Raw genomic sequence first — 72089 nt, forward strand, 5'->3', positions numbered from 1 at the left:
GCACCGATGGTTGGCAGAGTAGCCAGTGAGTGATGTCTGCTGGTACCATGTGAGCTTCGGCAACAAAGCAACAAAGTGTCTTTCTCCCTCCACACAGCCAAATGCCAGCTGCAACAGGGGCCTAGATGGACCTAACCCCAGTTCAGCATCATGATGTTTCTTCATAGCAGAATGGGCAAGCAGTGTGAAGTACTCTGTTGATACAGCTTCCAACCTTCCGATATTCCCTCCTTCTATGTTAGGAGACCACAGGTGGGTCGAGGCACTATCCCTCGCAATAATGAACAACGTGGCCATTAAGACTTATGGCAAACACATCATCAATTTAGATCCAGGACTATGCCGCATTATCGTGGACATTTACTCTGGCCAATGTCAGTCAGCCAATCCTGGGTGCGAACTTCCTTGGCCACTACAGGCTACTAGTCAACATCACAAACAAACTGCTAATTGATGCGACAGTACCACAGGCTGCATTCTACAGTGTAAAACCTGTGAAGTGCCCTGAACCTTATGGTGACATCCCTAACAATTCCCTGATATCACTTGCCTGGCTGGTGCACTGAAGGACATTAAACGTTCGACGATGTACCACATAACAACCATGTCCAGCCCTCCCACACTGTGCCGCCCACATCGCCTTGCGCCTGATAGACTTGCAGTGGGAAAGGCAGAGTTCCAGGTCATGGTGTGCCAAGGTATCATTCGACCATCAAGCAGCCCACGGCCACTGGCGTTACATTTAGTCCTAAGAAAAGACAATTTGTGGCCCGGTTTGGGGGCTATCACGCCCTTAATTCGCAAATGGTGCTGGATCAATACCCAATTCCACACCTTGAAGACACTTGGTATTTAGCAAGATCGATTGCGCAAAGACGTACACCAAAACCCAGGTAGTGACCTCAAAACATCTGTCGTAACGCTCTTTGGGCTCTTTAAAAGCCTGTTAATGACGTTTGGTCTTTGGAATGCTGCTCAGACTTGGTAGCGGTTCCTGGATGGCGTCTTACGAGGCTTGCCATTTTGTTTCGCGTACCTTCATGACGTTCTAGTGTACTGCAAGTCGCCCAAGCTCCACTACCTACACCTAACGACCGTCTTTCAGCACCTGAGTGAAGCCGGAATCATTATCAATCTAGTGAAGTGCGCATTTGGTGTGACAGAAATCGAGTTTGGTGGCCGTTTAGCTAACCCCACCGGATGGACGCCACTACCAGAGGAAGTTCAAGCAATTCTGATTAGATTAGATTTACTTTCATTCCAATTGATCCGTAGTGAGGAGATCCTCCAGGATGTAGAACATGTCAGAAAACAACAATGAAAGACAAATATTTACAACTCACACAAATAAGCTAATGTACCATTCCACAGGTCCCAAGTGGAATGATCGTCATTTTTTAATGAACACTATATCAGAATCATTTAAGAAATACTAATGCACTAAATTTAAAATAAAAAAGTTTTTTTATTTATTTACAAGGTAATAAACGTGTAATACAACTACTGTAATACTTATTTACAATGAACACGTTACTGCAATGAAATGGTGCAGAAGTTAGATTGTACTTACACACACACATATATACACACTTATTTACGATGAACACATTGCTGCACTGAAATTGTGCAGAAGAGTTTTATATATATATATATATATATATATATATATATATATATATATATATATATATATATATATATACAAATCAGTTGGTTCTACTGAGCATGCCGCATCCTCAGATGCACAAAGAATTACGCCGTTACCATGGCATATTGAACTTGTATGGCCGCCATCTGCTGAACGTTGCCGCCTTGCTCGAGCCCATGACTAATGCACTACACGTTCCCAACTCAAAAGACTCCTGTGAACTGGATGGACACACTGGAGCAGAGCTTCACGAACTGAAAATGGAATCTCGTAGAAGCAACGCTGCTGGAGTACATAGTACACAACGGCAGCCAGACATCCATCAGCGTGGTGACACAACAGGATGCTGGCGGGAGCTGGAAGCCACTCGGTTTTTTCTCTAAGAAGCTATCTGAGTCGCAACATGCTTGGAATGCTTATGACTGAGAGTTGCTTGCGGTATATGCAGTGTTAAAATACTTCCACCCATCGGTAGAAGCCCGAAAATTCGTCATTTTCATCTACCACAAATCGATTACTCAAGTGTTCCAGAACAATCACTCTAAGCCTTCACCACTCCAACTCCAGCAATTAAAGTACTTGTCGCAATTTACTACTGACATCCACCATATTTTGGGGATAGACAATATAGTCGCTGATTGTTTGTCCCAGGCGTGTGCCCCATGTGAACTTTGAAGAAGCCACCCAAGTGCAGGAGAGTGACGAAGAACTGCACAGCGTCTGTCACGACACCTCTGGCAGCCTGCAACTGGAATTGGTGCCTGTCCCCACCTCTACACAAAAGATTTGGTGTGACATCTCAACTGGCTCACACTAACCATTTCTTCTGGAGAAATTCTGGTGGAGAGCCTTTGACTGTGTCCACGGGCTGTCATATACCGGCACCAACACCACTGTGACGCTCATTATTGTGCATTTCATCAAGCCCGGGCTTCAGAAGGACTGTCATGAATGGGCATGCACTTACTCGGCATGTCAGTAAACCAAAGTCAGGTGGCACACCTAGGCACCCATGGGCACCTTCCTCAATGTGACACGCCAATTGGCACACATCCATGTGGACCTCATCAGCCCACTCCCTCTCTCTCTCTCAAGGTAAGCGGAATCTCTTAATTATGGTAGACCGCTTCATTCGCTGGGCGGAGCAAGGCCCACAGTGGACATTACTGCTGATATCATCACTACTGCCTTTGTTGAAACCCGGGTAGCACGCTTTTGATGTTCCAGTCCTGTGACAACCAACCACGGCTGCCAGTTTTACTGCACATTGTTCACAAATGTCGTCAGACTGTGTGGCATCGTGTTACACAGGAGAAGCTATCGTCCAGCGTCTAATGGCATAGTTAAACAGCTCTACAGGACTCTGAAAGCCGCCCTATCTTGCCGCAACACCTCATGGACAGAGGCTCTCCCACTGGTGCTGCTCAGTTTGTGAGTAATTCCCCCGTCACCACACATCATTACGATCTGGCGTCTACGAGCTGCCGACTGCTGTAGAGTTCCTAGCTCCAGCAGCCATAACAGGTTTAACTAAAAATAAAGTTCAGTCTGAGACAAGTCTAAATGATGTATTGGTGACCAACTACTTCTGTTCCATTGATGAATTTCTTAGCATAAGCAACAGATGCATGTGTGTTATTGATAATATCACATAATGTGAATACTGAGTACAATCTGACTTCTGTACAAATTTTGTGCACTAACGTGATCATTGAAAATAAGTGCTGTAAACTCGCCGTATAGTGGAGATGCTGAGTCGCAGAAAGGCACAACAAAAAGAAAGTCAGCTTTTGGCCAACAAGGCCTTTGTCAAAAATAGACACACACACACACACACACTTGTATGACTACAATGTCTGGCAGCTGGAGTGTGAATGAGCTGCTTTTGCGCGTGCGCGCGCGCGCGCGCGCGAGAGAGAGAGAGAGAGAGAGAGAGAGAGAGAGAGTGTGTGTGTGTCGTCTACTTTTGACGAAGGCCTTGTGGGCTGGAACCTAACTTTTCGACAGTCTTTTTGTTGTGGCATTCTGCACTTCAGCATCGCTGCTAAATGGTGAATAACAACTGCCTTTTTCATTATATTGTTACATTCCATCCTGGATTTTCCATTGTTTGATAAGTGCTGTAAACCGTTTTTTATTTTTATTTCTTTTAATGAAAATGAATGGCTACAATAGCTTAAGAATTATTATAGGCACCTAAGTATATTGAACATTTAATATTTGGTTACCAGTTTTGTATCCTATTAAATGCAAATAAGTTTAAGTTTTTTTTACTGATTCCACATCCACAAGCGAAATTTCATTTGGGATTTGTGGAAGGTACAATAGCATATTTGTTTATCTATCTAAAGTTAATAGCTCCTTCAAAGACGAAACAATGAGAATGAGTTGATTGTCTATAGAAAAATGAACAACAAAATGAAACTGAAATGTATTACTTGAATTTTTTTTCATTACACGCTGCTTTTAGTCAATGCAACATACCATGATTCAAGATACTTGCAAATATGTCTATTTGCACTTTCTAATGTTACACCAAAGTCATGTTAACTGGCCTTACACAAATATTTATGAATTACCACTTCACTGTAATGATATGCTGAATGAGACAAGATCATATGTCATTCTGGTACAGGTTCACTTGCCATGTCTTCTGGGGCCCTGCAATGCTAGCTCACTGATTTGTCATGCATCACATTTACTGTTACATTGTAACTTATGCTCATGAATACAATGAGTACATTTAAACCGGACATTATGTCCTGTGAATGAAATACTGCATTCTATCGACTGCGTGGTCAAGCTACATATATAATGAGGACTTTGTAATCAGCCAAGAAATTTCATCTGGGCATGCACCATTTGAGCAAAAATATATGTAAAAAGTATACTTTGTACTAAGCATTTAATATGATCTCCTGTAAACATAAATGTTACTTAGTTAAGCGCAGTATAATATCCACTTGCACACAAGGTCATTATGCTACAAATATCTGAAGATGTTAAACCACATACACGCTTATTGAGATTATGCTCAGAAGACTTATAAATGAAAATATATTGTCATGCTACTGAATGATGAACTGGTTCAGAGGTTGTAACAGGATTGTACACTTCAAGATATGGACATGGGTGACATAAGATAAAGATGTACACCAACATGACACACTGTACATGGAATTACAAATTACAAATATGCACTTCAAGCAACACGTACTCATGACTAAACATATTTTTTTCTCCTTCACTCTGATGGAGTTACCTTGAAGGTACAAATTTATAAGAAATGATACCATAATTATATATATATACCACAATAAAAGTTCAAATAAAATAATTTATCTGTGTCAGTCACTTTTTATATCCTTACATGATGTGTTTCTAGAGTTTATACTCTCATGAGAGTGTAAACTCTTGAAATGTGTTGTGGGAGAAAATAAACTGACAGAGATACATTGTTTTATTTGAACTTTTATTGTCAAAAGAGTCACAGTTTACTTAAAAACAGTCCAACATGGATGACATAAGGTTAAGACATACACCACACCTGTGACACTCAGTATACCAAATTACAAACTACAAATACACCCTCCAAGCAACATACACTCATCACTAAAAATAAGTTCTCTTTTACTGTGGTGGATTTACCTTGAAGATGTAATTCATGTGAAGTGATATCATAATGATGTATGTTTATGCAGTTAAAGAAAAACTTAGCTATTTGGGTGCAGGTCTCAAGAGCAAATGCTCATGCCACTGAAGGAGTTAGATGTTCACAGTTCAAAGTAAATTCACAGAATTATTATAGTTAATCCTGGATGATTTATAGCTGTTCAAAATGTTGAATTTACATGTTCTCAAATGTTTTTTGAATGTTATATAAACTGTAGTCAGCGAAATATCACACATTTTACCTAAACAGTGTACACACTGGAATCAACTGGGCAATTAGTCGCCCAATAGATTCATTACCTGTAAATTAATCTTAGATGATTCATAGCAGGTCAAAATGTCGAGTTTACATGCTCTAAAAAGTTTATTGAATGTTATATGAATTGTAGTCACTTGTAATGAAATATCTCACGCACACTTTAGCAGAACAGTGTAGGCCTACATACTGGAATCAATACACACTGGAATCAACTACACAATTAGTCAACCAACATGGTCATTACCTGTAAACATAGGTGGTAAAAACATTTAACATTATCACCTTTTTGACACTCAGTATTGTAGGCCCACAAAAATTTTATGTAAGTTGAATATCGAGATTTATAAGCTTTCACTCATTAATGAACTGTACTTTATTAATATTCTGATTATCACTGCAGTTATTTCTTATGTTATGAATGTCCTGAAACTATTACACCACTGATACACTGAGGAAATACACATCTGTCTTATCTATGCACAATTTATTTAAGAATTACATTATGTTGAAGGAGAATAATTGTTTAGTCATGCCTATTACAGTGCAGTACAGAACATAGACTTTACATGAATGTACTTGGTACATGTGTCAATGTCACAACTATGGATGATTTTATTTGTAAGGGAGGTCTCCATTGTTATTTATGGTTTTCCTGAATGTTCCTATCTTCAATGAAGTACTGACATACTGTTAGAACAAACCATTGCCACACTTATTCTATAAAATATGTTAAATATATGACTATAGAACCACACTAATATGTAATGGTACTTATTGACATACTAGTTATACGAAAAAAAATTCCTTCCTGAAATGAAAAGTGACTGTCTTGAAATGGATAATTAATACATAAAATTGTAACAAAGAAAAGTTTACCCTCATTCGACTTTGCCAACCCTAGGTAATTCCAGTCTCCCTAAAAGAAAGAAATGTGAAGTACCTTGAACATATGTACAACAGCTGTTTTATGTTTACAAGGCAGTGAGGAGCATAAACAGATATTATATCATCACTACTGTAGTACTATACTTTTTTGAAAGCAGTCCTTAAGTACATACTTGATGAAACAGAATTGATTCATACACTAATTTACAAGTGCACATGCTCGATTATACATGTGAGATGTTTTGTATCATAAATATCTAATTAGCTTCTTAGAATTGTAGCTCCACATACAGTATATGCATCCCCAGTATTAGAACAATACACTCTAATTACTAAGAATCCATGCATAAGAATAAGTTTTACTGTCTGAAACATAAATGATTTAACCATACATTTGTACTATTTAAAAACAGAATCAGTTGGGACATTTTAATTTTTAATTTTGGAATATTATAAACAGTAAAGCTTAACCATGTATTGATCATTTAGAATTATGTATATTTTTCTGGTAGTTGTGCTTTGACTGAACTATTAGTGATGGAGACTGAGTGGTATTTCAGAGAAAGACAAAGCATCTGAATGAAGTTGAGGAGAACTGGGAAACTGAGTGCTGATGCTTCAAATATGATGCTTGGTTGTGTTTGCGAGTTCATGATGTGGAGTAAGAACACTCACAAAGCATTTATAAATGAAAAAACAGTATAGTTGAATTATTTGTGTAATGATATGGTTTGACATATATCAGAGCTTACAATACTACATGAAGTTACATATATGTAGAAATTTAAGTTGCAACATTAAAACTTACTTTATTAATGAAAACTAGTTGAGTTAACATGAAATTATACCATTTCTAATAAGTTTACAGAGAAATTGTACTACAAATCAAAAATATATTAGACATAAAGTAGAAATAAGGCCAACTTATAGTTTGAGGAATTTATACATAGAAGAGTACTAGTAATTATGATTGAGCCTACTGTAGAGACACAAGATTCATGTTAGGAACCAAAAGTACACTGTGGTTGTAAAGTAATTAACAGAAATGATTACAGATTTGTTATTGATGTCCAGGATGTCCATAATTAAAGTTCTAGTTACAAAACACTGTAGAAAGAGAACCACTGCCCACTATAATTTCAGATTTGAAAAATGTATTAATGACTGGGGGGGAGGGGGGAGATGCTACAAATTACAGATGAACAGATGAATCGCAATGTGATGGCTATTGTTTGGACATTATTCCATTTGTACTGTTCAATGTGGATGACAGCACGAGTTCGGCAGTCAACAGTTATGGTACAGTTTGTTAGGTAAGAACATCCACCATGACAAAGTCGTACCACATAGGATGCAAAAAATCAGTTTTCAATTGTACTGAGGCCACAAACGACATAAAAAGGAATATGTCTCAGTTTTTAATTCTCCTGTTGCCAAAAGCCACATAAAATACAACATGACATTGGTTTCTAACTGTCGTTAGACTGGTGCAAAATATGTTCGGCATCCCATCTGCCTTTTTCTGCTACAAGTTAAAATCGAGGAACAGCATGCTCCACAACAGATCGAAGAGTCTCAGAGATCACATTCAGAATGCGTTGTGCAATGCATGGCTCCAGTTCACCTACGTTCGCAACTGGAGCAGTGAACAAAACATCTGTCAGGTAACCCTAGAGCCAGTAGTCCCACCAAATGGATTAAGATCACATGATCTGGACGGCCAAGGTGAAGGTAAATGAAGGATAATAATTCCAGCATTTTCGACATGTCTTTGCAACAGCTACTTTACTGGCTGTGCAATTGCAGAGGAGAGTCTTCTTGATAAAAATGATCCTACCTACCCATCCATCACCTTGAAAGACTGGAATGATGTTGGTGTACAAAACTCTCTCATAGGTTTTTCCAGTGATTTTGTGGGTAACAGGACCTGCATGACTCATCTCCTCAAAAAAATACAGTCCTACAATAAACAATGCCGCCAACCCACACCAGATAGTCACCTTTGCAGAATTAAGTTGTACTGGCTGATATGAATGCAGAATTTTCTTGCCCATACTCTGCAGTTCTGTGTAGTGACATGTCCTTGAAGATGAAAATGGACATTCATTATGCACTTCCATACGAGAAAGAAATTCCCGAGTGAACGTTTGTCTAGCTGGCATCCCAGCAGGAAGCAAATCCAGAATATGGGCGATTTTGGTCGGATAGCAATGCAGAATGTTTCATAGAATGTTATGCACTGTAACGCTTGTGCAATTCCGTGTGCTCTGTATGCTTGCACACCACTGCTCGACGCCTCCTGCAATATTGTGGCCACATGTTTGACAGACATCGAGTCAATTACATTCCTTATTCTGCCACACTGCACTTCACTTTTCGAATTTTGTAATCATTTTCTCCAGACCCTTAGGCGACATGGGACCAATTCCGTTTTTCGCGCAATTCTTCATGGAACAGTTATATTGAATGTGTGGAACACAAGCTAAGGAAGAGCTGGGTACCACACGTCTGTTGGTGTGCATATTCTGACGCTTACAGTACCATCTATTCGTCAAATTTTCATTACTTTTTTTGTCCCATGAACTTTAGTCCGGCATCAATAATATGCTGTTCAAATCTGACGTCGTTCTGAACAATGGTTCTCATTCTAAGCTTTTTGAAACTGGAACTTCAGTTATGTAGGCCTACACCCTGTATATTTCATTACATTGTAATATGAAAATTGTGATATTTCAGTACAGTAACTGTAATAGAAAGGCACCTATTGTCTCAGTGTATGGGTCTTTGTTTAGTAATCAAAACATCCTCTGTATTGGTTTCGACCCTCACCACTGCTTAAATCTTGAATAATAATCAGCAATGGCGCTCAAAGACTTCCTGCGTAACAAGTCACCCCAGTCTGCCAACGGCCTTGTCAAAGAGGTCAGAGGAGTGGACAGAGGTTCAGAGAACTCTTTTGCCCAGTGGGTGGGAAAATGCCCCTGCAGGTGGAAGAATCAGCAATGATCAGTGATATGAGGATGCAGAAGGCAATGGAAACTATTGCATTAAAGACACATAACATGTATCCACAGGACATGTGGCCTGTAATTGAAAGAGCATCATGATGATCTCTCTATTGACAAATGATTCCATAGTAGTCACCCATTCGGGTCTCCTTTACAGGCTGGCCAAGAGGGAGATCACCATGAGAAAAAGACTGATAACCAACGAAAGGATAACATCCTACGAGTCAGGAAATGGAATGTCAGAAGCTTGTATGTATAGTGGGAACGCAAGAAAATCTGAAAGCTCGGTCTAGATTTAGTGTTGGTCAGTGAAGTGAAATGGAAAGAAGACACGGACTTCTGGTCAGATGAGTATAGGGTAATATCAACAGCAGCAGAAAATGGTATTACGGGAGTAGGATTCATCATGAATAGGATGATAGGGCAGAGAATGAGTTCGTGTGAACAGATCACTGATAGGGCTGCCCTCATCACAATCGACAGCAGACCAACAATGATAACGATAGTTTAGGTATACATGCCAACATCGCAAGCTGGAGATGAAAAGATAGGGAAAATATATGAGGATATTGAAAGGGTAATGCAATGCATAAAGGGAGATAAAAATCTAATAGCCACATGGAACTGGAATGTGGTTGCAGAGGAAGGAGCAGGAGAAAGGGTTACGGGGAATATGGGCTTGGTACCAGGAATGAGGAAGGAGGAAAACTAATTGAGTTCTGTTATAAAATTCAGCTAGTAACAGTGAATACTCTGTTCAAGAATCACAAGAGGACGTTGTATACTTGGAAAAGGGCGGGAGGTAAGGAAACATTTCAGTTAGATTACACCATGGTCAGAGAGAGATTCTGAAATCGGATAGCAGATTGTTGGGTGTACCTGGGAGCAGGTACAGCCGCAGGTCACGGTTTAGTGGTGATGAAGTATAGGCTGAAGTTTAAGAGATTAGTCAGGAAGCATCAGTATTCAAAAGGGTGGGTTCTGTGGTGGATACAGAACAACGCCAAGGAGGGGGCGCTAAAGACATCTTAAGCTGCCTTTACTTTTATCATAATATAAAATAATCGAGACACATGCAAAATTTAAGAAAGTTTTATTTAAACTGATTATACACATATACAAGACAATGCCATCTTATGATATACAAAAGTTACATTTCTGGTTCTCTTCCTTCAATGACGAATTCTAGTCACCTATTCTTCCTGGAAAACTGTTTATTTACATCATCAATAGGCCAATCAATGTCAGGGTGAGTGTCCAACAGAGCTAAGCCATTAAGTCGATCCTCCTTCATTGTCGACCTCAGTCATGTCTTTTTATGCCGCAATGTTGAAAAACTTCTCAAAAAATGCCAGACAGAATAACGTATCGAGATCACTAGAATGGCAGCGACTTTCTCGTAGGTATGTGTTCGCTATCTATCTACCAGACAGAAACGTATAAAATATCACTGCGCGGTCGCGCGTGCTACGTAGGAAAGTACAGCTACTCAATAACTCGATTCAGTCGAGTTAGCTGACGACAGAAACAAACGAATAGGATGCAGGGTGACCGGCGTGGGTGGCAATGCCGGTGACCCTGCAAAGTTGGGGGGGGGGGGGGGGGAGGGGGATAGCTCAGTATGCAGTACAGTTGAAGAGGACTGGAAACCATTCGAGAGGGCAATCACAAAAGTTGGAAAGAAGGAAGTAGGTACGAAGACAGAATGTGTGAAGGAACTACGTGTAATGGAAGAAATACTTCAGTTGATTCATGAAAGAAAGAAGTCCAAAAAGTTCTGGGAATTTCAGGAATACGGAAGTACATGTCACTGAGGAAAGAAATAAGTAAGAAGTGCATGGAAACTGAGATAAAATATGAAAAATCTAAAACGAAATGATTGTCTGAAGGACTGACTCAGCATGTAGGAAAGTCAAAGCAATCTTCACTGAAATTAAAAGCAAGGGTGGGAACATTAAAGGTGCAATGGGAATTACATTGTTAAATGCAGAGGAGAGAGTGGATAGATGGAAAGAGCACATTGAAGGCCCCTGTGATCAAATAAGGCAGAAGGGATGCATAACAGTCCATCAGAATTTCCAAAATGATTTAGGGAAGTGGCAACAAAACGGGTATTCACTTTGGTGTGTAGAATACATGAGTCTAGCGATATACCACCTGACTTTTCGAAAAATATCATTCACACGACTCTGAAGACTGCAAGAGCTAAGAAGAAGAAGGGACAGAATGATAGGACATCCGTTGGGACATCAGGGAATAGCGGATAATTGAAGACGTGGGTTACAAGTTCTAGTCTGAAATGAAGAGCCTGGCAGCACAGGAGAGGAAATCGTGGCAAGTCAGATCAAAGCACTCAGAAGACCGATAACACAAAACAAGACTCATAATCAGAGATATTTTAATGAGTTGTAAAGCTAAATTCCAAGATCAGTTTCATGACAGGTTATGAATTTAATTTGTGTTTCAGTTTAAACATTGCATAAAGTGATCATTTAACTGTTATTTCTTAGATAATCATCCACGGCGGTAGTCGTGTTGCGCGTCTCACATGTTTTTAGGCATTAAAGCAGTGTCAGGGTTTTGTCTGTTGTATTACAATAAACATGTTTTAAAAATATTTTGTCTATTTCCACTAAATTGTGTTTTGGTGAACTCACCACAAATTACTCGGCATTACACGAAACTGAACACAGGTGATATTTTAAGAGGAAGAACCGTGTTAAATCTGAGTTATGCACTTATTGTATCTTTGATAATTAACAAATAAAACAACTGAAATGTAACCACGAAAGCTGGTTACATATTGCAGTGTCCGCTGTAGATGGTACGCAAGTAAACAGCCCAGGTATAAACAAATGAAGGAAGTTTATTTGGACAGAGAGACACACAATTCAACCTAATAACGACAGATCTTGGGAATCATGAAACAAACTAAGTCTTTCAACCCCTGGGAGGAGAAAACAAAGTCTTATAGTTCTGAACTATCTTAGTTCTGAGTAGAACATAAAAATAGTCCAAATGTCTGCTAATAAAGCAAACAAGTTGTTATACTATGCTTTGGGTCTAAAAGATAGGGAAACAACTGTGATCCTAAGTTCTTAACACATTTCAGATAAGCACCATCAGAGGAAAGTTCTTGAGTCAATTACAAAAGTAACTTAGTCTGTACAAATTAACAACACACTTAGTATAATGAGACAGCCTGAGAGAAATTCTAACTCTGAGAATAGAATGCGGTAGGGAACAATTAGATTCTAAGTTTCTATGTACGTGAGGGTGAACAACAAGCTATCACAGAAATGTTACGAAATCGAGAATCGGTCATCCTATCAGGTATGTGTTTTCTGCAGAGAAGCCACACTGCAGGATCCAGGGCTAGGAGGCTGGTTTGGATAGCGATTGCAACAAAGCGACAGCCCAAAAGTATAGGACGCCTGATGCAGGAAGCTCACTCAGTGGTAACTCGCTGTTCAGGGACAACCTAAATACAGTCCTTGGCGCCAGGATAAATTCAGTCTTACTTCCTGTCATGTGGCTGGCATAACAAAGAGTTCAGTGGCGCCAGCGACCTCTGCTGACGCTTTGGTCACCCTGTGGTGGTCAAGTGCGCCACGGCGGCCCTGCAGTACCTTCTTCAAGGAAGCAGGCTGCCTGCATAGCTGGAATGTAACTTCGGTTTTAAAATGTTACGAAATTCATGTTATTATTTTAAGTTGTAATATTATTTCCACCATAACTTTTTATACGAGGAGCGACAATGAAGTAATGAGACTGATTTTCTTTGCAAGATATGGCAACCCTGCAGGCTTGCGTATGCACAATATCTTCGACCTTGGTCTATAAGCTGCTTCTAGTCCAAGCGGCACATCGACGCAACTGCTCAGTCATGAGTTGTGCTGTAATAAGTTAACACGTGTTTGTGTCTCTCGTTAAGGAAATAGAACCGCATAATATTGCGCAACGGTATGCCATTTCTTTTTGCGTTAAATTAGATGAAAACGCTACGACAACTTACGGTAAGCTTCAGAAAGCTTTTGGAGAGGAAGTTATATCAAGAACTCAAGTTTTTCAATGACATAAAATGTTTAGTGAAGACAAAACGAATGTTGAAGATGAAGACCACAGTGGACGACCATCAACCTTACGGATGGATGTCAACGTGGCCAGGGTGTGTGAACTCGTACGATATGATCGAAGAATATCCTTTAAAATGATTGGTGGCCAGGTTGGCTGAGCGGTTCTAGGCGCTACAGTCTGGAACCACGACACTGCTACGGTCGCAGGTTCGAATCTTGCCTCAGGCATGGATGTGTGTGGTGTCCTTAGGTTAGTTAGGTTTAAGTAGTTCTAAGTTCCACGGGACTGACGACCTCAGAAGTTAAGTCCCATAGTGCTCAGAGCCATTTGAACCATTTTTTGAAAATGATTGCCAAAGAACTGAACATTAATCGAGAGACGGTTCATCTAGTAATAACTGAAGATCTTGGTACGAGAAAGATTTGTGCAAAAATGGTCCCCAAAAATCTCACACCACAACAGCAAGAAGCACGGAAAAATGTGGCAGCTGATCTGTTAGAGCAAACGGAAATCAATCCAGAATTATTGAGCTGTATCATCCGTGGTGATGAAAGTTGTTTTTTTCAGTACGATCCAGAGACAAAACGCCAAAGTTCGCAATGGTGCTCAAAGGGATCACCCAGACCGAAAAAAACTCTCATGTCAAAGTCAAAAGTGAAATGCATGCTTGTGTACTTCTTTGATTCCAAGGGAATTGTTCATAAAGAGTGGGTACCTCCTGGACAAACAGTTAACCAATATTACTACAAAGAAATTTTAGAAAGACTTCATAAAGAGTTCTTCGTGTCGATGCCAACATTGCTGATAATTGGATTCTGCGTCACGATAATGCGCCATCCCATACTGCTATTACAGTACAGCAATTTTTAACCTCAAAACAAATTTCAGTACTACCACAGCCACCTTGTTCACCAGATATCGCTCCGTGCGACTTTTTTCTATTTCCAAGAGTCAAAACGGCGGTCAAGGGATACCATTTTCAAACAACACAAGATTTCCAAAAAGCTGTGACGAGGGTCTTGGAGGATTTTACAGAAGATGAGTTCCATAAATCTTACCGTCAATGGCAGAAGCGATGGAAAAAGTGTGTGCAATCAGAAGGAAACTAGAATTTGATTTTCACTCTGCAGCGGAGTGTGCACTGATATGAAAACTTCCTGGCAGATTAAAACTGTATGCCGGACCGAGACTCGAACTCGGGACCTTTGTCTTTTGCGGGCAAGTGCTCTACCAACTGAGCTACCCAAGCACGACTCACGCAAGTAAAGCTGTGAGGAGGGGGCGTTTTCAGAAGGGAAGTACTTTGAAAGAGACAGCACTAAACTTGACTGAAACGGTAAACAACATTTTTTTTTCGCATCAGTCTCATTTCTTTATTGTTGCACCTCGTACTGTTTATGTATCCCTGTAAGCTTCAACCCAACAGAAAAATAAGATATCTGTCAAAATGTTTGACGAACGAAAAGGAGACAATTGATGTAGGAGTTGGTTCAATGCGGGACTGTGTTGTGTAAGCCAGGAAGTTGCGAGTGGGTTGCGATCTTGAGAAATGTCGGTTAGTTTGTGAAAAGATCAGTTATTTTAGTTGTGTGGAAACAAGGGCCAGCCTGGAGAATACTATTTCATTGTATTTTACACTGAGCAGCCAACTGAGCTCGGTTTACATGTTATAAAAGGAGAGCTAGAGACCGCGATATTTATTGATCATGTTACTGCTAAGTGGAAATTTTGGTGATCTCATTCTGACTCCGAACTGTCCTTTACTTGGTACACAACTGTGATGAGAAGTGTGAGAGCCAAGCTTCCATCCTTCGATTTTGAGTGAAATAATAATCTGATGGCAACTTCTCTTAATATGTAATTAAGCTGCCACCATGGTTAAAGTGCAATACCTGTGTATTACTTTCTAACCCTTTTAGACGCAGTCCCACATTCAGTCTGAAAAACAGTTTAAGTTTATTTATTTTGTGAGTTCAGTCGCAAATGAGTGTGATGAGCCAGAAGTAAATTTTTATTTTAGGTTTGCTCATTACTTTAGTAATTATCAAGATCACCATCACCATCTTCCAGCAGGTCAACAACCATCGAGAACAGCAGAGCATTGGTTCCAGAGTCAGTGGCGGCTCCAGTATAAGAGTGCAAGAGGACGTGAATTTTTGACAATTTGCGGATTTATTGGTTATTTCTCTTTGAATGCTGTTAAACGTAACGTAGATGCACGTAGATGGCACTCAATCTAATGCGCTATGCTACATATTGGTCCTCTATACTCAGTGAAACTTGGCATCAGGGTCGTGAGCACATCTTCACTTGTGCACATTTTAAGCAGCTTCTGCATATGCGCAACTGGTGTGACGTAATTGTCTTATGGGCCAAATACATACGGATTTGATAAACAATGTTCCCGGTTCACGGCATGCACTGCTAGCCCTTACCACTCATTAAGTTTTGGATTTTATCATAGAGTAATCCACCTGAGGCGCTGAGAACCATAAAGCACATCATCGTCGATTTCTAAGACTGAAACATTTTTATATGCTTCTGACATCTGTTGATCTTATTGTATGTCAGGTTTCTCTGTAATGCAGATCTACATTATAATTATATCTGAACATTCACAAAAAGCTGTCTCACTGGTTTCTCTGATATTCACTTAAGTGTGGGGGTCGGGGTGTCGAAGACAGCATGCTTTTGGCCCTTATGGCTCACATCGCCTCATTTGTATTTTAGTCAAGTATTCTTGTTGGTAAACTGTACTTTGAATTTAATCATTTCCGCATTTCTCTTTTCTGTGGAGTGTCAATCTGTACCAAGCGTTACCAGACCAAGTTAGCTGCAAAGAAACTAGGGCACTCCAGACCAGATCTGTTGCCCGAGAAAGTGACGAAATCAAATAAGCGTGACTACAGGCGAACATGTAACAAAGAAGTGTGTAACAAGAGTAAGTTGTGTGTGGGTGCAATGCAAGAATGCCTGACTTTCCGCCGTAGTTAATTATGTACAAAACAACAAAATTCCACAAAAACAATTCTTTCTTTTTTCAGACAAGTTATGCATATTATTATTATTTTTATTATTGTTGTTATTGACAGTGGTTGAAGTTGTATAAATATGTTGATAAGCTTAACTGCTATACAGCAGATGCTATTAATTTCGCGCTCACATATTTATCTGAATTTAAAAATCTGTGAACATCCAGAATGTATACCTACGAGCCGCCACTGTCCAGAGTACATCCTTCATGGCAGCACAGACGCGGGTTTGACAAGCGAATACATCTGTGACATCAAATTCGACTGTCATATTTGTTTCTATTACTTAACGACAGAATAATTATCCTAATAACAGATAAACTAAGATGAATTGCATAGACGGTGATAGTGATTATTTTAAGAAATAAGCAACAGTGTTAATCCGAATATCAGTTGCATTAGCAGTATATAATTTATCCCCACAGTGACAACTTCACAATCAGATGATGTAATTGCTGTTTGCGAGTTTATATATTGACTAATATCTTCTTCCTTCCTCCTTTTTTTCACACCTTTACATGACTAGAATTATTTGTTTAAATATGTTTGAGAGAGCTGTAGTAATTTACTTCGATAAACAAAATTGAAGCTAGATTTTGTTGGGAAGTATAATACAAGATTTTGTTTGGTCGACAGCCACTCTGAGTCGAGAACACATACAGAATGGATGTGCATTCAAGTTTTAATCAGTATTACAATTAATCTAGTTACAGTTAGGATTCATATTATGAGTTGCAACTAATACACAATAACTGACACTTCGTTACTTCAATTCATCTGAATTTCAGCTGCATGTCAGCAAACTTATTCAGTTCCATTCAATAAAATTCTTCTGGATCCGCGACTGCAATTTCAAGGTGCGAAACTTCCAACGTTACGGCCACTATTGCAGGTCCCCTTCCTCAGGGTTCTTTTTCTTCCTTGGCAGTGGTGGAAATACGTGAGTCACTAGACAAAATAATTGTATTTCATCCTCTTAACACATTCTACTGTTATAAACACTAGTATTGTGTTCTACTAGCCCATAGCGATCGGCAAAGAAACAACAGCACAAAAGAAACGTAGGGAGCGTGACACTACGACACTCACACAACAATAGCCCACCAACATAAAAGCAACTTTCGCTCTAGACTGCTCGTATGAAAGTACAGTAATAAATGTAAATACATGTCAGAAGTAATGTACGACTGTAACAGTAGACCTACAAAAATAAATATGTTATACATAACTTACTTTCGTGTTCGTTATTAATATAGCCCCATTCTAATTGATTGGGTTATTAAGACTAGCTCAGATAACGAGGGAAATCTCCTGTAAGTTCTCTGGTGTTGTTAACTTGCGGCACATAAAGTATGTGTGACCAACGGTCACTTTTAGAAATGAAGTGAAATTGTTATCGCTTATTGTAGATTTGAACATCAACATCTTTCCATTGGACAGCAGGTCCTCTAATGTGCGGAACATGTAGCATTTGCTGACTCTTGCTACGTGGATAATCTGGAAATGGTGGTGTGTGAAGTTACCTGTTGACTGAATCAGCAACTCAATGCTTCGTAATTTGAAAGGCTCATGAGATATTGATGGTGGTGGCAAAGTGAGCAGCCATTAAGGAAATGAAATTCTCAGTTCCTAGCGAATTCCCACCCGTTGCGATATACTGCGAATAACTAGTACTGCAAACATTGATACTGAAATTCAGGGTACAGCAGAGAACAAAGAAAACAATTGTGGTATATTGACTGCCAGAATAAAAATTGTGTGGCTTTTTTTAAAGTTTTCAGTTACACACATGAACGTTCTCACAGCTCTGGACGTATTCAGTTAGAAGACCAAGAGTGTATCACTATGAATTCAGATTCCACAAAAGAGTCTTTTACTTTCCAAGTTGTTCTCTCTCCTTTGTACGCCTTGTGGCAAGTGTGCGGCTTGGCTCCGATTGACAACAAACGCCAATGTACGATGGGACGACTGATGTTTAAGTATCACAGGTTAACAACTCCTTCCACACTGTGGTTCTTCGTATATCTTCTCACCGCCACCTACAACACCTACAACAATTTAGAACTTTATTTCCGCATTAGGGAACTCGCTCCCATCACATATCTCGCCGTCGAGGTCGTCGGAAGAGTGGCGCTTTTGCTGATGTACGGAATCTGCGTTACAAGCGACCTGAATGATTTGAGGGGCTTCAACGAGTGTCTGAAGTTCGCAGACGAACGTTTGGCGAAATGCGAGACAGCAAAGTTCAAGGTGCTGGGTGGCTTTATCTTTAGCGTCTACGCCGGACTACTGGTTATACTAGGTGTCATCTGTGTCGAAGTGCTGGGCAGACAGCTAGTGCTTCTGAGCTGTCTAGTCCACTTGGTGTTGGTGCTGACAATGACACTGCAGCAGGTGACGCTGGTGCTCGAGCTGTGGGTGAGGTTTTGCAGCCTCAACACCAACCTGCTGGAGGTCTTGTCGTTCCCTGGAGATTCCTGGCTGCGCTTTTTGCTGGGAGGCACTTGGCTACCAACCACACCCAGGAGTCCACCGCTGCCAGTGAACGTCAGCAGCCTCTGCCAGCTGCAGGAAGCACACGTGGCGCTGACGAGGGCCGCTGACATGCTGCAGCAGCACTTCGGGCTGCCTACGACAGCCAGCATTGCAGCCAGTGTGTGCGGCGCAACTTGCAGCGCGTATGAGCTGCTAATGGCACTGGTGAATCCGGGCTGGATCGAGCAGTATTCGCTGTTCCAGTCGCCTGGCGTTTCTGCACTGTGGCTGGCCTACCACCTCGTCAAGTTAGCGTCCCTGGCGCTGTCTTCTGCGGCGGCTATGGATGCTGCGGCAGCTACGGGGGTGATCCTACTGAGGGCGTCCACAGTGTCTACGTGTAGCAGCCCTCAGCACGAGGCCTTCCTGCGCCTCACCACGATGGGCCCACCGCTCCGTTTCACTGCAGCAGGATTCATCACTGTCGACCGTCGGCTGTTGGTCTCGGCGATCGCCATTGTTATCACAAATGTCATTATCCTTGGGCAGTTCACAGTAACTCATTGAACATCTGCAGCCTCTTTCACAGGATCTATGATCACACTTATATGATGAAACTTCTCGCTAAATTACTAGGTCCTCTTCTATTTTAATAGGAATTTATGTAACAGTTCATTACTATTACTGAGGGTTTACTGTGTGTGAGTGCTGTACAGAGAACTTACGTTAATTTCTGGTATTGTTAGCAAGCTTTCTCTGCATTGCACTAATCACCTGTCACTCCATACCATATCTGAACTACATTATCAGAAGAGGATGACACAGTGGGCAGTAGGAATCATGTAGTCCTCTGCTCCACAGTACAGAATTTTGGGCGTCATTAAATCTCACTATGGATATTATCATCATCATTTCCATGGATTAGGTCATCTTGTTAGGGGTAGGTGAACAGTTTGTGAGGAAATGAAGTGGTCTCTAGCTACTTATAGGTACTGTGATATACTTATGGTTCTATGCCATTTTTACCTGACAGAGACTGAAGGTAGAGACGACTGCGAGATGATGAATTATGGACTTATTTGGATGGAAGAGAGACGTTCAAAACAATTTCTCTGTACAACACCAGTCCTATGGGGCTTCTATATGGATATATCAATACATCCACTGCATGGGACGGATTTACCCATATTGTTTCCTTCACCAGCTTCCATGTCATTCTTTGATGAAACATTTGGACTTCAGGGTCCTGGTATGGTTCCCGGTCAGGTCTTGCGAGCCGCTGGACCAGTAATTAAAATCCGGTTAATAAAAGTAAGGCAATTGTAATATGTCTTCTGAGTTGATGTCTAACTCCTCCTTGCAGTCTGGTCCAATTAATCAGTAGCAAAGAAAATTAATTTATAGCTTTTCTACTGCGATAAGCGAAAATGATCACAAACATGACTTTTGTACATGTCTAGAAGACTGAGAATCAAATTAAAAACGGAAGTGCAATGTAAGAGCAAGCAAGACTAGCAGCTCACCCAATACATTTCTTTCTTTTTGAGGCACTATTATAATTTTATGGTAGATTCCCTTGAGGACGTTGGTAATAATGCAAAGTGGCTTCTAATTTTTGTCTACTTATACACAAAAAAACTGCAAGGCAGAATGCGTGAGGGACCTTACGTACTAATGCCACTAAAACACATAATCAAACTCTGAATTCCATTTATTGTGGAAAAAAATGTTACCAGTCTCTGTACCAAAATGGACAACTTTTTTTAGTGATTGCTTTAGCACCTGCATATAATATTCGAATTAAAAGAAAACAAAAAATGATTTTCCAAAAAAAAAAAAACAGTGGTGAGTGGGGTAAGGCCAGTCACATTGAGTAGTGCTGTAAAACATCCACATACTGCAAAAGCTTTTTTCATTTACGGGTGTTACTCTTAACATGTTTCAACAAGGACATATGAGCACAGTGATTATTAAAGAAAGTTGCACAGCTAATTTTCTTCTTCTGTTATATGCAGCATGGAAAGCGGGTCACTGATACTTTTAGAAACAAAAACGAGACTCAAAACGCTCTGCTCGGTGCCAGGGTAGTCGATATAAGTGATTACTAAATCTTCTGTTCCTATGGTTCTTCACTTTTGTCTTTCTCAATCCAGGGACTGGCTAGACACACGGGCAGAGGTACTTTCTTGCGTGGGACATCAAATCTATACGTGGCTGACGGTGATGGGGTAGACCGAAGTTGCTGGTCATGTTCGCGATATGCGTCTCGACTGGACTATTCCATTTACAGTTCCACACCGAACCTGTCAGCCTTGTGCACTCTTGTCTGAGTAGACACCAAATGGGTTGATTGGTACGACTGTTTATTATTTAGTGGCGTTCCTCGTGTGTAGGACACCGTAAAAGGGATTGAAGAAATTCGTATGACTTCATAGACACACTGTACGTCTTCTTCGAGTCGATGATAACGATCTGATTTTGGAGGCCGCGGAGTTTCTGCAGCGAAACTTCGACTGGGCTCTGGCTGTCGACGTGACATGTGGCACGTGGTGTGCAGTGGGCAGCCCACACGAGCTGGTACCCGCTGTTTCAAACAGTCCTAGAACTATACCATGGGACTGGGGACAAATGATTTACCGTACCAGTGGAGGCATGATAGGGTGCTTGAGTGCTTGTCAGATCAGGAACATGCACGTACTGACATGTGAACACAGCTGATGCCTAGCTTGAGGACGGGAGTGTCCACAGAATACCATTACAATGTAAATGGCATTACATTACTTGGTTACCAAAAATGTTAAAGTAAACATCCTGACTCAAACTCACGCTAACATGAATGAGCAGACCCAAACCACGCTATGAACGATTGGTACTCAATTTTCAGTGAATGCGGCTCCCTTCACAATATTCGTTCAAAAAATTATGAAGAATATCCGCATTCACTGGCAACAGGCATTCCTGTAGATTTGGAATCAAGCGCCGCTGACAGGCATGACGCTACTCTCTGGTCCGTCTCGGTTAAATCATCTTTGTGGCCACTACTCTTATGCAGTGTTACAAGGTTGTGAGTGCAACACTAATCCTGTCAGATACTTTGGACAGTCTGCATTGATACACCAATCGAACAATTTCATTCAGAAAGTGGTCATGGGAAACTCCAGAACTTGATACACTCTTTCTGTCACGTCTCCATACTGATCCTTCTCACTGCGCTGATTCAATAGAACCGACTGGCTGGAGTACACCACGTCACCGGCATAATTAACGGCAGGGCTGAAGGTCGCACAACCATCTGGTGTAAGCTGTACGTCACCACGCTCTGAAGCGACCAGTGTTCTCTTTGAAACGGTTGTATACGATTTTGACTACGGAGCTTATTTCAATTTCTTTTGACATTTTTGAGCTACGATCATCATCATATTATGTAATAAACATTAAAATAACACAAAAGAGAGATGTGTCACATACAGGGTGAGTGAGGGGTGATAGTGATTCTGAACAAAATATTTCGTACGGGCATATCCCCAATTCTGAATGGTTTCCGAGATAGAACACATTTAATATCACTTTTATATGTTTTTCTCGAATAAATCGAAGAACGCACCCTCCAATGGAAACGTGTTGCAATACAAGATTTAACTAAATAAAATTTTCTACAAAAAATCTGTTATTAATTTTTTTCCTCTAGGGCTAATAGTTTGCACGAAGGGAGAGTGAGAGTATTGGAAATCTCGCGCAATGGGCCTGCACTGCAGCTTGTAGACTAATCTGAGGTACTTTCCCAAACTGATAGAGCACAAGTGGCTTGTATCAAATCGTTCGTCTCAATTTCCTCTACAACACCGTGGTACGTTGTAAACGACGACATTGTTTGAATAATACAGAAAATACGTAATATTGTACGTTAAATGTGTTCTACCGCGAAGCCATTCGGAATAGGGCATATGTGGATACGAAATTTTCCTTTCAGAATCCCTATCAACTCTCAAAGCATGCACCTTTCTCTCTGAGTCGCTCTGTAGGAGATGTATCATAATTAACAGCAAAAGCTGACACTGATGAAAGGATACTATAAAACAAGCAAAAACTTTTCTGTAAACATAGGTCTGCAAACAAGCTAGCAGCAATAAAAGCTTTTCCGACGCAGGACATCTGCCATCACGGATCGTGGTACCAAAATTCATAGAAATACATGTGGTATCCTAGGGGTGACACAAGTGGGATCTACGTTGTCTTTCTTATTCGTGTCGTATTCATGTAAAATGACACAGCGTTTAAAACAATATGTACCACAAGTTAAATCATAAAATATAATTTCTGAGAATACTACCCTATAATCACAACATCTTTTCTGTAAAGCTTTTGCGTACGAAATATGAACTATCTGTTTTCTACCACTCACTCAAGATTTTATCTCGCTTTTCTCTACTTTGTACCTTCACAGATAGTGCCATTATATCATTATACTGTCAAATTGCCTAGCTTATTCATTTATTCCTTTGTGATTGTATGCCCTCTGGTGTGACTGAAGTAGGTCATACAATATGTTTAAGAGACTGCAGTTTCTAAATGACAGATTTGTTTTTAATTCTTATACCCAATGATAGTAACTGCTAAAATATAACTCAACAATACATGTATAAAAAACCTAGCTAGTTAGGAAGAATTTGAAATGTAAGTAACTAATAGCACAGAAACAAAAATGGACATGTTAAGCTAGTTTTGAATTATTCAGCTACATGGTTTTCTTTTGCTGCCTTTCAGTTTGTGGGTACCTCGGATTTCAATGCACTGAGTGATAAAATCTCCTTCCCTAGGTACACTATTTGTACGAGTCTCATAGTTTGAACACACTCCACTTAGTGCTAGTCTCCGTATTTCTCAAGCCAGCACAACTCTGTACAGGTTTCATAGGAAACATGTTTGATATTAGTTATCTAAGCAACAGTCAATTGTGGTAATTATAGATTAATTGTACATTTATAGAGCGAAACGGAGAAACCTCCATCAATCATAATTTTTTGCAGCTAAACTAGCCTGTTACCAATTACTAAGCTATTTGTATTAAATTAAATTGTAAATACATAAGCTACTGTCGTTGAGGTTGTTTATAAAACATATGTATCACTGATCTCACAGTGTTTCTACGTTACCTGTTAGCTTGTATTGGATAGATAGTAACAATGCCTTGGCAAGAGGCACCCTTGTAGAAATTGGTTACTTTTTTAATTTTGTGGTAAATCAACTCTCTCTGTGCTCTGTCAGTCGAGGAGTGCAAACATACATACAACACATGGACAAGGAAGGTGAGGAGGCTACACAAACGACAGCTTAACTGGTTGAACATTAGCAAAGACAGCCTAAGACAATTTAGAATATGAATAACTACACAGCAAATATTAGTAATTGGACTCTCCCCGGCTATCGTCCACTTGACTTCTCAGACATAGGCACACTAAAAATCCAACAAGTTAATTGAGGTACAAAGTGTTCAGCAACCACGAAAATCTATATAAATAACAATCAACTGTCGCATGTATCATCACATGAGAATGGCTCGCCTGATTTGTCTCTTTTTTTTGTTATTGTCAAGTCAAGGTTTGTATGGAAGAAAACTTTTGGAAAATGCACCGGAAAAATCGGAAATATTTCTCCTATCGCATGTTTTCATAATAACAACAAATTCCGCAAGATATACAGAAATTTTGCGAAAACGAATACAACTAAACGCGATATTTAAATGTGTCGTGGAAGTGATCCTATAGTGTTTTGTAAAGAATGAACTGATGCCAGTTAGTATTAATTATATCTACTGCAGATGTTTATTTGATTTCAGTTCGTGCTTTATTTCTATGAGAAAAAAAATGCCACCAGTGAAGCGTCGAAGTATCGGTCGGTATACGCGTAACGCAATCCAGCATCGTGATAGTCGAGTCAGTGAGACTAACGAAGAGTGTAGATGGCGTTTGTAGGAGAGTGGAATAAGAATTTCTCAAGCATGATTAGTTATGGCTCCGGAATAACGGATACAATCGAATTCGACTCGTACAGTTGGTGCTTAAACGCAGAATAATTTGGAACGTCGACAGAACAGACGACCGAAAGTGACAATTCGAACTGAACGTTTGGCATTCAGATACGATCTAATAATCGATTACGTCGCGGATGTATTTGTTGACTTCGGAAGAAAGAACAATGTTTGTCAACATTGTAATGATTTGAGGTTTCGACGCGAACCGCCAAGATTTTGTTGTGCGAGCGGGAAGGAAAAATTACCACAACTAACACCACCACCAAGGCCACTAACGTCATTTCTTTCTGGCCAAGACCCTGGATCGAAGCATGTCTTGCAGAATACACAAAATTACAACAGTTGCTTCCCATTTACATCATTTGGGACAACTATTATCGAAGAACGCGGTTTTAACCCAGCTTCTAAGGTAAATCCTTTTTCAGCGGCTTCAGACTTCACATGCACAAAGCCCTCACGAAACAAAAACCAAAAATTCATAAAAAGGGAAGGAGGTTATGAACAGATAGATAAGGAAGGAGGAGATGGATAGAGACAATGTGGGATAAGAGATGTACACAGAACAGGGGAAGATGATGGACAGAGACAGGACGCGATTGGGGGGGGGGGGGGGGGTGAAGGTGGACGAAAGGAGGGGAAGGAGGAGAAGGGCAGAGAGAGGGCGTATACCCAATTGGCGTACATATTTAGCAACTGGGAAGCATTTTCGGGTTCGCCAGTAAAATACTAAATACTGTTAACATTGTATATTATGATAACCATAGAACGATATTGATAGTTTAGTCAATGATTAACTAATGGTGATGAAAGAGCTTTGTATCTCTAACCGTGTATTGCAGGACATTTAATTACCAACAGTCCAACAATTTTGTGACGATGGAATTATTTGCACATTAATTACCTATTTTGTTTCATAGTAGCATAACATCACGTTTTCACCAAACGCCGCATTCTAAATACACGTTTTGTGCATAACACATCATCATCATCATTTAAGACTGATTATGCCTTTCAGCGTTCAGTCTGGAGCATAGCCCCCCTTATAAAATTCCTCCATGATCCCCTATTCAGTGCTAACATTGGTGCCTCTTCTGATGTTAAACCTATTACTTCAAAATCATTCTTAACCGAATCCAGGTACCTTCTCCTTGGTCTGCCCCGACTCCTCCTACCCTCTACTGCTGAACCCATGAGTCTCTTGGGTAACCTTGCTTCTCCCATGCGTGTAACATGACCCCACCATCTAAGCCTGTTCGCCCTGACTGCTACATCTATAGAGTTCATTCCCAGTTTTTCTTTGATTTCCTCATTGTGGACACCCTCCTGCCATTGTTCCCATCTACTAGTACCTGCAATCATCCTAGCTACTTTCATATCCGTAACCTCAACCTTATTGATAAGGTAATCTGAATCCACCCAGCTTTCGCTGCCATACAACAAAGTTGGTCGAAAGATTGAACGGTGCACAGATAACTTAGTCTTGGTACTGACTTCCTTCTTGCAGAAGAGAGTAGATCGTAGCTGAGCGCTCACTGCATTAGCCTTGCTACACCTCGCTTCCAGTTCTTTCACTATGTTGCCATCCTGTGAGAATATGCATCCTAAGTACTTGAAACCGTCCACCTGTTCTAACTTTGTTCCTCCTATTTGGCACTCAATCCGTTTATATTTCTTTCCCACTGACATTACTTTCGTTTTGGAGATGCTAATCTTCATACCATAGTCCTTACATTTCTGATCTAGCTCTGAAATATTACTCTGCAAACTTTCAATCGAATCTGCCATCACAACTAAGTCATGCGCATATGCAAGACTGCTTATTTTGTGTTCACATATCTTAATCTCACCCAGCCAGTCTATTGTTTTCAACATATGATCCATAAATAATATGAACAACAGTGGAGACAGGTTGCAGCCTTGTCTTACCCCTGAAACTACTCTGAACCATGAACTCAGTTTACTGTCAACTCTAACTGCTGCCTGACTATCCATGTAAAGACCTTTAATTGCTTGCAAAAGTTTGCCTCCTATTCCATAATCTCGTAGAACAGACAATAACTTCCTCCTAGGAACCCGGTCATATGCCTTTTCTAGATCTATAAAGCATAGATACAATTCCCTGTTCCACTCATAACACTTCTCCATTATTTGTCGTAAGCTAAAGATCTGGTCCTGACAACCTCTAAGAAGCCTAAACCCACACTGATTTTCATCCAATTGCTCCTCAACTAATACTCGCACTTTCCTTTCAACAATACCTGAGAAGATTTTACCCACAACGCTGATTAAAGAGATACCTCTGTAGTTGTTACAATCTTTTCTGTTTCCATGTTTAAAGATTGGTGTGATTACTGCTTTTGTCCAGTCTGATGGAACCTGTCCCGACTCCCAGACCATTTCAATTATCCTGTGTAGCCTTTTAAGACCTGACATTCCACTGTACTTGATGAGTTCCGACTTAATTTCATCCACCCCAGCTGCTTTATTGCACTGCAATCTATTGACCATTTTCTCCACTTCCTCAAACGTGATCCTATTTCCATCATCATTCCTATCCCATTCTACCTCGAAATCTGGAACATTACTGATCGTATTTTCACCTACATTGAGCAACTCTTCAAAATATTCCCTCCATCTGCCCAAGGCATCCACAGGATTCACCAGCAGTTTTCCTGACCTGTCCAAAATACTTGTCATTTCCTTCTTACCTCCCTTTCGAAGACTGCTAATTACACTCCAGAATGGTTTTCCAGCAGCTTGACCCAATGTCTCCAACCTGTTTCCAAAGTCTTCCCAAGATTTCTTCTTGGATGCTGCAATTATCTGTTTGGCTTTGTTTCTTTCTTCAACATAACTTTCTCTGTCTACCTGAGTTCTAGTATGTAGCCATTTTTTATACGCCTTCTTTTTCCTTTTACAGGCTGCCTTGACTGTGTCATTCCACCAAGCTGTTTGCTTCCTCCTACTTTTACACACTACTGTTCCAAGACATTCTTTAGCCACTTCTAGTACTGTGTCCCTGTACCTTGTCCATTCCTTTTCCAATGACTGTAATTGACTACATTCAACTAACTGGTATCTTTCTGAGATCGCTGTTATGTACTTGTGCCTGATTTCCTTATCCTGAAGTTTCTCCACTCTTATCCTCCTACCTATGGACCTGACCTCCTGCACTTTCGGCCTCGCAATCCCAATTTCACTGCAGATTAAATAATGATCAGTGTCATCAAAGAATCCCCTGAATACACGTGTGTCCCTCACAGCCTTCCTGAATTCCAGATCTGTTATTATATAGTCAATGACAGATCTGGTTCCCTGCTTTCCCAAGTATACCGGTGAATGTTCTTATGTTTAAAAAAGGAGTTTGTGATTACTAAGCCCATACTGGCGCAGAAATCCAAGAGTTGCTGCCCATTCCTGTTGGCCTCCATATCCTCTCCAAACACATGAACATATAAAATGATTTAGTAGTAATGAGTGAGCGAATTTATTATACTAGTAACAAATGTTTGATGCACTGATAATTTACCTTGTTTAATTAATCTCCTTAATAGTCAGAATGATACTTGAAAGACCCATTTCTGAGTCAGTATCTCAGCATAAAGTATTTCTGTTTGCAGCTAAATATGTACTTTTACAGGAGTATTCAAAATATGTGTCCTGCTCGTACGAACACTTAAGCCAGAAAAATGATTACTGAATGCGAAAATTAATAATCTCACAAAACACAAACGCGTAGACGATGGAATCATATCAGTCATAATTATAGTATTTATATTATTTGCTTTGGATCGTCAGCGATCGATTAGTGAGCAAAACTTACATTCACTCACATTAAAATTAGTACTGGATACTACACTGCTCGAGAACAAGAAACACAAAGTATTAGTAATGGAGCCACTGAATAGTTCATTTCTCTTTTTATTATGTTACTAGATATTCGAAGCAATTTCGTAAAGAATCGTAGATAACGTTTAAGACTTCTTTACTGTTTAGCAGTTACCAAAGTATTTCAGAGAGAGTGAGAAAAAAGGCGATAAACTAAAAGAAAACCTCTTTCATATTTGATGTGTTCATTTTGTGTCATCTGTTCTACATGCAAACATATGGCTCTACGCAAGTAAATAAATAACGATGTGGAAAACGCATGTAATGAAAGTGCACCTAGCTGAATGACTACATGAGAATATATTCACCCACATTCATACAATCGGAAAATACTTGCAACAAACATGTAACCTCAAAGTTTAATTAATATTATCCTCTGATACAGGAATCTTATTCTGTTTTGCAATCTGTATAGTGAGGTACCATTACATCCTTCAGAGAACAGAGGCAAACTTTCTTTTTACATTTTCTTGATTTTTTTTTTCTTTAGCGACTTGTACATGACATTCAAATTTTCTCCTGTCGCACTAATTGGTTTGTTTGCCTAATTCGTATTTGTATTGGGCTGTCTCACGTCCTGACATTTGTCCTTGAACCACAGGAAACCAGCAAGACTATAGACAGGACGCTCCAGTCCAGACACTAGCGATTTTCCCATAATTCTTACGTGTGTTTGCAGAGGAAGAAAGCTGACGAAGCCATTGATTGTCCCCGGGAACATCAAGTTTAGTCAGTTGAGTGGTGGGTAGCGATACTGTGACCCAACTTCTGGGCAGTAGATTCGCAGTAATGTGTATTACGCATGGAGCATACGAAATCGTACAACCAGGATTAGACTTATAGAGCATACTTTTGTTCCAGAAAGAATGTTTACCAGTAATTCATGGTTTAATAAGAACAAAGGTGGGTGAAATAAAAATAATAATGTACTTCATATATGTATGTCCTAACTGATGCAGTTTTATTCTCTCGATATGCAGACGAAAGAATATGCTATTCACTGAATGTTTTGTTGATGAGTTAGTTCTTAGTTTGCAGCTGTTTATCAAAATGTAGGAAGGTTCCAACAGAAACCAAAACTTGCTCGTGGATGCCTCAGTTTGCTACACTTAAAAGATGGCAATATGGTGCTATTTCATCACAGCACCATTTGTTATTTACACTTAACATTACTAGTTCACAAAGTATCTGCTTCTCAACATATTATATAGAGCTAAAATATCACCAATGGCAGTGCACATGTTTCAAATGGTGATCATGTGAGTCAAATTAACAGTTTGTTTCACCATCCATCTGGTGCACAATACACCATTTTTGTTTAAGTGACTGTGTGACTCATCAAGATAGCTGCTTAATATTCGCGCATATGCCATGTATTAAACAGCACTATATGGCATAATTATAAATATTTTAGGACTAATTATAAGAACAGTAAAATTGTAAGAACCCATGTAAATTTATGCACTTAGAAACCTTATACCAAAAATTGACTACATCTTTGAAATTTGTATTGTACTACAGATGAAAGAATATATTAATCAATCAATCAATCAAGGCAGGAAAGTGTTCATCTTGTATAATCACCCCATCATTGGTTTCACTCAGATCTCAACTCACTGTGTAGCACTGGAGCTTGGTGAGTCTGTCAAATGTTTTACACTTCGTGATATAGAGCCTGATCGTCCTGCATTGTTGAAGCAATTTACGTACTCTTTCGCACTGTCCATACTCCACTCTGCAACTCACTGCAATAAACTTTATAGAGCTGAAATATCTCTAACTTCATACACAATACATTTTTTTACACATAATTCACTAAATATCGCGAAAACGAAATTGCGTCTCCTACTTACAGCTTAAAGTCATTTGAAACTTAGTGTATAAGCAATAAATGAATTAGGAAATGATAAAATTACTTCTAATGAATATGCACTTCTGTATACACATACAAGGTTATCAACTTAGAATTACTCATTTCCCACCATAGCTGACTGAAGCTACGCATACACTCAGCACGTAACGTTGATCATTAATAAACAACATAGTTTTGCTTTCATCAACACGTTGTAGTATTTGCAGAGAGCTAGTGAGCAAGTCAGACTACATACATATCTAGCTACTGAAAAGTTTATACCATTTGAAACACGAAAACGATCTTGTATACACATTACATACAACAAATCAACCTGTCCAAAGAAAACTAATCCAAGGAAAACTAAAGAACTTTACTTAAACACATCAAATAATCGTAAACCATGTCGTTAATTAAGGAATATAGTGTTCTTCATTATAATGCCCAACATTTCTCCTCACTAAACGGTGATTGCTGTTCTATCATTCAAGTTAACATATCAAACAGATCATAATATCCTACAGTTGACACAGACTGGAATATATTTATATACATCTTATACAAATATGTATGCTGGGTCTATACAGCTGGTGAATGTACTTCCTACACTAACAGACAGAAAAGGTTAGCTTAGTGTACCACGTACACTGCTATGTAGAGTTTACACAGCGTTTGTAAGCACGTACACTATTTGTAGAACTTTTTAAAATCTTGGTAGGGCTTCTGTCGCTTAAACCTACTAGACTCTAGGAATACAAACAGGTAACGTCCAGTATTAGGTATTCTGTCTACTGTGTAGAATATATTATCTGCCAGTTCGTACTACGTTTACTTTACAGGGAAGATATGGAGTGACATCGCATGAGTAATTCCTCACTCAGGTGATAAAAATATGTCAGTCCTATCTTTCTCATGAAATAGGGCTAATGAGAAGTTGTTTTATTAGTAAATGTAATAACAATTCGCATAAATTTTCCCTCCCACACAGATTCAGCTTGTGGAAACTTAAGAACAGGTGAATACCATTCTTTATTTTCAGGCTGGTCTGGCATCAATTGACTTGGAGTGCAGTTTGAAGTATTAGGCAAATCATTTATTATTTATTGAAATTTTCCAAAATATTGGTACCACATACTGTGCTTGTAGTGACAGTAAGTTCTGAAAAGCGGTTTAGCTCCCTGAACGTCCTCCCTACTGGAATACGTCATAATAGTCTTTAGATACTATTGTGTGCTTAATGCCACTTTCTTGCAAAAACTGCTGCCACTTGTTACAAGTACTGTCATTATCTGAAATAATTGCTTCAAGCTTACCAGAGCTAGGCATATAACCATTTTGCATCCTTCTGATGATAGGCTAACTTTTAGCAGTACATGCTACATATAGCCTCACATAATTAGGATACATGTCCTACAACAGTAGCAATAACCTCACTCTTGCTTCACTTTTTTGTAGTGGTCCACAGCTGTTAGTGGCCATTATTTGCAACAGTTTTGTAGGTAGGACAGGATGCAGCTCATCCTTCCCACATACTTTTGAAGATTTTGATTTCTGGCAAAGCAGACAAGTTTGTAATAACTGGTGCACATTCTCTCTCAAGTTATTAAAGTAAAAACATTTTCCAGTAAGAGCAGGCGTTGTCTGCAGGCGTAGCGACAATTAAAACTAAGGTTTTAAAAACAGCCAGTAGTCAGACTTCGTATTTTTTATTTATCGGTTTTGCTCTTCAAATGTGCAAGAGCATCTGTTGTGTTTAAAGTATGTTTAAACAGTACTTGTAACGTCCATGGTACAGTGTATCTAAAGGTAATTTACAACTACAGAAAACTAAATGTACATTTTAATCACCTCTTTTATGGGCGTTTGTGTAGACATCTCATATCTGTACAGATCTGCTTATCTTTCAAAAACTGCATCTGTAAAAATTAAAATACCAGTATGTCTTTCAAAATAGATTATAAAAATACGTGTTGTAAATGTCTTCACAAATTTTCGTTGAAAACTACCGTTTTTAAAAATATTTCTGTTGGGTGATATGGTAGGTATTATATTTTGGTTGCTTATCTATAGCACTATAATAAATAGCTGGAAGAACCCAAGTAAATTAAATTCGTTCTTTTTGGTTGCATTAATTTTCCGTTTTTCTCTTTTCTAGGCAAATTTCAAATTCTTCCAAAACATTTAACAGTGGGCCTTTATCTGCAGTGTGGAAAATTTTCATATTATCTTGAATCTGACCTAATGTATGTTTAGTTGTTCTGCAAGTTCACCCACTGCTGTACGATTTGAATTTAAATTGCAATGTTCCTTATAATGTATTTAAACGCTACTGCAGTTTGGCCAACGCACATGTTCTGACGTTTTTGGCAATTCGTTTTATATACTCCTGAATTGCTGTACTTGTCCTTATGTACACTTTCTTTAAGTATTAGTGCATTTCTGAGGGAGCTGCTAATTCGAAATGCAACAGATAGTTTCGGTATTTGGAAACATCTAGAAATGTGACCTTTTAAAGGACCTTTGTTTGTGAGTGTAATATATCTTTTATTTTCTACTGGTTGCCTATAGTATTGTTTTTCTTTCCTTTAATATTTTTTTCTGTATTATATGGTACAATTTAAGTATATCAAATTTTTCGAAATTGTTCCATAATGTTATCATTTTGATTGTCTGTAATTCCGTAGCTCTATCTACTTCTATAAGTGGTAATTGTAACATCTTTTATAAAGCTGAATAGAAATGTGCTTTTTGTGCTGGATTGGGTGAACTGAGTTATTCTCAATAATTATACCTGGATATAAGGGCTTTCTGTATATTTTAAAAATATGTTTGTAATTCGAACTATTGATTGACTAATCGTGAAACTGATGCTACTATCAGTTTCATGTTCAACTGTGAACTTAATTTTTGGGCGCATTTGGTTAAGTTTGCCTGTCACTTCATTTAAAGCTTGCTTGGTTCCTTTAAACAGAACTATACTGTCTTCAACATACCGGTGATAACACAGTGTTTTCTGCTACATATTGGGAAATTCATCAAAAAATCCAATTTCCAAGTCATTAAGAAAAATTTCTGACAAGATACTGGATAAACTAATGTCCATCGCTAGACCATCTCGCATGCAGTAAATTTCTCCATTAAAGGTAAACCACCTGAAGTCAAGCTAAATTGCAAAACATCTAACAGTTCTACAAGCTCATCTACTGCCATATTTTTATGCCATAGTAAATTACGTTTAATTATTTCTAACGTTTCGTCAGTTGGTATGTTTGTAAACATACTAGTAAAATCCCAAGGGGCGAAAATTGCATCTTCTGGGATATTCATATTGACTACACTCTTAGCAAACTGGATGACCGCCCCTGGTAGGTGAGTGGTCAGCGTGATGGAATGTCATACCTAACGGCCCGGGTTCGATTCCCGGCTGGGTTCGATATTTTTTCCGCTCAGGGACTGGGTGTTGTGTTGTCCTTATCATCATTTCATCCCCATAAACGCGCAAGTCTCCGAAGTGGCGTCAACTCGAAAGACTTGCACCTGGTGAACGGTCTACCCGACGGGAGGCCCTAGCTACACAGCATTGATAGATACATAGCAAATTGGATGCTATTTCTGATACTGAAAGTTTTATCAAATTTGTACGTAATTATAAGATTTTTGTCGAGTATGCTACTTAGTTTGCTATTGGGAGAATATTTTTTATTGTTAATAACTGTAACTGACTTGTCAGGTTCATGTACATTCATCTGAGCTCTTGTAGTAGAAAGAGTTGGATTCATTAACAATAATCTACGTTTTGTAATGGGTCAAACAGAAATTGAGAGACATCCATTTTTTTCTTTTTAGTTGGGTTTGGAACTTATTGAGTAGGTCCTTATTAATTTCGTTTATGCTGTTCTGTTCGAGATACGGTAACGTTTTGTCAGTGTCATCTTTCTCGTATATGGTACTGCCCTATTACCATTATGAGATTTTAACACTAGTACTCCAGCATCTAACAATTTTTTATTTAAAGTTTTTAGTGTCTTAAGATTCTGTATGCTAGAAGTATTTACATTTAGTGCTCTCTCCTGAAAACCCCTTCCGGATCCGTTTTCAGGGTATTCTAGTAAGTATGACTGGTCTCCCATGACTTTCTTGACTTCAAGCTGATCATTGAACAAAAGAGAAAACCTCGCTACTCTCTTTCCAATCAAATTGGACAGTGTATGCTTCCAAACATGAACAAACACCCTTTGTTTAAATGAGTGAGCTTTGACTTCGCTATCAAGCTGCTCCTTCCAAATCTCTTTCTTGTTGCGTATTCCGGTCAAAGATACGACAATCTTCTGATGCCATGCCATGCCACGAGGATGGGATAAACCTACGATCTGAGGTATCAGCACTGTAATCTGAGTGTCATATAGTAATGTGGTGGGTGGATAACCTTTTGAATTAAATTTCGATCATTGCAGTGCAGTCTGGCCAATTTCTCTTCTTCTGGGGAACACCGTTGTACACGGTTTCCTGCAGCATGGTATAAACTATAATGATGTAACAAAAGTCATGGGATACTTCCTATCATCGTACTGGACCTCATTTTTCGCACGCAGTTAATGAGATTTTCGTCACTGAAGCTGCCACGTAATTGTGATTTATTAAATTCCTTTACCGAAAACAATCTTTCACACACGCAAGTTGATTAAAACATGGATATCACTTTTGGGGCCTCATTATGGTTGCGTAGAACCTGTTCCGGAGGGAAACCTTCATAGAACTCCTGGAAAGTTTTGACGCAATAATTTACTTTTTAATCAGAAGTTACAGTTGCAGTTCCATTTGCAAATGAAAAGGGACGCTTTCAATTAATTCGGCAAATGTTCTTGAATGTGTGTCAAAAACAGAGGAGAGGTTGGCAGTGTCCTGAAAAAGATATGAAAACTGTTCCTGTATTTCTTCCAACACCGAAAGGAATTTTTCAGAAGTCGGATTTTCTTTAACACCAGAGAGCTTAGGAAAATGAAGAAGATGTTCCTTCCATAATATGATTTCGACTTTGAGTGTATCCATCTTTCTCATTACACCAGATATTAACTGCATCTTGTCCTGCAACGTGTTATTGAAGGTGTTCAACTGAGCAGACGGCTAAAACTGCGACGTCTGCAACCCATCACAGATCTTCTAACGTTGGTTCCTGCTTTCGTTTTTCCTTTGTAAACTGAACAACAGCGAGTCTTACATCGAAAAATCGTCCCAGGCATTCCCCTAGACTTAACTATGTACTTGGTAGTAGTAAGTCACGTTTCCATACTGTTCCTGCAGTCCCATCAAAAACTGTTGAAGCTGACGATGCAATAACTCATGTGACTTAAGATAGATTGAAGAGACGAAGAAATTGGTACACCTGCCTAATATCGTGTAGGGCCCCGGCGGGCACGCAGAAGTGCCGCAACACGACGTGGCATGGAGTCGACTAATGTCTGAAGTAGTGGTGAAGGGAATTGACACCATAAATACTACAGGGCCGTCCATAAATCCGCAAGAGTATGAGGGGGTGGAGATCTCTTCTGAACAGCACGTTGCAAGGCATCCCAGATATGATCAAAAATGTTGTCTGGGAAGTTTGGTGGCCAGGAAGTGTTTGAACTGAGAAGAGTGTTCCTGGAGCGACTCCGTAGCAATTTTGGATGTGTGGGGTGTCGCACTGTCCGGATGGAATTGCTCAAGTCCGTCGCAATGCACAATGGACATGAATAGATGCAGGTGATCATACAGGATGCTTATGTACGTGTCACATGTCAGAGTCGTATCTAGGGGTCCCATATCGCTCAAATTGCACACGCCCCACGCCATTACAGAGCCTCCACCAGCTCGAACAGTCCCCTGCTGGCATGCAGGTGGGCGCGCAGTCCGGAACCGCGCGACTGCTACGGTCGCAGGTTCGAATCCTGCCTCGGGCATGGATGTGTGTGATGTCCTTAGGTTGGTTAGGTTTAAGTAGTTCTAAGTTCTCGGGGACTGATGACCACAGCTGTTAAGTCCCATAGTGCTCAGAGCCATTTGAACCATTTTTTGGCATGCAGGGTCCATGGATTCAAGAGGTAGTATTGATACCCGTACATGTCCATCCTCTCGATACAACCTGAAACGAGACTCCTCCGACCAGGCAACATGTTTTTACTCAGCAGCAGTCCAATGTCGGTGCTGACGGGTCCAGGCGGGGCGAAAAGCTTTGTGTCGTGCAGTCTTCAAGGGTACCCGATTGGGCCTTCGGCCTCGAAAGCCCACATCGATGAAGTTTCGTTGAGTGTTTCGCACGCTGACACTTGTTGATGGCCCAACACTGAAATCTGCAGCAATTTGCGGAAGGGTTGCACTTCTGTCAAGCTGAACGATTCTCTTCAGTCGCCGTTGTTCCCGTTGTTGTAGAATCTTTTTCTGGCCGCAGCGATGTCGGAGATTTGATGTTTTCCCGGATTCCCGATATTCACGGTACAGTCGCGAAATGGTGGTACGGTAAAATCCCCACTTCATCGCTACCTCGGAGATGCTGTGTCCCATCGCCAGTGCGCCACTATAACACCAAGTTCAGATTCACTTAAGTCTTGATAAACTACCATTGTAGCAGCAGTGCCCGGTCTAACAATTGCGCCAGACACTTGTTTTACATAGGCGCTTCTGATCGCAGCGCCGCATTCGGCCCGTTTACTTATCTCTGTATTTGAATATGCACGCCTACACCAGTTTCTTTGACGCTTCAGTGTAATTTAGTGTTCGGATCACCAGGTTCATGACCTGCTCCATTCTGAAAATTTAGCACAAGGTGTTTCTTGATGCACGTAACAACGAATTCCACACAAACTGCATCGGCTTCAATTGCCTTTTTAACAGGTTGCACCAATTCGATCCCTCTCATTGTGTCTTTCATTGGCTTCCAACCTAACAGCTCTTCTGCCACGTGCAAACCGCTTTCCGTCTGCTGGAGGTTCAGGGTAACCAACTTAAAGAGGTCTTTCCCTACTGTCCGTGTGTTGTCTGTTTGTTATGTTGGTGGTGGAAACGACCCTTCTGGTCTTTTCCGCTTTATCTAAGTGGCAATGTGGATGCTTACGCTCGGAGGCACTCTTCCGCTGGCCACTGATTGGTTCATAGTTCTTAAGTGTGGTCTAACTACCTTAAAGTCGTTGTGAATGTGTAAGTTGTTCAGCCTACCTGAAGCTTTTTATCTTCTTTCCAGGATGTGTTCAGTTAAAAGCATTTTATTTCACTGATGTTGAGGTATGTTAGGAGTTTCAGTTTATTTGGTATTCTGGGGTAACTCTGTTCCTTTGCCGTGGAGTGTTCTCCACCATGTAATGACGAAGCTAAATTTGAGTGGTACCTTCGTTGCGTGCGTGTGAGAATAATTGTGCTTCGTGTACGTGTTTTTTCTTTCTGTTCTAATTTATGTGGTTTTCTCTGCCTCAGATTAAGGTGTGCTTAGATATAACAACCTCCAAGTTTGCTCAGTTACACCTATTTCCATTTGTTCCCCGTTCAGTAATCCCTCGCCTCTAGCTTCTGCATTTCAACGCGTGATGCTTGTTAAATAATCAGCGGCTCCTGCATCTTCGTAGTTGTGAAGAATTGTATTAACCTCTTTTGTTTGTAGGGACCATGTGTTGCATGAACCAGTGCGACCTTCAGCTTTCCTGGTCTCATTGATCTGTTCGCATTCTTCATGATTTACACTGAAGTCACAAAATTCATGACATACACTATGTGATCAAAAGTATCCGGACACTTGGCTGGCTGAAAATGACCTACAAGTTCGTGGCGCCCTACATCTTAAGTGCTGGAATTCAGTATGGTGTTGGTCCACCCTTAGCCTTGATGACAGCTTCCACTCAGGCAGGCGTACGTCCAATCACCTGCTGGAAGTTTTCTTGGGGAATGGCAGCCCATTCTTCACGGCGTGCTGCACTGAGGAGAGGTATCGATGTCGGACGGTGAGGCCTGGCACGAAGTCGGCGTTCCAAAACATCCCAAAGGTGATAATACGATTCAGGTCTGGACTCTGTGCAGGCCAGTCCATTACGGGGATGTTATTGTAGTGTAACCACTCCGCCACAGCTCGTGCATTATGAACACGTGCTCGATTGCGTTGAAAGATGCAATCGCCATCCCCGAATTGCATTTCAACAATGGGAAGCAAGAAGGTGCTTAAAACATCAATGTAGGCCTGTGCTGTGATAGTTGTAGGCAAAACAAGGAGGGCAAGCCCCCTCCGCGAATAACACGACCACACCATAACACCACCACCTCCGAATTTTACTGTTGGCAGATGACATTCACCGGGAATTTGCCATATTCACAGCCTGCCATAAGATCTCCACGTTGTGTACCGTGATTCGTCACTCCACATAATATCTTTTCAATCTTCCATCGTCCAGTGTTTACGCTCCTTACACCAAGTGAGGCGTCGTTTGGCATTATGTGCAGCCGCTCGACCATGAAATCCAAGTTTTCTCACCTCCCGCCTAAATGTCATAGTACTTGCAGTGGATCCTGATGCAATTTGGATTTCCTGTGTGATGGTCTGCATAGTTATCTGCCTATTACACATTACGAACCTCTACAACTGTCGGCGGTCTCTGTCAGTCAACAGACGATTTGGGCCTGTACGCTCTTGTGCTGTACGTGTCAATTCACGTTTCCACTTCACTGTTACATCGGAAACAGTGGACCTAGGAGTGTGGCAAATCTCGAGTACAGACATGTGACACAAGTGACACCCAATCACCTGACCACTTTCGAAGTGCGTCCCATTCTGCTCTCTCACGATGTTTAATGACTACTGAGTTCGCTGATGCGGAGTACCTGGCGGTAGGTGGCAGCACAATGCACCTAATATGAAAAACGTATGTTTCTGAGGGAGTCCGGATACTTATGATCACATAGTGTACCTTCTAATACCGTATCGGACCTCGTTCGGCCCGGCGTAGTGCAGCAACTCGACGTGGCGTGGACTCAACAAGTCATTGGAAGTCCTCTGCAGAAATACTGAGCCATGTTGGCTCTATAGCCATCCATAACTGCGAAAGTGTTGGCGGTGCAGGATTTTGTGCACGAGCTCGCTTCTCGATTACGTCACACCAATGTTCGAAGGGATTCATGTTGGGCTATCTGTGTCGCTAAATCATTTACTCAAACAGTGCACAGTGTTCTTCGAACCAAACGCGAACAATTGCGGCTCTGTGACATGCCACATTGTCACCATAAAATTCCATTGTTGTTGCGCTGCAAATGGTCTCCCAGTAGCCGAACATAAGCATTTCCAGTCAGTGATCGGTTCAGCTGGACCAGAGGACCCAGTACGTTCCATGTAAACACAGTCCACACGATTATGGAGTCACCACCAGCTTCTACAGTGGCTTATTGACAACTCGTGTCCTTGGGCTTGGTGGGGTTTGCGTCGCACTGGAACCCTACTATCAGCCCTTACCAACGGAAATCGGGCCTGATCTGACTAGGTCACGGTTTTCCACTCGTCTAGAGTCCAACCGATTTGGTCACGAGCCCACGAGATGCGCTAAAGGTGATATCGTTCTGTTAGCAAAGGCCCTGGCATCTCTGGTCTCCTGCCATAAACCGTTAACGCAAAATCTCGCCGCACTTTCCTAACGGATACATTCGTCGTACTCCCACATTGATTTATGCGGTCATTTTACGCATTGTTGCCTGTCTGTTATCACTGACAACTCTACAGAAACGTCGCTACCCTTGGTCACTAAGTGAAGGCCGTCGGCCACTGCATTGTCCATGGTGAGAGGTAATGCCTGAAATTTGGTATTCACGGCACACTCTTGACACTGTGGATCTCGGAATGCTGAATTGCCTAATGATTTCCGAAATGCATTGTCTCTTGCGTCTAGGTCACGACTCGTCCTCACAGCTGGAATTATGCCAGTACCTCGTCTCCTACCTTCCAAATTTCACAGAAGCTCTTCTGCGAACCTTGCACTCCTGGAAGAAAGGATATTAAGGAGACTTGGCTTAGCCACAGCCTGGGAGACGTTTCCAGAGTGAGTGTGCGCTGTCATGAAACTTCCTGGTGTCGTGAGTTGATTCCCGGTATTTTATTCCTATTTCCTGTAATAAACATAGAATTCAAACAAATATCGAATAATTTGCTCTTTGCAAATTATAAGATACAAAGAATCAAAACACAACATGATATCACAGTTCATCAAGAATAGTGACTGGCGTATTGTGACGAGCCAGTTGCTCGGCCACCATCGACCAGACGTTTTCAATTGGTGAGAGATCTGGAGAATGTGCCGGCCAGGGCAGCAGTCGAACATTTTCTGTATCCAGAAAGGCCCGTACAGGACCTGCAACATGCAGTCGTGCATTATCCTGCTGAAATGTAGGGTTTTGCAGGGATCGAATGAAGGGTAGAGCCACGGGTCGTAACACATCTGAAATGTAACGTACACTGTTCAAAGTGCCGTCAATGCGAACAAGAGGTGATCGAGACGTGTAACCAATGGCACCCCATACCATCACGCCGGGTGATACGCCAGTATGGCGATGTCGTATACACGCTTCCAATGTGCGTTCACCGCGATGTCGCCAAACACGGATGCGACCATCATGATGCTGTAAACAGAACCTGGATTCATCCGAAAAAATGACGTTTTGCCATTCGTGCACCCAGGTTCGTCGTTGAGTACACCATCGCAGGCGTCCTGTCTGTGATGCAGCGTCAAGGGTAACCGCAGCCATGGTCTCCGAGCTGATAATCCATGCTGCTGCAAACGTCGTCGAACTGTTCATGCAGATGGTTGTTGTTTCGCAAACGTCCCCATCAGTTGACTCAGGGATCGAGACGTGGCTGCACGATCCGTTACAGCCATGCGGATAAGATGCCTGTGATCTCGACTGATATGAGGCCATTGGGATCCAGCACGACGTTCCGTATTACCCTCCTGAACCCACCGATTCCATATTCTGCTAACAGTCATTGGATCTCGACCAACGCGAGCAGCAATGTTGCGATACGATAAACCACAATCGCGATAGGCTACAATCCGACCTTTATCGAAGTCGGTAACGTGATGGTACGCATTTCTCCTCCTTACGCGAGGCGTCACAACAACATTTCATCAGGCAACGCCGGTCAACTGCTGTTTGTGTATGAGTAATCGGTTGGAAACTTTCCTCATGTCAGCACGTTGTAAGTGTCGCCACCGGCGCCAACCTTGTGTGAATACTCTGGAAAGCTAGTCATTTGAATATCACGGCATCTTCCTGTCGGTTAAACTTCGCGTCTGTAGCACGTCATCTTCGTGGTGTAGCAATTTTAATGGCCAGTAGTGTAGAATTAAACTTGGCTGTAGAGACAGATTTGTGGATGCTGGGGGGACCATTGCATTAGGGACAGCTTTAGAACTTTATCAGAGCACCAGGCGATTTTTCGGAACCTTTGTAGTCACTGAAACTGGCCTTGGGCCCTGCAGGGCAGTGGTTTATGGGCCGCCATTCTGGCGGTCGGCCTTGTTCCGCTAATGGCTGAAGCAAGAGGATGGAAATGCCGTGACCGAATGCGAAATGACACTTCTTTAGAAACTGGCGGCGCCGGTTATCCTGGCGCTGGCCTAACCAATTTATTAGTGAGTGGACATGGTGAGGGTCCAAGTAAAGCAGCGTCGGGCTGACGCTCAGCTAATGTGTATATTACAAAAACAATATCCCCTGTGAGACCGGATCACGAATTTCTCCGGATGTCATGTTTCTTAGATTCCGCCACGCCTCGCATAAACGGCGCCCACTAAATCGTTTTATGGACGAGACGAAGCTTGTTTTCACTAGGAAGCTTCCCTCATCTTGTGAAATGCGCTGTGGGTTTGACTGCAGGACCTCCAGGCATTGTGTGCTGTTTTTTCGGAGAACAGAATGTGTACTGCATTGCAGTGATTTGTGGAAGAAGATCGGGTCTTCTTACTAGAAAACATGATTGACACGTAACCATTGCTGGGCCATGATAGGCGTATTCGTGAACATCTGGGGGAACGGCTGTTTTTCAGAAGGTTCTGAGCTTGACCTTCGCGGAGTACAGACGCTAGAGCTCTTCCGTTTCTACGGAGAGAGCAGTTAGTTGTAAACTCGTCCGGATACCTGGGCGAAACTTTAATATTTTCACAGACGTGAGACAATCACCGGCAGATGTGGGGTCATCTCCCGCAGTATGACGCGCCTCCGAACCTTGCAGCTTCGGCAGCACCTGCACGCAGATGACGGCATCTCGTCTTTCATCGGTTATGTCGGTAACGTTGCGCAGCTTTGGAAAATTCAGAAGCTTCTCAACAGTTTTCATAGCAATCTTTTTTATAGCAGTCTTTTACTCGCAGTAGTGACTCCCAGTGCCCATTGCATGCTTATTTTTATTTTGATGCGAGAGACCAATCAGTGGAACGATACAGCAGAGTGTGCTTGCATAGACTGGCATTCTTCCACTCACAGTAGCTAGTCTCTCCTACTTGTAAATTCCAGTTAGGTTACTCAAGACTATTGCCAACCAATCTGAGTTCGTGTTAATGAAATATTATACAGTTGAAGTTTCTTTTCGTATGTTTGTTCTCTCTTGACCTTGCTATTAGTTAATAAATCTCCTTGTGATTGTTATTAATTTTTCAACGACGCTCATTCTCATTCCCTACAATGTCACTTATTTTGTGGTGGGTTTGAAGGAATTGAATTAACTTTATGTCAAATTAGTCAACTCATTAGGTGATACACACAGGGGACACTGTTTAACGAATGTCAGGTTTTCTTGCGCTACTGATAAACGTAGCACCTCTTGGGTGTGGTGATTACGACTTTTTAGTCATTTGGCAGACGGAAAATTACCGCCGACGTAGGCTAGCTTGCAGGTTTTACTTGAAATAAAGTTGTTCTTATGAAACAAAACTAAGATTATTGACAAAAAACTGCAGAACGTAAGAATGCTAACAATTAGAAAATTCTCTCACTATGAAGAAACTACAAACATATGTTTATTTCTGAAAAATCTCCTCCATCAATATAAAGAACAAGAAAATATTATATATGAGTTTTCATCTCCGTAATAAGCAATTCCAGATAACTTCTTAAAAATTCACAGGAAACAGTTGAAGCCGGTCGCGGTGGCCGAGCGGTTCTAGGAGCTTCAGTCCGGAACCGCGCGACTGCTACGGTCGCAGGTTCGAATCCTGCCTCGGGCGTGGATGTGTGTGAGGTCCTTAGGTTGGTTAGGTTTAAGTAGTTCTAAGTTCTAGGGGACTGATGACCTCAGCTGTTAAGTCTCATCATGCTTAGAGCCATTAGAACCAAACAGACGTCATTCTCTCAGAAACTCACTTGGACGCTTCTATGCCTCAACAGTGCTGCACAACTGACTGACCGGCAAATCAACCACAGATAAAACTAAAGACAGAATCAAGGATTTATTCACTACTCTGTTTATTTATTGTTTGATTTTTTGACTTCGGTTGGACACCATTCAGTCATTACTGCGAAATGGTAATATCTTTGTTCACTCAGTTTCCGCTTCTTTTAGTGTAGCTTTGTTTTTACTGTTCCTTAGAGTTTACTATTAAACTTTATATCTTCATCTGTCCATTACATATAAATTCGATTATATTCTTATAGGTTTTAATGTTGAGTTCAGGTAGCAAGGACCTGACCTAAATTGCTTGCGGGATTTTATTCTTGATGACAAATGTTAAAAACTTGCCTTACTATACACTGAAACGCCAAAGAAACTGGTACAGGCATGCGTATTCAAATACAGAGATATGTAAAAAGCAGAATACGTCGCTGCAGTCGGCAACGGCTATATAAGACAAGCGTCTGGCGCAGTTGTTAGATCAGTTACTGCTCCTACAATGGCAGGTTATCAAGATTTAATTGAGTTTGAACGTGATGTTATAGTCGGCGCACGAACGTTGGGACACAGCATCTCTGATGTTGCGATGAAGTGAGGATTTTCTCGTACGACCATTTCGCGAGTGTACCGCGAATATCAGGAATCCGGTAAACATCAAATCTCCGACATCGCAGCAAGCGACAAAAAGATCCTGCAAGAACGGCACAAATGACAACTGAAGAGAATCGTTCGACGTGACAGATGTGCAATCCTTTCGTAAATTGCTGCAAACTTCAGTGCTGGGCAATCAACAAGTTTCAGCGTGCGAAACACTCAACGAAACTTCATCGTTGTGGGCTTTCGGAGCCAGAGGCCCACTCGTGTACCATTTATGACTGCACGACACAAAGCTTTTCGCCTCGCCTGGGCTCGTCAGCAGTGACATTGGACTGTTGATGACTGGAAACATATTGCATGGTTGGACGAGCCTCGTTTCAAATTGTTTCGAGCGGATGGACGTCTACGGGTATGGAGACAACCACATGAATTAATGGACCCTGCATGTCAGCAGGGGAGTTTTCAAGCTGGTGGTGGCTCTGCAATGGTGTGGGGCGTGTGCAGTTGGAGTGATATGGGACCCCTGATGCGTTTAGATATGACTCTGACAGGTGACACGTACGTAAGCATCCTGTCTGATCACCAGCATCAATTCATGGCCGGCCGAAGTGGCCGTGCGGTTAAAGGCGCTGCAGTCTGGAACCGCAGGACCGCTACGGTCGCAGGTTCGAATCCTGCCTCGGGCATGGATGTTTGTGATGTCCTTAGGTTCGTTAGGTTTAACTAGTTCTAAGTTCTAGGGGACTAATGACCTCAGCAGTTGAGTCCCATTGTGCTCAGAGCCATTTGAACCACTTTTTTCCATTCATGTTCATTGTGCATTCCAACGGACTTCGGAAATTCCAGCAGAACAATGCGACACCCCACACGTCCGGAACTGCTACAGAGTGGCTCCAAGAACACTCTTCTGAGTTTAAACAATTTCGCTGACCATCAAACTCCCCAGATATGAACATTCTTGAGCATATCTGGGATGCCTTGCAGCGTGCTCTTCAGAAGAGATCCGCAGCTTCTCGTACTCTTACGGAGTTGTGGGCAGCCCTATAGGATTCATGGTGTCAGGTCCCTCCAGCACTACTTCTGACATTAGTCGAGTCCATGCTACGTCGTGTTGCGGCACTTCTGCGTAGCATCGTCACAATCACTGGCTGGTGTTTGGTTTACATGCAGTCGATGTGAATGATCAGGAAATGTCCCATGATTGAACCTTACTCTATTTAATGTGGATGTTGGTTGTTGGGGTCCACAAACGTACTCAAAGCAAGGTCGTTTCGAAATTCGAGGTTTTATTTGCGCTTAGTCGCCCCCTTTGTATGGTGAGCTCTGGGTCCTTTGGAATGCCCTCTTCTGAACAAGATGTCCGTATTCTGTATAGTGAAGGTTTATGTCTAGTGGTTTCCCGTAGTTGGTAGCCTGCTTTGCTACTGATCTGTGATTTCATTACCTGTGCTTCCACAATGGGCTTTCACCCACATGAAGGCAGTTTGTTTCTGCCTTCTGAGATATTCATAATACCATAAATAACTTGGTGCAGGTGCTCATTGGTGGTGTTTGAGATTTTTATATTTGATATTGCTTAAAGTACACTTTTAGAGCCTGATAATATTACATAGGATGTATACCTATCAGTCATACACCACTGTATCGCCTTTAACATTGCGATTATTTCGGCCGCATAGGTAGAAGTAGTCGATGGTTGTTGTGTACATAGTTCCGCGTAGTCAGTGCGTACACAACTTTTCCAATAGAGCGCGCCCCGCTAAGCACAACAGCGCAGGCGCAGCGCTCGTCTGTCTCCGCACTACGAGATGGCGCTGTCTTAGAGACGGACCAAATTCTGCTTACGCCGATCTGCGTATTACTATGTAACGCAGCAAATGAGATTGCTGCTAACGTAGAACCTTTTCTCCTCGCGGATCACACTCGCGCAGTGATACCTGAACGCGCGAGGTATTATAACGAGTGTACAGACCTCCAATTAGTCAGTCTGCATTAGTCTACAATCAAGTTTCAGTCTGCGGCTAACAAGATTATCATATTCCTGTACATAGCCATGAAGATAAATGTATAGATACTTTGTCAAGTATCAGAGATATGTGAGAATAAGATTAACGTACCAAGATCAAAGGAACTTCAGATTGTCAATTGTAAATAGCATCCAGAATCAAGTTAAGATTTATGATTGTTATTATTTTAATAAATGTGTGTGAAAATTAATCAAGTTCTGTTTAAAGTTGGTCACCGTCAATTTGCTACTCTAAGGGTGCAAGTGGCATTTCTATCATCTGACCTAACGGCAGAAGATGAACACGCCACGATAAGACCACGAGACATATTGCTGACTCTCGCCTACTTCGTTAGAGCGACAAGTCAAATAATCTGATGGTGTGTGTACCTAAGGTCTTACAGTATGCACACCACAATGGTAATTTACATTTTTGGGCCATCTGCAGTTGTGGACTAAGTATATCACATCCTGTGTTGTCCCCTCCTGCTGTCTCTGATCCATCTGTGTAAATGTGGATTATCCATTGTCTTGTTTCCTCCATTTGTCTTTGCAGTGCTATAATAGTCTCCAAGAACTCAGACATTCCCTCTATCGTTTGGAATGAGATGCGATCCCTGATTATGAAATAGTCGTATTGATAAACAGGCCCCGTATACTTCTGGCAATATCTTTGCGCTCATCTGCCAAATCATTATGTGCTGGAATGACATCAGTATCCAGGAGAACAACGGTACAGTCGTAAAATCTGCTGAATTGGATGCCGTGAGCATGATAATTTCTCTACTATGTATCGTTCCTTGGGCATCTTCGTCCTTATATAGAAGGGCATCTCTTGTTTTTCCAGTAGGAGTGTATTTGTTGGTGTGGATTTCATTACTCCTAAGCAGGTGGGTTTACAGCGGTACTGCAGTCTATCCAGCTTCTCCAACATCTTGCTTGTCGTGTATACCTTATTCAGTACCCATGCAGTGCGCTCATTCATCTTCGTCCTAGTATAGTGAATTATTTACAATAACAGGTAACTTATGAGAACCTTAGAATTGTGTAATATGAATGAATTGTTTTAATTGGTTACTGTTACCATAATGTACTTCTGCTTTTATTATTTCATAGAAGTGGCAGACAAATTCTTCCTCTTTTAAAGCAAAGGAAACATTGTACTTTAATGCTACGTCATTTTGTAACAATATATCCAGTCTAGGGTTTGTGCCATTCTTCAATACAACGGATGTCTGGTGACGACAGCGAGAAACTACCTTATAGACCAGATGGGGGCAAATCTTGCACACCATACTTACACGCCTACTTCAAGCCACTACACACAGCAACAGGCACGGTATATTGTCTCAGAAATGCTGCACTATTTCTTATGCCCTGTCTTTGTTGCTTGTTTCTGTCGGCACTGTTGCTAAATAGCACTTATTGCTTTTCCCATTTGCTACAATAACGCAGTACTTAAAACAAATTCAAATTTTACGAATAAAAATGACAGATATTTCGATTTTTTTACTCAGTTATCGGTAAAAAAATAAAAAAATACCTGTTATAACTGAGACCAAACAAATACCGGAAAATTCTAGTAATTCAGAATTGAAATACCAGCATTGGTTTTAACCGGTTGCTTTCTCCCCTCCCTAGTGCTAAGACACTGAAAGCAGTAAATGAGTTTTGCTATTTGGGAAGCAAAATAATTCATGATTGTCGAAGAAGAGCACTCCATCTCCAGGCCACGAGTGGCCTACCGGGACCATCCGACCGCCGTGTCATCCTCAGTGGAGGATGCGGATAGGAAGGGCGTGGGGTCAGCACACCGCTATCGCGGTCTCTATGATGGTATTATTGACCAAAGCCGTTACTAATCGGTCGAGTAGCTCCTCAATTGGCATCACGAGGCTGAATGCACCCCGAAAAATGGCAACAGCGCATGGCAGCCCGGATGGTCACACATCCAAGTGCCGACGACGCCCGACAGCGCTTAACTCACGGGAACTGGTGTATCCACTGCGGCAAGGCCATTGTCCTGTCGAAGTAGAGAGGATATAAAATGTAGACTGGCTATGGCAAGGAAAGTGTTTCTGAAGAAGAGAAATCTGATTACATCGAGTATAGATTTAAGTGTCAGGAAGTCTTTTATGAAAGTATTCGTCTGGGGTGTAGCCATTATGGAATACAGGAAGAGAATAGAAGCTTTCGAAATGCAGTGCTACGGAATAATGTTGAAGATTATATGGGTAGATCACGTAACTAATGAGGAGGTACTGAATGGAATTGGTGAGAAGAGGAATTTTTTGCACAACTTGACTAGAAGGAGAGATCGGTTGGTAGGACACGTTCTGAGGCATCAAGGAATCACCAATGTAGTATTGGAGGGAAGCGTAGAGGGTAAAAATCGTAGAGGGAGACCGAGCGATGAATACACTAAGTAGATTCAGAATAACATAGGTTGCAGTAATTACTCGGAGTTGAAGAGGCTTGCATAGGATAGAACAGAATGGAGAGCTACATCAAACCAGTCTCTGGACTGAAGACCACAACAAAAACAGTGCTAAGACGATATCGTCGATGGATGTTGGGGTGACATTCCCGCTGACAATGGCGGTATCACTACGAGATGCTTCTCTCCCCTCACACTTCCACGCTAATGCTGGAGGGAGTGGTTCCATACATGCAACGTTGCTTGTTGCACCGCTGGCGCTGGCAGACGGGTGCTTTGTCTGCTCATTTCCATCTTGCTACACCTACCTGTCCCTCTTTGACCTCAAGTCTTCTATCATGCGTCTAGTTTAATTTTACTATGCATTACTGAATTTTTCTACACCCCCCCCCCCATCTCTCTCTTTTTCTCTCTCCCTCTCCCTCTCTCAGAAATCGGTAGGGATAACGCATGGGCATTATCGCGATTAGTGTTTGATTTTTTTTTTTTTGTGTCAGCAAGAAACATTACTATAGTGTCATAGCAGCAATAGGCCTCAATTGTTAGGCAATCTTGGGCTTCTAAAGGAAATGTTTCAGATGGGTGGTCGTAAACTTCGCTCCTCACCATCTGGTGAGACTGCCTGTGGTTAATGTGGGTCCAAAATAGGTCCTGTAAGCGGTCTGGTGCATTTATAACAGAGTAACCGCTAGAATGTAGAATACGAGCATGCAAACGTGCTTGCGTGCAAACGTGCACGCAATGTGTTGTGCAGGTGCCGGATGTCAGTTTGTAGGACAGAGTTCCATGCCTGGTCGGTCAGTAAAGGGACGGTTAATGCTGTTTGTGAATGAGGCTGGAGATGTTGTCCGATGCTGTTCCATATTGAAGACAGATCTGTTGGTAGAGGAAGTCGAGGGAACATGTCGTCACTCTGTAGAGCATGTTGGGTTACGACAGCGCTATGTGGGCGTGCTTTATCCTGTTGGAAAACACTCGCTGGAATGCTGTTTACGAATGGCAGCACATCAGGTCGGATCACCAAACTAGAGTACAAATTTTGCAGTCAGCGTGCGTGGGATAACCACGAGAATGCTCCTGGTGTCATACGAAATCGCACCCCAGACCATAATTCCAGTAGTATGTCCAGTGTGTCCAGCACGCAGACTAGTCGGTTGCAGGCCATCAAATGGCCTCCTTTTAACAAACACGCGGCCATCGATGGCGCATAGGCAGAGCCAACTTTCTTCAGAGAACGGAACACACCTCCACTCTGCCCCACCAATGAGCTCTCACTTGACACCATTGAAGTCGCAAATCTCGGTGGTTTGGGATCAGTGGAAAGCACGTTGCAGTGCGTCTGGCTCGGAACTGTCCTTCAAGTAACCTATTTGTAACAGTTCGTTGTGTCTCTATGGTGACAAATGCTGCTCAAATTGCTGCTCGAGATGCAGTACGATGCGCCAGTGCGAACAAACTTTCGCTTATATCGCACAACTCCTTCCTGATATTGCGACATTTTTTTTCCGTCAGTGTATGTGGGAATGTCACAGCATTAATAAGAAAAACTTTAAGAGATGTATTCTCACATCAGAACTGAGCAAAATACAATGTTAAGCTAAATGAAGCCTTCACTGGAGCAATACAATGAAAAAGACGCTCCAGTAGACTTCCGAGTTAAAAGAACTTAATACCATTGATAAATGTGTGGGAAGGGAGGGGTGGGGAGTGGGGGGTGGGGGGAGAGGTGGAGCAAGAGGCTCTAGCCAGCTTGTTGTGACATTCTAACCGACCATGTCCTTTCCCCCTCAGAGGTTTCCTACTCTGGCACAGTCCCAACAGTTGGAGCGATCGTTTTGATTGTATCTCTTCACCTGCGAAGATCAAGAAGACATCCGTTTAAAACATCAGCGCTCATTAAATGTTAAAACGTTCCCGTTTTGGAGGAAAGTGTGTTGGTGACCTCTATTGAACTTCTGCTCCAGAATACCTTATGGTACAAGTGCAGTTACACTGCCACAGAATGTTAAGCAACGGAAAGTTTACATTCAAATGACTGATCGTGGTCCTTTGCAGTAAAGCTAAAGTTGATACAATCTACAGTATTCCAAAATAATTCCTATCAAGTCCCACGTAAACGAGTGAAATAAATAAATGCAATAAACTACTAATGAACTTAGTACCCAGTCATTGTCAGTCCTCCTTAATAAACATTATGTCGATCACAGTGTCACCAGATCTCGATACCAATACCCTAATTATATATATCTTCATGAACTGAACAACTACAGTGAGATAAAGGCGGACGCAAAGGACTTATCACTTTTCAACGTTGCCGCCATCTTGAGCAAATTATTACTCCTGACAAAACGATGGCAACCGGAATCAGTTAAGAATCATTATCATGAAGTTGGTTTTCTCTCGGAAATTTCGTTAATGGTTTAATTCACGATTAAATTTTCGAGCAAGTCGAAGTAAAATTGATAGGGAATTAATGGAAACACCTACGGAAAGCTCTTTACAAAAAGGCCCTGAATTCGTTAATTCTTGCTCATTAATTCCTAGCAGACTCTTTCTTTGATCGTGGCATTGTATGGCTGCTGACACATGCAGTCGGCATACGGCGGTCTTGGGAAGGTTTGTAATTCGTGATGTACCAACGCTGCTGATTTGCTGGTACTTCACAATCACTTCTTAGCTTAGCATAGGCAATAAACGGCCTTCTTTATATTCACCCTTCCAAATGGATCTTGATTTCTAACTGTGCAACAACATACCAGCATGTGATATTGGTTGCTGCATGACATCCAATACAGTGCGGTATACATTGACTAGAACATTGCCAAAACCCAATAGCTTAGCATCCATGCACAAATGGTCGAAAGTCAGATTCTTAGGGATTATAGTGTTTTGTAATGAGCAGGCTAACAACCTGTCTAATTGACACTGGTCGTGGAATCCTACGCACTCTTCGAGCATATGCCATGTACACTACTGGAAGAGAAATGTTTTGAGGCTACAGCTTCCCCTGTTCCACGCACTGTGTCGTTTTGATTATGTCGAACTTTTATGCTAGTACGTATGCATTGACGACACTTAAAACGTCCCCTTAGAAAAATTAATGAATTACTGTGCTGATAAACCTCTTTCATTATTTGATTTTCAAACAAATGAGCAGAACTGAACGTACTCAGACATTTCGCTTTTTACCTATTCTGATCAACACTAAACTGACACACAATATTTTTAGCGCAACGCAATCTGACTTTTAATAATCCCTACAAAAGAATGGCCCTGACTAACAATAACCTATACCTTTCACAAATCACTTACCTCACAAAAATCTTCGTTACTCAAACTACTGCAATACAGCGAGCGCCAATACTGCCAGCTAAATAAAGGATTCAAACTACTGAAGGCACTAACTACTGATAGGCATAGTTAGCAAATGAAAGATTTTGATAGAGAACAAACAATGTATTTACCTTAATAGTGTTCAAAGGTCATAATATATATATATCAGTCCATGATATGCAATATCACAAATTTACTGTCTCTGTCCAGATCATCCGCTCTCAAAACTCCGCCACCTCACTCCCCACATCCACCACTGCTGGCGGCTCACCTACAACTGCGCAACGCTACGCGCTGTTAACAGCCAACTGCCCAACACTACAATAGCAAATTCCAACAGTTCCACCCAGTCACAGACTGCACACAGCACAGCCAGTGATTTTCATACAGAGCGCTAGGTGGCGGTGGCGTTACCAATATAAGAACCTAAACAGCCTACTTACACACTCTCTAACTCCTTTCCAGCACCTCCATGGTTGACGTGTATGTGACTAAACAGTATCATTTAGTGTAAAGTACTGATAAAGCATTTAACTAGAATATATTCACTTGGTTACTAACTCACAGAATCTAAACAAACACCAACACATTACAACTATGGAAAAACCTCTAGAGGAAAGTAGTCATAGAGAGCCAATTTCAAGAAACAATAAGGTTTCGTCTTATCTCGTATGTCTTCAGCACTTTACTCAGTCCACCTTGCAAAGGGCAATGTGTTCAGCAAGTACACTTCCCCAAGATCTTGGGTGCACACAATAATCGAAAATTAAAAAGGTCTTACCATATCTTAGATCTGACACAAATACTTATAAAAGCAACTTTTGTCTCACACATAAATGCATCAGCTACATATAACGATACAGTTAAAAAATTTTACTTAGAATATTTCCTTCCATTGCAGTCTTATGATATCATATACTGGAGTAAATAAGTTATGGTAGAAAAAATTGGATCATCAATGGCATACGTCTGAGACACTCCTGCTGGAATCTGATCTGGAAAGTTCAGGTTACTACAATGACATCATAATATATCTTCATGCAAGTAGTATCGTTAGTAAAAACTGTTTTTGCTTCAAAACTTTTAGTGTGTATCATGATTCACTGCAAACATAAAAATTGGACTTGTACAGAGAGGAACAAATTACTCAGGTATGAATGAATGTATTAGATGCCCTACACACAGATATCGAAAGCCATAATACTGAACACAAAAACACGAAATTTAGTTGAAGCAATATCAGGTGCAAAAATCATTTTACTCAGTCGTGAAATTATTTAGTATAAAGGAGTATGCTGCTCCACAGTTTTATCGTTTCCTTAGACGCTCCATTAATGTAATATAAATAGAAAATCCTATGTTTTGCTGTAAAATATACTGTATGTATTTCATGTATTGATGTTTAGTCGGTACGAGAATTAACATCAGTGTCTCCTCTTGCGTAGGTGTAAATATGAATTCTTAAGATATTTTGTTCATACTGGTACTTGATCTCGTGGTTGTTATTCAGCTAAAGATTGATGAAGGAAAATAACACAAATATTGAGTGTAAAGCATAAATCTGAACCTGTTGTGAAGACTATCATGATATGTACGGGCGCCCCACAGTTTATTGCGTGCCATTTACACTTATACAACGTGTGCCTCCTTCCAAAAATGAGTAAGTATCGAATTGAGAGACATCTCTCTTCACTGAACTTCATAGATTTACCAACAAATTTACTCAACTGTGTGACAAATATACTCGCCTAAAGACCGGAAAAGTAAATAGGATACCCAAACCTTGGCTAACTGAAGAACTAAAACAGCTCATGAATCTCAGAGACGCTGCATATCGGGCACACAAACTGCGCCTCACACCTGAAAATCGTATTGCTTACAAACAGATGCGGAACAGAGTCAGTCAAGCAGTTGTAAGAGGTATGCGCTGTCTGCGATATGAGAATCGCTGACCAGACAGCAGTATTGACTGCAGTACGAACTGTGTAACTGTAGCAGTTAGTTGGTGCTAGTCGCGTGTCTGAGGTTGTCTGCGCTTGTCTGCAGTCTGCTCTGGTCGGGAATCTGGAGATGGAGTATTATTGTATAAGGTAAAGAAGCAGCGTCGCGCATATCTAGTAATGTATCTGAACTGTCATCCAAATGTTTTAAAAATGTCCTAATAATAATTTTGGTAATATAAAGTAATTTTTTTTAAAAAAAAGCATTCATTTCAAAAAAATCAGTTGCTTCCTTTCACAAATCACAACTGTATAAGCCAGCATTGCACGGAGCTGTGCCAAAAAAACATTTTAGGTAAGAGCAGATATATTCGCCGTTTTTTTTATTGAGGTAACAATTTTTGCTTTTTATTCAGAATGATCTTACAGGGCCACGACGCAGCACTGCTGTCGTCCAAATTTTACCAGGTTACTGAATTTATTTTTTATTATGAGGTTTAGGAATTTTTCTGTTTCGAGCTTACATTAAGTGAGAAAAGAATTCTGTGGGTACATTAAATGTGAATGCATTTGTGCACGCAGTTTATAAATGGGAACCAATTTTGTTCTGAGGTCACACAAAAAATTAGAATCGCTATCCATAATAATTATTTTAATTTTAATTTCAATTAAATTTTGTGGGTAGGTTACACTTGGCGACATCCGGCCAGGATCGTATTTCTTTGTGAATTTTTGAGAAGTAGTCATATATCTGCTCTTATTTACTTAAATGTAGTTTGCATCTGGCGCAACGCATTTACTAATTTGTCACTCTTGCTTTCACAGATCATCGGCAATATATTGCTCTTTGTTGTAACTGTGTTTGTTCCATTTTTTTGCTTCGTCTTTGTTTCATTTTGTGCTTAATTTTGATTTGTGGAAAATGCCGCGAAAAACTGTTAACAGTACATCGCGATGTGCAATGAGTGAAATAGCCGACTCGAATAATTTGACCGATAATACTTGCGACACTCTTAATGATAGTCCTCCATTTACAGACAATCAGTGCGTACCGATCACTAATAATGATTTTAATGCTAATTATGAGCAAACGAATTCAATTGTGTCCTCTGTTAATTTAACGACAATTGATGACGCGCCACGTTATGATACAATGAACGCTGCCCAGTTTGACACACCCGGTTTTCAAAATTTACGTAACGAACGGACATATTTTTCTTACGAAAATGAACAGTGTAATCAGAATACGTCAGATTTATTTAATTCCGGTGTAGTGACCAACAGTGCACATCCGATTAGCAAACATTTTCAAGAATCACAGAATAATCGAATGGTTACACAAAACGTGACAATTGCAGAATCACCATCACACAGTACAGAGAATAGAGCCGATAATTTTGTCTGGGATCAAGTTATGGCATTATTACTACAAATGAATGAAAAACTAGACAATGAGCACAAACAACTTAATGAAAATCTCAAACGAATTAATGAATCGTACAAACAACGTAATGAAAATCTCGGCCAGTGGAATGAAAAACTAAACATCAATTTCAAACAACTTAATGAAAAACAAGTCAACAATTCCAAACAGTTGAATGAAAAACACGACAACCATTTTAAACAATTTAATGAATCGTGCAAACAACTCAATGAAAAATACGACAAACTTAATGAATCGTACAAACAATGTAATGAAAAATTCGACAACCATTTCAAACAAGTTAATGAAAAACAAGACAATAATTATAAACAGCTTAATAAATCGTGCAAATAATTTAATGAAAGTTTCAAACAGTCGAACGAAAAACACGACAACCTTAATGAACAGAACAAACAACTTAGTGAACAGATTACAGCCATTGCCGTGCAATGTCACGATACTAAAGAACAATTACGTGAGGAAATTAAGGCTTGTGATAGTAACAGTAGTGAAGAAATTAGATCTGTGGCTCAGGAATTAAGTAATACACATGCAGCCACAACAGAACCACTTAGAGATGAAATTAGTGTAGTCACTGAACAATGTTCAGAAAACGCAACACAGATACGCGACGAGTTTAATTTAAAGTCACCAGAACTTTCACACACTCTGGATACGGAAGTTGATAAGAAATGTGAACAACAGAACAGCCAAATTGATGAACGTTTTAAAGTGATAGAAATGAAAAATGTTTCAGTCACTAACACGTCACAGCATACGCCACTTTGCGAACATTTGTCAGACTCACACAGCCGGTATCATTTAGGGAATTTACAGTGAATACATGAGTTAGATTCCGAACAGGCACAGACAAATAGATTCTCATGCAATCCTGAACCTGTTCACACATTCAGAGACGATAATTTTTATTTCAAATACTTTCTATCTGTTAGGAAATTTAAAGTGCTTAATAATGACAGAACACAGATACCCGCTTTGGACTGGATATGACAATTTGCTTTTGTATTTTTATCAGCTTGGCCTGTAACGCAGAAACTAGAATTGGACTGGGATACAACAACTTGCTTTTGAATTTTCGCCGCCATTGCCTGTAATGCAGAAACTAAAATTTATTTGTAGCGCGTAATGGACCTCAGGGGATTCATTACACTTAAATGAATATGTGCCGTAGCGTGCACAGGGCCCCGAGCCATAGTAGTGCTGTTTCATCTTTAGTTTTCTGCACTGCTGCCTTTTCTTCTACTATCCTTTATATCTATCAAAACAACTCTTCGACTATCGATCTATCTAGAATTAGGAACGTTAAAGAAAACCCGATAAGACAAATTTTACCGAAATGACAATTTTCATTAGACACTCCCGTAATGAAAAGAAATAACAGCGTAATTATAATAACAGATAAAATTGTAATCATCAGTATGTACAACATTGTTAGCAATCGTCAAAATTATCAGCAACCGCATTTTGGTAACAATAGAGGTTTTTCTCAACAACAGCATCAAAACCAGCCAGTTAGCATACCTAACCAACAATGCAGTCTGCAAGGTCAACCAAGCTTTAATGTTTCGCCGCCTACACGTATAGAGTCAGCTCCAACGCACAGCAACAAGGAAATCAGTACGTACAGAAAACACACTATTTTAGCTCACATCGCAATGCACCGTATAGAAATGACTATCATGTCAGACGTAAAAATAATTAGCACAATTTTCAGCGTACGTTTAATAACAGTCGGTCTTATCAGCAGCAAAATCTTCCGCAACAACAAATTATCATGAATGAACCAGACAATAGATATCATCCCGAACGTAATACGTCAGGACGAAATAACAGAACAGTACAAACAGTGGAAATGCCACAGCATCCTCCCGAAAATTATAGCACGTCCGATAGAGTTTGACTAGATACGTACAGGTTGCATCTTACAGTAACGCAAGCAATGCTTTTGACATGCAGAATCTTGTTCACGAAAATTTTATTACTTTTGACGACATCCGATACACACTTTTGCATTAAAAGACAGAATCACAACGTATGTAGACGACATTCTTATTGCAGAAGTTAACTGGTCTGAACACAATCTGATTCTTGAACAACTGTTACGAACTTTACGTGCACAAGGACTCACAGTTAATCTTAGCAAATCGCACTTTGGCAAAACTTTTATAAAATTTCTTGGACATGTAATTTCAGCAGAAGGCATTGCGCCTGACCCGGAAAAACTTCAAGCTTTACGTGACATTACTGTTCCTACGACGAAGAAACAACTACGCAGCTTTTTGGGTTTAATTAACTTTTTCGCAAATTTATTCATTACTCTGCTTTAGACACCCCTAGATTATGTCAATTGACGGGTAAAAACACTATTTGGTCCTGGGATAGCCAAATACATTCTGAAATTATGAACCTGAAACAAGGTTTGTTGAATGCACCACTTTTATCACATCCAGATATTACTAGAAATTTTTCCATTGCCACCGACAGTTCTAACACCGCTTTAGGCGTACACATTTTTCAGGAAACTGAAGAAGATGGTACTACAGTAATTAAAAACATCGCCTTTGCAAGTCGCATTCTGTCACCTGCTGAACGCAATTATTCTGTTACAGAACTTGAAACATTATGTGTTGTATGGGCATTTACGAGATTTAGGCATTTTCTTTATGGAAGACACACTACCGTTTACACAGATCATAGAGCGATATACACTCCTGGAAATTGAAATAAGAACACCGTGAATTCATTGTCCCAGGAAGGGGAAACTTTATTGACACATTCCTGGGGTCAGATACATCACATGATCACACTGACAGAACCACAGGCACATAGACACAGGCAACAGAGCATGCACAATGTCGGCACTAGTACAGTGTATATCCACCTTTCGCAGCAATGCAGGCTGCTATTCTCCCATGGAGACGATCGTAGAGATGCTGGATGTAGTCCTGTGGAACGGCTTGCCATGCCGTTTCCACCTGGCGCCTCAGTTGGAGCAGCGTACGTGCTGGACGTGCAGACCGCGTGAGACGACGCTTCATCCAGTCCCAAACATGCTCAATGGGGGACAGATCCGGAGATCTTGCTGGCCAGGGTAGTTGACTTACACCTTCTAGAGCACGTTGGGTGGCACGGGATACATGCGGACGTGCATTGTCCTGTTGGAACAGCAAGTTCCCTTGCCGGTCTAGGAATGGTAGAACGATGGGTTCGATGACGGTTTGGATGTACCGTGCACTATTCAATGTCCCCTCGACGATCACCAGTGGTGCACGGCCAGTGTAGGAGATCGCTCCCCACACCATGATGCCGGGTGTTGGCCCTGTGTGCCTCGGTCGTATGCAGTCCTGATTGTGGCGCTCACCTGCACGGCGCCAAACACGCATACGACCATCATTGGCACCAAGGCAGAAGCGACTCTCATCGCTGAAGACGATTTGTCCCTCCATTCACGCCTGTCGCGACACCACTGGAGGTGGGCTGCACGATGTTGGGGCGTGAGCGGAAGACGGCCTAACGGTGTGCGGGACCGTAGCCCAGCTTCATGGAGACGGTTGCGAATGGTCCTCGCCGATACCCCAGGAGCAACAGTGTCCCTAATTTGCTGGGAAGTGGCGGTGCGGTCCCCTACGGCACTGCGTAGGATCCTACGGTCCTGGCGTGCATCCGTGCGTCGCTGCGGTCCGGTCCCAGGTCGACGGGCACGTGCACCTTCCGCCGACCACTGGCGACAACATCGATGTACTGTGGAGACCTCACGCCCCACGTGTTGAGCAATTCGGCGGTACGTCCACCCGGCCTCCCGCATGCCCACTATACGCCCTCGCTCAAAGTCCGTCAACTGCACATACGGTTCACGTCCACGCTGTCGCGGCATGCTACCAGTGTTAAAGACTGCGATGGAGCTCCGTATGCCACGGCAAACTATCTGACACTGACGGCGGCGGTGCACAAATGCTGCGCAGCTAGCGCCATTCGACGGCCAACACCGCGGTTCCTGTTGTGTCCGCTGTGCCGTGCGTGTGATCGTTGCTTGTACAGCCCTCTCGCAGTGTCCGGAGCAAGTATGGTGGGTCTGACACACCGGTGTCAATGTGTTCTTTTTTCCATTTCCAGGAGTGTATTTATGTGACTACTTACTGATGATTATCGTATTTTTTCTTGGCAAGTGCCCGGCAAGATAAGGTTAGCAGGTCGCTTTTATTGTCGTTACACATCAGACCGTGCACATTTTTCCAGATAAACTTACATATTTTATGACTACTTATGCAATTATATTTATATGAACAATTACTGATGATTATCGTATTTTTTCTTGGCAAGTGCCCGGAAAGGTAAGGTTAGCAGGTCACTTTTCTTGTCGTTATACATCAGACCATGCACATTTTCCATTCTTCATGTATGTATGATTGTTTTCCTGTTTTGTTTGTATGCACTATGAAATCTTTAAGATATAACAAACACCAGTTGACTTTGACATTTTGCCTTATGATATCTCAACATCGTGACTATTTTTACATTTTTTTTGCTGCTACATTGTGATACACTGTGTACATTTTTTGCACCTGCACACTGTATGTTTTTGACATATTACGTTTTCTGTCATGCTATGCTGTATGCTCAATTATATCACTAGAAACCAGTTTTTATTTAATGGGTATATGATTTAAATGCATGACATTAATCATTGTTCATCATTTTCAGAAAGCAATAACGTGTAAAAGAAATAAATTAAACAAACCACAGTGGATTACTATGAAATGGGAATTTCACCTTCGGAATGAACGAAAGAAGATGCAATACCTCGTCACGAAGAGTAAATGGATCAGAATTAACAAGCATTAACAAGAATATACTATACACATCGTATGATAGCGGTCTTAACTAATTTTTTCTTTCAGAATACGATGCGATTGATGCAGGCTGTCAGACAGAACCACACATCTTAGTTTTAGTGATGAAATATGCTAGAAATAAGGAACTCTATACTATGAATAGTTGTATGAAGTGAATGGTAATATGAATAATGCATAATGAAGTTCCTTTTTGCAGATGATAATGAATGGTGATGAATAGTGATGAAGAATAAGGTACTATGAATAACGAAGTTTTTTTTACAGGTGATGATAATAATGAAGTTATGGTGGTTGAATAATGAAGTTTTTGTTTACAGGTGTTGATAGTGATAAACTTTATATGGCCACTAAACGCACCACTTTTAAGTTTTTCTTTGCAGATGGGGATAATGATGAAGTTTATATATTTACTGTTAGTTAAGAAATGCTATGTAGTTATTTAAGTATTTGTTGCAGTTCGTTTTGACAGTATGTCTTATGTCGCATGGTATGATGACCGAAGGTTTTGGAAAGGACAGCTAGATAACATATGTATTTAATACACATTTCATTACCTGTTAATTCGAAGTTCACTACTTTTCAGCATAATATGTGTTTCTTCTTTCAGCTTAATAGTCCATTTTGTATTTTTTTTGCAGAAGAAACTATTCATGAAATTAATGTGCTCTAAGCAGTTGGTCATTAAACCTGTTCTAGTACTTGCATTTTTTTTAGCCATTTGTGTGTGTTATTCATGAATGTGATCACATATACTCTATTTGTTTCATAACCTTGCTACAGCTGACTCATAACGAATTATGTTACCTATCCTCATTTGCAGCAATAAGTCAAGAATAAATATTGTTATGCCCCAGCAATTAATTATCGATTCCAACGCAATGCATTGCTAGTATAAAAAAATGTATTAACAGTCCCAAATAATGCTACCAGTTTAAGAGAGTTCTGAGTAATACTGAATGATGTTTTTATAATCACAGACCTTGAGTAATAGTTACAGTGTGTTACATTTTAAATATGTCATATGTCATTTGAATGATGAAAGATGTTTTGTAATATTCAATATTTGCTATATGTTTAGTAACTGGCCAATGAATGCCACTGTTTCTTATATTTGTATTATGTCACTTACATGCTATTATATATGAATACCAGTAGCTTGATGCTACACTCATTAGCTCCTGTTTTGAAGGACGACTTCTGATGATTTGTAACTGGCCAATGAGTGCCAATAATTATTTTAAATATGTTGTATGTCACTTGAATGATGAAAAATGTTTTGTAATATTCAATACCTGCTATATGTTTAGTAACTGGCCAATGAATGCCACTGTTTCTTATATTTGTATTATGTCACTTACATGCTATATATATGAATACTAGTAGCTTGATGCTACACTCTTTAACTCCTGTTTTGAAGGATGACTTCTGATGGTTTGTAACTGGCCAATGAGTGCCAATGATTACTATAACTAGCTGAATTATGTAAATAGTCTGCCATTAGTTAACTCTTGTTGAATGATCACTTTTGAATAATGCATAAAATGGTTTGTAACTAGGCAATGAGTGCCAATGTTCACTATAATCAGATGACTTATGAACATTATTCTGTAATACTTCATACATAGTACAGAAATGTTCAGTAAGTAGGCGATGAGTGCCACCAATTACTCAAATCAGTTGATAGACTAGTATAATTCTCAATGATGACTGGCATAAGACTTAATGTCCTTCACCTTCTGACCTAATTACCAGGAATTACTGCAATATCCGTTTGTCCTGTCTATCCTCATGATCATGGAGCACTATATTTGGTTTTTGCACTAATTCTAGGTTAGTGTACCTTACAAGAACGTGGTGTTGACACGACATGCTGTCCACCACCTTGAGTGATGGAGATGTTATTATGGTCCCACAGTTTGGTGTACCTAATGTACTACCAAAATGATAACATTGCATATTAATACGACATTCCAGTGTCTTGGCTACACTGATTAATATTTCAGGGAAGAGAACTTCAGATTGTCTCACTTGGCGTTGTGCTTCTGTAGAAAGATATGGACTTTCAGTGCAGCTACGTGCAACCTACTGTGCTACAACCATGATGCAATCCTTCCCTTTCCTATCCTAGTTTTTGTAAAATGGTAAAAAATTCCTACAGTGCGTATGCACTTTATGTCATTTGTTAATATGATTTGCCCTCATTGCGTATACATTTTGTGATTCCTTGATATGTTCTGTACTACAGTGCGTGTGCACTTTATGTCATTTGTTACTATGTTTTGTACTCATTGTGTAAACATTTTGTGATTTCTTGATATGTTCTGTACTCAGTGCATGTGCGCTATATTTTATTTCATGTTCTGTACTTATATATATGTATATATTCTGTGACTGTAAACTTAGCTAATTAAGAAAAATTTGTTGCTCATGGCAAGTCCAATTGACTCACCATCGCTGCCAAATTTTTGCCCCCCCAGTGGAGGGTTATGTAAGAGGTATGCGCTGTCTGCTATATGAGAATCGCTGACCAGAGAGCAGTGTTGACTGCAGTACGAACTGTGTAACTGTAGCAGTTAGTTGTTGCTAGTCGCGTGTCTGAGGTTGTCTGTGCTTGTCTGCAGTCTGCTCTGGTCGGGAATCTGGAGATGGAGTATTATTGTATAAGGTAAAGAAGCAGCATCGCGCATCTCTAGTAATGTATCTGAACTGTCATCCAAATGTTTTAAAAATGTCCTAATAATAATTTTGGTAATATAAAGTAATTTTTTTTAAAAAAGCATTCATTTCAAAAAAATCAGTTGCTTCCTTTCACAAATCACAAATGTATAAGCCAGCATTGCACGGAGCTGTGCCAAAAAAAAATTTTAGGTAAGAGCAGATATATTCGCCGTTTCTTTTATTGAGGTAACAATTTTTGCTTTTTATTCAGAATGATCTTACAGGGCCACGACGCAGCACTGCTGTCGTCCAAATTTTACCAGGTTACTGAATTTATTTTTTATTATGAGGTTTAGGAATTTTTCTGTTTCGAGCTTACATTAAATGAGAAAAGAATTTTGTGGGTACATTAAATGTGAATGCATTTGTGCACGGAGATTATAAATGGGAACCAATTTTGTTCTGAGGTCACACAAAAAATTAGAATCGCTATCCATAATAATTATTTTAATTTTAATTTCAATTAAATTTTGTGGGGAGGTTACACAGTGAGAAATGCAAAACTCAGGCATGCCCATACATCAACGGACAACAGAGAGATATCATCTGTTCTATGGAAAACCTGCGTCGCCTTGGTATAGACGAAGTAAAAGCTGCAGCTGATCGAGTTGTCCTAGCTGAGGAACTGAACCGCTACTTCACATTGCCTACAACCACAATTGAACCGCAAACAAGACAGGACTCATTGATTACTTCATGGTAGTAAACGACTGTAGAAATGAAAAATTCAGTCTAAAGTATGTTACCTGCAATGACATCAGAAAGCCATCATGCGTTTCAGATCAGCATTTACTGGGGGCGATGGCATCACAGTCCACAGTGCAATTAATGAAGGTTATTATTGATCCACCACTGTACACTATAAGAAATATCTTCAACTACTCCTTAACCACAAGGCGTGGAAACCAAGGCTACTTTTCCAAGGCCTTGGAGAATATAGTCCAGGACCAGCTGACAAGCTAGCTAACCTTAAACAAACTACTGGATGAATACCAGGTAACAGATGACCTGAAGCTTGGCATGGATGCACAAGAGGCACCTATCATGTGCTTCTTAGACTTGATGAAGGCTTTTGACTCTCTCTACTTCGCCATTTTAGTTGTCAGTCTTAGCACCGTAAATTTCTCCCCAAGTGCAGTGCAAAGGTCTTCGTTCATACCTGGCGGCTCGCCAACAATACGTCTTGTCCGACACCATGAAGTCACAATGGGGGCAGTTAGTATCAGGCGTCCCCATGATACGGTATTAGGTCACTCTCTTCCTTGTATGTCAGTGTGGTGTCATGAGTTCCATCCTACTGCGAATACCACATGTAGGCTGATGACCTCCAGTTGTATCCAAGTGCAAAACCGTTAAGCCCGAAGGCAGGTATCGAGAGAGTCAATACCGACCTGTGCCCGCTATCAAATTGGGTACACGATATAGCGTTAGAGATCAAACCATCCAAAACCCAAGCGGTACTATCTGGTCATTCTAGGCTCATTAGCCCGAAATATCAGGAATCTCTACTATCTTTAACCCTAAATGGGACCGATATCAACTTATCTCCTTCAGCAAAGAGCATAGGAGTAATAACAGACGAAAATCTAAATAGGACTGAGCACGTAACTGCAATGTACAAGAAGGCATCAGCAGCTATCCATGACCTACAAAAATGTAAAAGAGCTCTTCTTTCTTGACATGAAAAATAAACCTGTACAAACATACTTCCATTTATTGATTACAGCGATATTATCCTGCAAGGCCTGTCCCAGGAAAGCTCCTGCAACTGGTTATGAATGTCTGTGTTCGTTATATCTGTGATGTTCGAATCTTCGCTCATATTTAATGATTGTATGCACAGCTATACTTGTTGCATGCAGACAAGTGCAAAGTGTTCCATACTCTCAGTCTTCTCTGCTCTCTTATCAACGCACACTGTTCCCCATATCTCTCCTCGACCTTGGCTGAACAACAAGGCAGAAACATACGTTTCTTCAGTCCGGAACCGCGCTGTTGCTACTGTCGCAGGTTCGAATACTGCCTCGGGCATGGATATGTGTGATGTCCTTAGGTTAGTTAGGTTTAAGTACTTCTAAGTCTAGGGGACTGATGACCTCAGATGTTAAGTCCGATACTGCTTAGAGCCATTTGAACCATTTGAACAACCGTTTCCATCAGAGTAAAATACTTTCTGTACCAGTCCATCTTTCAGCCAGTTTCTCGAAATCCTTCTCAGTAGCAGGTCCAGTCTCCGGAATAGCCTCCCACATTATATTAGGAACTTAATAAATCTCCAGCTTCAGAAGACAGTTAATGACATATGTAGTAAAGCAACAATAATGATTACCATTGTCCCTTTACGCACTTGTTACCCATGTACATCTTCCTTTCCAACCAGATTTTCATCATTTTCCAGTATCCTTAGCTGGTGCGTACTCATTAAATTTCGTTTCCTCAGAACTCACTGTATCAGAAAACATCTACTTTGTACACTAATAAACTCTTTGTGTATCTGAAACTATCATTATTATTATTGTCTTTATTTTTATAACTACTGTTATTGTTACCATTATCACTCTTAGTGGCAGCAGCAGCAGTAGTATGCGTACTGCCAATGTTGATTTCAGTAGTTCATAGTCAGCTTTAGTTACTCTCACTTTCATTATAGAGACTCAAGTCATTTCGGTACTATTTATCACACTAAGATTCTTATAGGTAACTACGGTGTAAAAACGGTACTGTATGTGTGAAACCCAGCTCCGACGTATGAGGGAGCCCTATGGCCTTAATCACATCAGGTTAAATCAATAAATAAGTTTCAGGAGCAAGCAGGCAGATAGTGCTAGAGTTACAGGGGATAAGTGGAAGAGAAACATATTATGCGTTTTGCTGGGCACGTTTTGTATAGTATCAAAGAATATGAGCTGCACTGATCAAACTGCGCATTTTTGCTTGGTATGTGACGCCTCAGGAAAATCGAATCTTTGGAAAAGCATTAACGTAAGTCAAACGAAGGTGTTTCAATCGTATGATAATGTTTTGAACCTTTTCACTTAGCTAAAGCTCGTTCTGTTAGGCTGCATGAACTGACAAGCACGTATTGATTGGTTTCACTCTGCTCTCTGCTTACTCTTTATGAGATAAGCTACTTTCTACAGCGGTTTTCGGCCACAAACGTTCGTCAAATTAGCTTTGATGGGAGATTTAAAACTGCATTAATATGCTGTTTTTAGTACTTAAATTATAACAATGATTCAAACATTTTTCAGTTTCATAATAGTCTGTAAGAAGTGAAAGACAGCAGATCGTCGAGTGTTTCGCCACTGTGTAAAGTTTTCTGTGGACTGAATCAGCAAGTAGATACTTAGTAATTCGAGTTTCATTAGATATTGATTGTGGCGGAAAAGCCAACAGTCGTTACGGAAATGAAGTTCTGAGTTGCTAATGAATATTCGTTGTGGTACGTGGTGAAGAACTAGTCCTCAAAACACGAGTACTAAAATTCAGCGTATAGTGGACAGTAAAGGAAACAATTACGGCGCATTGACTGTCAGAACAAGGACAACAGGCTATATCAATTTATTTAAAGTTTTGAATTACTCACACTAAGGCTGTTGCAGTTCTGATTGAACTCGCGAGGAAGACTCAGTCTACATCACTATGGATTCACATTCTAAAAATGAGTCTTTTACTCTCCAGGTTATTCTCGCTCCTCTACACACCTTGTGGCAAGTATGCGGCTTGTCTCCAATTTACAAGAAACGCCAATGTATGATTGGGCGACTGGCGTTTAGTGGTCACAGGTTAACATCACTTTCTGCATTCTGGTTCTTCATATCCGTTCTCAGCACTGCTTACAATACGTATGGCAATATAGAACTGTATTTACGTGTTAGTGGACTCGCCTCCCTCACGTATCTCGTGGTCGAGACCGTGGCAAGAGTGGTGCTGTTGGTTATGTACGGAACGTGCGTTAGGAGCGATCTGAATTATCTGAGAGGTTTTACCGAATGTCTGAAGTTCACAGACGAACGCCTGGCGAAATACGAGACGGGAAATTTCAAGGTGCTTGGCGGTTTCGTCGTGAGCATTTACGCAACACTGCTGGTTACACTAGGTGCCATCCACGTCCAAGTGCTGGGCAGACAGCTGCTGCTGCTGAGCAATCTCGTACAAATAGCGCTGGTGCTGATTGTGAATCTGCAGCAGGTGATGCTGGTGCTCGAGTTGTGGGCGAGGTTCCGCAGCCTCAATGCCAACCTGCTGGATGTGACGGTGCTGCCTGCTGACGCCCGCCTGCGCTTCCTGCTAGGAGGCACGTGGCCTCCAAACCCAAACCCAGTTCAGAGCCCGTCTCCACCACTGGCCGTCAGCAGCCTACGCCAGCTGCAGGAGGCCCACGTGGCGCTGATGCGGGCTGCAGAGCTGCTGCAGCAGCACTTCGGGCTGTCCGCGGCCGCCACCATCGCGACTAGCGTGTGTGGCGCCACCTGCAGTGCCTACGAGTTGCTGATGGCGCTGGTGGAACCACACTGGATGGCGCAGTACTCTGTGTTCCATTCGGCCGGCGCGTCTGCGCTGTGGCTGGCCTTGCACCTTACCAAGGTAGTGTCCCTGGCACTGTCTTCGGCAGTTGCTGCGGACAGCGCATCTACCACGGGAGTGATCCTGCTAAGGGCATCAGCATTGTCCACACGCTACAGCCCTGACCACGAGGCCTTCCTGCGGCTCACTCTGATGGGCCCACCACTGAGCTTCACTGCAGCGGGATTCGTCACCGTCGATCGTCGACTGTTGGTCTCGGGCATTGCCGTCGTTATCACATATGTCGTTATCCTTGGGCAGCTCACTGTCACTCAGTAAACGTTGAAGCATGTTTCGCACTAAATCTTCAGTGTTTCTGTTATAACCCATTCCAAACTTCTCGTTATATTACTAAGTTCTATTTTTTATTTATTTATTTATTTTTTATTTTTGTAGGAATGGTTCTAACAAGCCATATCTGTGGATACAGCTATATTTTATCTGAGTGCCATGCAGAGAACTTGAGTTCAATTCCTGGTACTGCCACTGATCACAGAGGTCGGCAGGAAACTCGTGGTTTTCTGGAGCTGCGTGCAAAATTTTGTTATTATTCGATTATTTGAGGAAATGAAGTGTACAGCAGCTGCTTATATGGAGTGTGATGTAAATAGAGCCATATGCCACTGTTGCCTGGCAGCCCCTGAGGACTTTGATGTGTACAACTTGGTTTACAATGCGTAGTTGTGGACTGAACTGTGATATTCAGAACAATCCATCTTGACGAGAGCAGCGCTAAGGGAGTTGTGTTTGCTCAGAACCCATTTCTTACAGATTTGCCCATACTGTTTCCCTTACGAGATTCCGTGAAATCTGCAAAGACGTGTAGAAATCTGGATCTGTGGTATGTGTCCTGGTCAGAGCTTTGGTGCTATTGGATTTGCCTACAGCATTTCAAAGGGCAGCGTTGTGGTCTGGTGAGATCTAGTGTTTTTGGATCAGAGGGTGTGTTACGTAGCATAAACAGACAGGTCAAAGACGCTGTATTATGGTGCATGCGCTGTCGTAGAACTGAATAAGAATCTTTCTTGATGATCAAATAAAGAGCTCCAGACCGGTTCAATCTATGTAGATTCACTTATTTAGTGCATAACTTACAGAATTATAGTTCACAAGTAGATGCATTAAACTGTTACTAGATAAGATACTATGAAACTTCAAAAGCAAAGTTAAATATGAAATGTATCTGCAGGTAATAATTAAAGCCAGAGAACTAGTATTAGATAAAAGATATTGAGACAGCCATTTCCCATCAGAGATGGATATCGAATGAATCCAATTAGTTGACTGCTGTAGGAGTTGCATGTGCAAAATCTTTCCAAGTACCTATCAGTTGTATTTTTGGACAATCGTGCAAAATCTGGTCCAGTGTTTGTTCTGAAGTTCCACAGTCGTACTGGTCATCGTTGGCAATTCCCCATTTATGTAGTGTTTGTGTTCAGCTACTTTCCCTAATATATTATTTCTTGATTTTAGCTTTTGTCCTGTAAGTTTTAGGTGTTTTCTAAATGTTAAGAATCTTTCGAGAGTCACACCTAAATGTCTGAAGCGTCGACGGTGTCATAATTGAGTTCATACATTCAGTTCCTTGTTTGCCATGCTGTTACTTGCGAGGAATGAACATACTTCTGCTTTATTAGGGTTCAGGCAAAGTCTCCACCTTTCGTGATGGTGATCAATCTTCTCCCGGTCGTCAGTAAGTGTTTGTTCACCTTCTTCGATGTGTTACTTTAATTTGCTGTCGCTGCGTCGTCAGCATATCCAAACTTTGTTGAATCAGTGGTGACTATGTCACTGTTGTACAAGTTATGTAGATAGACCCTGAGCACTCAGTAGAGTTGTTTTCATCATTTGCTCGATACTCTGATACTGATGTTCACCCTCTCATACCGCTTTACTGAGCAGGTGTAAAGCACCCAGTTTTACTTTGCCACTTCTCAGTCTAGTCGGCCTGTTGTCGACACAGACGGCAATCTGCTGTGAGGACATGACACGAATTTCAACTCGTATCCGGTCCCTGGAAGATTTCTGGGGCTGGACTTTAATGCTCGGCCTATAACAGGTAAAGAATTTAATAAGACCTGTTCTTATTATGGTCTGGTAGTTGGAAAGCTGGGTCTCATTTCAAGCATGACGTGGACATAGGTAAGTAGTGTGGATCACAGCGACATATCGCATCTGTCCTTGACCGAAACTGATCCTTTCCCACTCTATCTTCAATTTTCCCTTACAGTACTCTGCCTGAAATAAACCATTCACGCCGGCCGGATGGCCGAGCGGTTCTAGGCGCTACAGTCTGGAACCGCGCGACCGCTACGGTCGCAGGTTCGAATCCGGCCTCGGGCATGGATATGTGTGATGTCCTTAGGTTAGTTAGGTTTAATTAGTTCTAAGTTCTAGGGGACTGATGACCTCAGAAGTTAAGTCCCATAGTGCTCAGAGCCATTTGAACCATTAGTTATTATCAGTACACATCGTGCTAATACTATGTAGCACAGCCTCCAGCCTAGATGATGGACTCACTTCAATGAAGAAGACAACCCACAAGTTTCTTCAAGTGTGTCATACTCAGCGGAATCTGATTATTAAGTCCTGCAAAGCTACCAGTTTTTGGGGTTGTTAGTAGTTACATTTCACCTGCTGTTCCAAAGAGTCCCAGTCCTTTGGTATGGGGCTGAGACCGGATAACTTAGCGGAAGAGTGCTTGTCTCAGATCAGAAACATGTGTATACAACCTTGAGAACACATCTGATGTGTTCTTGGAAGACAGGACTGTTCATAAAATAACATTAAAATCCAACACTTGGTTACCAATTATGGTGAAATAAACATCCTGACTTATACTCATGGTTCAAAAATGGCTTTGAGCACTATGGGACTTAACTTCTGAGGTCATCAGTCCCCCAGAACTTGGAACTACTTAAACCTAACTAACCTAAGGACATCACACACATCCATGCCCGAGGCAGGATTCGAACCTGCGACCGTAGCGGTCACGTGGCTCCAGACTGTAGCGTCTAGAACCACTCGGCCATTCCGGCCGGCACTCATGGTAACACGAATTAGCAGCCCAAGTAGTGCTACGAAATGATTAGTATCTGACATTAGATACTCACTGAATGCTATTCGCTTCGCACCTTTTGTTCAGAAACTGATCAGGATGGACCTGCATTCACTGACAACAGTAATTCCTGTTGGACTTGAAACCAGTTACCATCAACAGGTATGACAATAGTAGCTGGACCGTGTTGGTTAGAATCTTTTTACAACCATTTGTGTTATGCCATGTTGGAAGGAATTTCTGACGGTCTGCGTTAATGCTAAACAGATTGAGCAACTTCATGGGCAAGTCCAAATATGATAAATCCTTTGCGTCTTTCTGTCATGCCTCCATGTTGTTTCTTCTCACTACACCGATTTCAAAGAATCGACTGGCTGAAAGATACCACACGTCACTGCCGTGATTTACAGCGGAGATCAGAGTCACACGACCGTGTGATATAAATTCTGCCTCATCGCGTTCTTAAGCAACCAGTGTGATCTTTCAACAGGCGTCTGTTACCTTGTCTACTGGGTTTATTTTAATCTGTATTGAGATATTTGAGCTATTATCATCATCAGATCCTGTAATTATCATAAAAATAACATAAAAAAGAGCTACATTACGTAGAAAATGTATCATAATTAATAACGAAAGCTGACACTGGTGAAAATATATTTCGTAGTAAGCAAAGGTCTGCAGATGAGCTATTCGCGAGGTATCTGTGAATGTATTGTTACGAGCTGCCACTTACATTTTGAAATATTGACCTTCTTGTACAAATAAAGATCTGTCATTCTAAACGTGCGAAGTGCCACTTTTTTCCAAACTGATTTTATTCGCTCTGAAGGCGCTACATCCATGCCAATGTATTACCCCAAAAGCGCTTCATCATACGACGAAGGTAACGAATCGTAACTGAGACGAACAGATGAGGCTGGTGCT

The sequence above is a fragment of the Schistocerca piceifrons genome, chromosome 2 (assembly GCF_021461385.2).
Source record: "Schistocerca piceifrons isolate TAMUIC-IGC-003096 chromosome 2, iqSchPice1.1, whole genome shotgun sequence".
Taxonomy (NCBI): Eukaryota; Metazoa; Arthropoda; class Insecta; order Orthoptera; family Acrididae; genus Schistocerca; species Schistocerca piceifrons.